General features: G+C 44.0%; 2 protein-coding genes across 7 annotated transcripts; one reads left to right on the forward strand and one right to left on the reverse strand.

The window, feature by feature from the left end:
* Positions 1-15,847: 15,847 nt before the first annotated feature.
* On the reverse strand, positions 15,848-33,130 carry LOC122941370 (oocyte zinc finger protein XlCOF7.1-like). 2 transcript variants are annotated; one of them, XM_044298575.1, is made up of 6 exons: positions 32,920-33,130; positions 31,347-31,482; positions 17,380-17,526; positions 17,180-17,303; positions 16,886-16,992; positions 15,848-16,807 (listed from the first exon to the last, which is right to left on the reverse strand). In XM_044298575.1, the coding sequence occupies exons 2-6, from the start codon at positions 31,422-31,424 to the stop codon at positions 15,974-15,976; spliced, it is 1,290 nt and encodes a 429-aa protein (XP_044154510.1). In that variant the 5' UTR covers positions 31,425-31,482; positions 32,920-33,130; the 3' UTR covers positions 15,848-15,973. The 2 variants fall into 2 exon arrangements, with proteins under 2 accessions (XP_044154510.1, XP_044154511.1); XM_044298576.1 differs by lacking the exon at positions 32,920-33,130 and having other exon boundaries at positions 17,380-17,468; positions 31,347-31,479.
* Positions 33,131-33,254: 124 nt separating this feature from the next.
* LOC122941371 (gastrula zinc finger protein XlCGF8.2DB-like) lies at positions 33,255-46,806 on the forward strand. 5 transcript variants are annotated; one of them, XM_044298577.1, is made up of 6 exons: positions 33,255-33,349; positions 35,824-35,954; positions 36,039-36,150; positions 36,809-36,864; positions 42,268-42,379; positions 45,421-46,806. In XM_044298577.1, the coding sequence occupies exons 3-6, from the start codon at positions 36,078-36,080 to the stop codon at positions 46,398-46,400; spliced, it is 1,221 nt and encodes a 406-aa protein (XP_044154512.1). In that variant the 5' UTR covers positions 33,255-33,349; positions 35,824-35,954; positions 36,039-36,077; the 3' UTR covers positions 46,401-46,806. The 5 variants fall into 5 exon arrangements, with proteins under 5 accessions (XP_044154512.1, XP_044154514.1, XP_044154513.1 ...); XM_044298579.1 differs by having other exon boundaries at positions 45,424-46,806; XM_044298578.1 differs by having other exon boundaries at positions 33,278-33,349; positions 35,821-35,954.
* The last annotated feature ends 25,283 nt before the right edge of the window (positions 46,807-72,089 follow it).

The following is a 72,089-nucleotide window of genomic DNA, read 5'->3' on the forward strand; positions in this document are numbered from 1 at the left end:
GAACGGCCTGGGTAAGTCGAAGCATTTTAAAGTTATGAGCACTTAAAGTGACACTGGTCAGGTTTGCAAAAATGGCCTGGTCCTGAAGGTGAAAATGAGCCTGGTCCTTAAGGGGTTAAGGACCAGTTCAGGTCTGAAGTCACTTTGTGAGGCTTATATAATAGAAACCACCCATAAATAACCCCATTCTAGAAACTTTACCCCTCACGGTATCCAAAACTGATTTTACGAACATTGTTAATCCTTTAGGTGTTCCACAAGAATTAATGGAAAATAGAGATCAAATTTTAAAATTTCACTTTTTGGGCAGATTTTCCATTTTAATAATTTTTTTCCAGTTACAAAGCAAGGGTTAATAACCAAACAAAACTCAATATTTATGGCCCTGATTCTGTAGTTTACAGAAATACCCCATATGTGGTCGTAAACTGCTGTACGGGCACACGGCAGGGCACAGAAGGAAAGGAATTCCATATGGTTTTTGGAAGGCAGATTTTGCTGGACTGTTTTTTTGACACCATGTCCCATTTGAAGCCCCCCTGGAGTAGAAACTTCAAAAAAGTGACCCTATTTTAGAAACTACACCCCTCAAGGTATTCATCAAAACTGATTTTACAAACTTTGTTAATCCTTTAGGTGTTCCACAAGAATTAATGGAAAATAGAGATAACATTTCAAAATTTCACTTTTTTGGCAGATTTTCCATTTTAATAATTTTTTTCCAGTTACAAAGCAAGGGTTAACAGCCAAGAAAACTCAATATTTATGGCTCTGATTCTGTAGTTTACAGAAATACCCCATATGTGGTTGTAAACTACTGTATGGGCAGATTTTTGAAACAAAAAAATATAAAAATCATGTTTTAGTGTCTCCATATTCTAAGAGCCATAGTTTTTATTAGATTATCTTAGGTAGGGTCTCATTTTTTGCGCGATGAGATGACGGTTTGATTGGCACTATTTTGGGGTGCATATGACTTTTTTTTTTTACTTCAAATTGTTTTTTATTGTTTCATAACAATATGAAAAATACACTGAAAGTCAGTAAAAGATTTGCAGTGACAAGATCTTGTACATATCAGCATAGGCAAAAAACATCCAATACAATAGGAATACATATATGGAATGTGTCATTCTATCGCTTTATCAGGTAAGAACACAACATAACCTGAGGAAAAAACATACCCCGTCAAAGGGAAGGTAGGGGGGGGGGGGGGGGTTTGGTAACTGGGGGGGGGGGAGGCAGAGGGAAAAAGGGTATAGGAAAAATTAGTCTTGGTTACACAGTCACTTTATCCTCAAAGACTATTACCAGCAGACAACGCCATATTCTCTCTAGGTAGGGGGGGGGGGTTCTATCTTAGTCATCAAACCCTCTAAACCTTTTCCACGGATTCCATATTTCCGAGAACTTATGAGGTGTTCTAGCATCCCAATGGGCTAATTGTTCCAATCTATAAATTTGGTCACATTTCAAGTACCAGTGTTGTAATGGTGGGGGTTCAGGTTTCCTCCAATACACCGCCACAAGAATACGAGCGGCAGCCAATAGTGTTTTGCATAAGATGTGGGTCACTTTAGATTTTGTACCCGTCATTTCCCCCATTAAACTAAAAAGACATAGTTTGGGTGACGCCCTAACTGCTACTCTGCTTATTTTGGATAAAATTTTACAGACCTCTTGCCAATAAATTTGTATTTTAGAGCACGACCACCAGATATGACTCTGTGAGCCTATAGCGAGGTCACATCTCCAACAAATAGGGCTAACTTCAGAGAACATAGTATGTAAACGTTTTGGAGTATAATACCAATGTGTAAGAACCTTGTAGCTATTCTCTTGAAGTTTCACACATCTAGAAACTTTTCCTGAGGCTGATAATACCTTTGGCAATTCCCATTTATCAAACTTTATACCTAATTCCTCCTCCCATTTATCTATGAAACTACATCTATTTATAGTAGTGAAGGAATTAATTAATGCATATAACTGGGAAATCTTCTTTTTAGGTTCCAGCCTTTGCAATACCATTTTTTCAAATTTTGTGTGTTCAGTGCCCCAAATAGAAGCTCTAGTTAGTCTTTTTAAGACCTGATAACAGTGCGCTACTTGGAATATAGAACAGTTTTTCATGGCAGGGTGTGACTTCAATTCTGACATTGATGGTAAGTCAGCATCTGGACACAGTGACATTATCGGTGTCTCATTCTTTTTATCCTCTTCCTTCACCGTATTCCAAAAACATAAACTGGACTGACACATAACATCCCTAACTTGCATCAATAAAGCATAATTAGGCATCATTTTCTGTAGCATATTCGTATTACACCACCTCGTTATTGTGTGCTTTGTCATTGAGCTATGTGTTTTCAATAATTTATTGACCTTCTTCAAATCCAGAAACAGTAAGGACCGTAACGGGAGGTTCGACATCGCCTCTTCTACCCTAATGTCCAATCGACCTGGAGTAGGCCGAAAGCCAATCCAGGTTTCTAGTACACAGAATGGCTTTATAATAAGTATGAACATCCGGTACTCCCATACCTCCACTCGTGGGATGCCTTATTACATATGCCGAGGGCATTCTCGCTTTCTTTCCTCCCCATAAAAACTTAATGAAAATCTTCTGGACTTTTTTAAAGAAAATTAAAGGGATAGGGATTGGTAGAGCTTGCAAGTAATATAGCACTTTCGGAAGGAGTATTGATTTTATCAGGGATTTGCGGCCAAACCAAGAGACAAAAGGGATATCCCAGCTGCTAATTAATTCATCTAGTTGTTTAGGGATAGGTAGAAAGTTTTCACTGTACAGTCTATCAAACTCAGGGGTAAGTTCTATTCCTAAAAAAGTTATCGCCTTCGTCGTCCATTGGAAGGACGTGGTGGGTTGCAGAATAGCCTGTTCGCTCATTGGCAAGGATACGTTCAGAACTGTTGATTTTGAAAAATTAACAGAAAAGTTTGAAACTTCATGAAATCTATCTAAGACAGACATAATCACTTGGAACGCTTTTTTTGGGTTTGTGACTATAAGTAGGACGTCATCCGCGAATGCAGCGGTTGAATGAATTGTCTTCCCTACGGACATCCCATGTATCTCTGTGTTTTGTCTGAAAGCTTGTAGCAAGGTTTCTATTGTCAGTATGAACAATAGAGGGGACAAAGGGCAACCCTGCCGGGTACCATTTGTTATTTCGAAGGCAGGAGAGAGAGTGCCGTTCACCAGGACCTTTGCTGTTGGATTTCTATACATTGCCATAACACCATCAATAAATGATTGAGGGATACCAAATTTGGCCAGAGTCATAGACATAAATTGCCAATCCACTCTGTCGAATGCCTTTTCGGCATCCATACTCAGCAACACCAGAGGAGAAAAGGTACTTTTTGCTAATTGCATAAGGTGTATCACTCTAATAATGTTGTTTTTACCTTCCCTGCCCGGCACAAAACCCACTTGTTCAGGGGAAATTAACTCTGGCAAGAATTTTTTTAGCCTATTTGCTAACATTTTCGCGTAGAGCTTGAGGTCATTGTTCAATAGTGATATAGGCCTGTAATTTCCGCACAATGAGTGGTCTTTTTTCGGTTTGGGGATAATGGAAATTTGTGCTTGCAGCATGTCTCTGTTGAAGGCAACACCCTCTCTCGCCTCATTACACGCTTTCAGAAAAAAGGGAAGTAAAATTTCCTTAAAAGCAGAATAATAAGAGATCGGAAAACCGTCTGGTCCCGGACTTTTATGTAAAGGGGAATCTTTTAGTGCCTTCTGTAGTTCAGTTAATGTGAAGGGGGTGCTTTAAAAATAAGTGCTTGCTCATTACTCAAGACCGGTAAGTCAAGTTCATCTAACCACCTTTTAGTTGCTGTTTTAAATAGGTCCTCTGTATTAGGGGATACCGTGCCTCTGAGATTGTACAACTGGCTATAAAAATCACAAAATTGTTGAGCAATAAGGTTAGTTTTGCGTACTACATTGGAATTAGGTGTCCGAATATTAGATATATATGAGGATAATTTTCTTTTCTTAATTTGGGACAAGAGCACTTTGGTAGCTTTATTTCCGTGGGCATAAAACTTATATTTAGTGGAAAGAAAAAGCTTCGCCTTATTGGCGTTTAGCAGGTTTTTCATTTCAGAGCGTAATTATCTAATTTTTCAAGTACACTATCTTGTTGAGTTTGTCTATGCTGTTTTTCTAGACCATCAATCTTCATAGTTAGTTCTTCAATTCTCTTTTGTTTTTGCTTTTTTGTGAAAGCGCCTAGGGCGATCAAATGACCTCTCATAACTGGCTTATGAGCTTCCCATAAAGTCATAGACGATAAATCATCCATGTAATTTAACTGGAAATACTCCCGCAAATTCTGAGATAGCCTCGGAATGTTGGATCTACTTAATAACGTTTCATTGAGCCGCCATCTGAATTCTGACCTCGGCACATTAGGTATCACTAATGACAGGAACACTAGGGCATGATCGGATAAAAGGATCGAGCCAATATTTGAGGCAATACAGAATTGGAGAAAATTTACTTTAATAAATATATAATCTAGTCTCTGATAACTTTTATGGGATGTTGAGTAAAAGGAGTAGTCCTTGTCTTGGATGCAAACTTCTCCATATATCTACATAACCATACTTTGCCAATGCAGTGTTAATTTTTTGAAGGGCGGTTCCTTTAATAAAAATATACCTTCCTTCTGTATCTATCAGCGAGGAAGTGTGTACAAACGGTGTATTTTTATGAAATGCAATGCTCACTCCTTTTGTTGCAGCACTTGGCGAAGTGCTGTGGAACCACTGGTTATACAGCATATGCGATAGTCTAGGTACGTGATTTGCTCGAAAATGTGTTTCCTGCAAGCATGCGACTTGCACTCTGCTTTTATGTAAAAAGTGGCATATTTGACTCCGTTTTTGAGGAGCATTAAGGCCCTTCACATTGTACGAGCAGATACGTAAACTAGCCATAATTAAAGTGCATAATTAAAGTGCATAAGGCTATATACCCTTAGTACCATCATGCATTTCAAGACATATATATTAGAAGTGGAGGGAGGATGGGAAGACAAGGAAAGAGGGGGAGGGGAGAGGTAACAATTGATCCATTTCAATGGATCTAAATAAATGAGCACATCATGTATGTAAAACATTTGTAACATACTTGATAACCAACAATAAGAGTAATCAACTCTTTAACTCTTTAACCCGGGGAGAGGAGCTACTCTAGGGAGCCGGGTATCCTCCCGAGCCAGCTAGTATGGGATAACCTAAAATGAGAATAGGGTTTACAAAAGGTAATATCACGTAATATCCACCAGATGTCACCATACTACCAGGGAAGGGCACTGCAAGTGAAAAAATTGCAAAGTTATAAGACTGAACCCTTCCTGACATATTTGGATGATAACGTATGAAAACTATCACTGCTAACCTATAGGAAAAGACGGACATATATAAAATAACTCGATAGTCCATCGATTATAAGACCTGACACCATATACTCGACCCTTCTTGCCATCTTCAGTGGTCAGGGACACCAGCCGCAGTAAATTCAGGCCTGGACATAGTAGTATTCTGATGCCTTTTATTCTTATATCTCCTAGGAGAGGTTGTTTGCCACGATTCAAATGATGGTATAGACGGTAAAGATGCGATATTCTGGGCCGCGCACCAATCTGGAATGTCCAACTTAGGAGTGCCAATAACTTCACAGACCCTAGGTATATCCGCATGCGATCTGATCACTTGCTTTCTATTGGGTGTGTTTATTAGAAGCCCAAAAGGATGCAGCCACCTGTAAGATATCTTCTTCTGGTTTAGGATCTCCAGGAGAGGTTTTAGCTGCCTCCGCTTACCAAGGGTCATTGGAGATAGGTCTTGGAACAGAGCCACTGATGATCCTTCAATCTCTGCTGACCGATTCTCTCTTGCCGCTATCATAAGCTGTTCTTTAATACGGAAATTTGCAAGGCGACATATAACATCCCTTGGGGGGTCTTGCGGTTTTGGCAGCGGCCTGAGCGCTCTATGTACTCTGTCCATCTCGAAGCTTTCAGATGGTAGATCCGGGAGAAGGCACATGAAAAAACGCTGCACCTCTGTCTCCAGCGATTCGGCGGTAATGGATTCTAGGATCCCTTTCATTCGGATATTATTCCGCCTCGCTCTATTGTCCTGGTCTTCCACCAGTGAATAAAGGTAATTAACATGAGCTTGAGTGTTGTCTAGATTACCTGCAACTCTGCCATGAAAGTCCAGTGAGGCCTGCTGCGAGGTTTCCAGATCGTCCATCCGGACGTTTAATTGGTGCATGTCTCTTTTAATATCCGCTAGGTCGCTGCGTATCGGCTCCAGCGCTTCCGTCAGCAATGATTTCATAAAGCTTCTGGATATGGGTAAGTCCGCTTGTGGAGCACAATCTTCTCTCACTGTCGTCTTCAGCCTCTGATTCCCCATCTGTTCCCGCCGGGACAGAAGCTTGTCTAGCGGCGGCCATCTTAGATTCGTAACGGACCCCGGATTTCTTTATAAATTTATCCAAATCCCCTTGGTTTAGGGTTTGTTTCGACTTCCCTGGGGTCTCCTTGGGCTTGTCTCTCACGGTTTTCCCCATTTTTGATCAAAATAGACGCTGTTTATGGCTCGGATGAACCCGGATTGCAGCAGAGCACACTAAGACGCTTGCATCCGGCTCTGCTGCTAGGCTCCACCCCCGGGTGCATATGACTTTTTGATTGCATGCTATTACAAATTTTGTGATGTAAGGTGACAAAAAATAGCTTTTTTTTACATTTTTTTATTTTTTTTATTGTGTTCACCTTAAAGGGGTTATCCGAGTTATTTTTTTGTTCTTTCTATGTTCCTAACTAATCAAATGTAACAGCTTTCCAATTCACTCACTTTATCTGCAGTGGCTGGTTTCTCAGATTTCACTGAGGGTCACATGACCTGTAATGTCAGCTTCTCTCCCTGCTCTGATAAAGGTCGTTTACAAGCGAGACGTCACTGTGCTGGCCACTCCCCCCCCCCCCCCCCCCCCTTCACTGCCATCTACTCTCTGCTAGGATTCTTCACCCCCTTCAGCTGCACAGGTCTGCAGGCAGTGAGGAGACAATGCTGGGCACTGGAGTTGACATACTAGAGAGAGCATTGCACAAGAAGGTAGGGGAAGATCCTGTGTGTATTAGCAGTGTCATTATTCAGGTGGGACATGTAGTTCTACACTTAAGTTGCTGTTGATTCTCCCAGCACTCAGGGCAGCTCTTGTATCCACTCCCTTAGCAGTGTCATTATACAGATGGGACTTGTAGTCCTACACATACAACATGCTGCAGAGTCTCCCAGCAGGCAGAAATGCCACTCAGGGCAGCTCTTGTATTCACTCCCTTAGCAGTGTCATTATACAGGTGGGACATATAGTTCTACACTTACAACATGTTGCAAAGTCTCCCAGCAGGCAGAAATGCCACTCAGGGCAGCTCTTGTATTCACTCCCTTAGCAGTGCAGGGGCAGGGGCAGAGATTGTTTTTATTGCATGTAAACAAAGGGCCAGAAAAGAACCAGGAAAATGAGGAAATATATATATATATATATTTTTTTTGCATAAAACTTGCTTAGCTTAGTTATATATCAGATTTTCAGTGCTATATTATTTTTTTTCATAATTCGGACAACCCCTTTAAGGGGTTAGGCCATGTGATTTTTTTTATAGAGCAGGTTATTACGGAAACAGCGATACCTAATATGTATACTTTTTTATTTACTTTATGTAAGTTTTACACAATAACAGCTTTTTTTTTTTTTTTATGATGTTTTAGTGTCTCCATATTCTGAGCCATATTTATTAAAAAATGTTGGCGATTGTCTTAGGTAGAGGCTCATTTTTTGCGGGATGAGGTGACGGTTAGATTAGTACTATTTTGGTGGACATATGCCTTTTTGATCGCTTGATGTTGTACTTTTATTGATGGAAGGTGACAAAAAAATCGTTTATTTAGCACAGTTTTTATTTTTTACGGTGTTAATCTGAGGGGTTAGGTCATGTGATATGTTTATAGAGCCGGTCGATGCGGACGCGGCGATACAAAAATTACATGTTTTTTTTTTTACTTGAAACTTTTAATTTTTGGGGGGAAAAACTTTATTTTTTGTCCCACTTTGGGACTTCAACTTTTGGGGGTCTGATCCCCTTTACATTGCATTCCAATACATCTGTATTGGAATGCATTGGCTGCATGATTAATACAGTGTGTACTACTTATACAGCTTCCTGCCTGTGAGATCCAGGGGGCTGGATCTCACAGGCTCTTCACCGGAAGGCATCGCGCTGCCTTCCCTGCCTTCCTATGGCACAGATCCCCGCCGGAACGACCTGTAAACGCAGCAAACCGCAAGTCTGAATTCACAGGAATTCCCCCCCACCCCGGACCTTGTCCCAGGGTGCCTACTGATTGATTTCAGCAGGCACCCAGTTCTGATCACCGCCCGCCACGCGGCAGTGATCGGAACTACACATGACGTACCAGTACCTCATGTGTCCTTCAGTACCAGGACATCATGACTTAACGGTATGTCATATGTCCCCAACAGGTTAAATATTTTTTTCCCCTACATTAAGAATTTTTTAGGAGATTGTGCAACGCTAGTGAAGACCTATCCTTAGGATCATGAAGCTACAGGGAAATTTCCTGGAGGGACGATGCCCAGAGGGTCACCAGCCAGGTACATAAAGATGTGATGCTCTCATCATTAATTAAGAAGGAGGCATCAGGCACTTATGAATCTGGCAGCGGCCACAGATGCCATTATGAATTCAACTGTATTGCCATCCTCAGTACGATTATAGTTTCATACTGTGGTGCCGACTGCAGTATTTTGTGCTGCACTGTGGGATTGCTGGCCCCACCTAATTCTGTTACCCCAACTTCTTACAATTTGGACCTGCCTACAACATGGGGCCACTTCTAGGCTTTTTTCCACTTTAAGTTCCCAGTCCGCCCCTGCTTAGGACAGCAAAAAAAGGACATGCTGCCATGTGCGAAGACACAAACACTGGAAACATGAATAAATGTAAATTGCATTACTGCTATACTTACTATTTGAAAAGTAGAAGCTCTTTGCATAAATTTCTGATCAGAACTGTGTCGGGAACAACTACCAGTGACAAGGTTGCTACCTATGATCCTGTCTGTTGCAAGCCAACTTATTACTGGGAGATGGGCCTGACACAATTTTGATAAAAAAAAAAAAGTGTGCAAAGAGTTGTGATGCCATTTGCATTTATCCAAGTTTCTAGTGTTTGCGTGTGTTTTCCTCAGGATAGGTCATCAATACAGGTCCTTCTAAAAAAATTAGCATATTGTGATAAAGTTCATTATTTTCTGTAATGTACTGATAAACATTAGACTTTAATATATTTTAGATTCATTACACACCAACTGAAGCAGTTCAAGCCTTTTATTGTTTTAATATTGATGATTTTAGCATACAGCTCATGAAAACAATCCACTAATTAACTGTAAACACCTGCAAAAGATTCCTGAGGCTTTTAAAAACTCCCAGCCTGGTTCATTACTCAAAACCGCAATCATGGGTAAGACTGCCGACCTGACTGCTGTCCAGAAGGCCATCATTGACACCCTCAAGCAAGAGGGTAAGACACAGAAAGAAATTTCTGAACGAATAGGCTGTTCCCAGAGTGCTGTATCAAGGCACCTCAGTGGGAAGTCTGTGGGAAGGAAAAAGTGTGGCAGAAAACGATGCACAACGAGAAGAGGTGACCGGACCCTGAGGAAGATTGTGGAGAAGGACCGATTCCAGACATTGGGGGACCTGCGGAAGCAGTGGACTGAGTCTGGAGTAGAAACATCCAGTTGCCACCGTGTACAGGCGTGTGCAGGAAATGGGCTACAGGTGCCGCATTCCCCAGGTCAAGGCACTTTTGAACCAGAAACAGCGGCAGAAGCGCCTGACCTGGGCTACAGAGAAGCAGCACTGGACTGTTGCTCAGTGGTCCAAAGTACTTTTTTCGGATGAAAGCAAATTTTGCATGTCATTCGGAAATCAAGGTGCCAGAGTCTGGAGGAAGACTGGGGAAAGGGAAATGCCAAAATGCCTGAAGTCCAGTGTCAAGTACCCACAGTCAGTGATGGTCTGGGGTGCCATGTCAGCTGCTGGTGTTGGTCCACTGTGTTTTATCAAGGGCAGGGTCAATGCAGCTAGCTATCAGGAGATTTTGGGGCACTTCATGCTTCCATCTGCTGAAAAGCTTTATGGAGATGAAGATTTCATTTTTCAGCACGACCTGGCACCTGATCCCAGTGCCAAAACCACTGGTAAATGGTTTACTGACCACGGTATTACTGTGCTCAATTGGCCTGCCAACTCTCCTGACCTGAACCCCATAGAGAATCTGTGGGCTATTGGGAAGAGAAAGTTGAGAGACGCAAGACCCAACACTCTGGATGAGCTTAAGGTCGCTATCGAAGCATCCTGGGCCTCCATAACACCTCAGCAGTGCCACAGGCTGATTGCCTCCATGCCACGCCGCATTGAAGCAGTCATTTCTGCAAAAGGATTCCCGACCAAGTATTGAGTGCATAACTGAACATAATTATTTGAAGGTTGACTTTTTTTGTATTAAAAACACTTTCCTTTTATTGGTCGGATGAAATATGCTAATTTTTTTAGATAGGAAATTTGGGTTTTCATGAGCTGTATGCCAAAATCATCAATATTAAAACAATAAAAGGCTTGCACTACTTCAGTTGGTGTGTAATGAATCTAAAATATATGAAAGTCTAATGTTTATCAGTAGATTACAGAAAATAATGAACTTAATCACAATATGCTAATTTTTTTAGAAGGACCTGTATACTAGCACTGCACAACCCCTTTAATGGGGAACGTTTTTCCCTTTCTATTTTTAAACTTATTACCTATTTTTTAGTCCCACTAGGTAATTAAACTTGTGATACACTGAACACTCAAATAATACACTGCAATACTTTAGTAATGCAGTGTGATATATCTGTCATTTTTACACTGGGCAGCCTACAAGATCATGCTTCTGACTTCTGTAGGTGGCAAACCAGATGGGCATTGTCAGGGCTCAGGCTGCCATAACAACTCTTCAGCACCCAGAGTTTTGGGTAAGAGGTGAGTGGGGGGCAAAGGCGGTGTCAGTCACTCAGTCAGACTCCTTTGATAATAATTAAAAGTGTTCAATGGCCAGGATCTAAGATCTCCAATCCCAGTCAATGCAGCAGGACCCCTGCTCAGTCACAGCCAGGCTCACATGATCAGAATGACATACATATGCAGAATTCCATTGCACGTATGACAGATGACATATTTGTCATATTGCTATGAGGTTAATATTATTAGTAGGGATGAGCAAATTGACTTCGGATGAAACATCCAAAGTCGATTCGCATAATACTTTGTTTGGAAGTTGGAACCAAACCCAAGTTCGGGAAATATTTTTTTTACAGTAGAAATTAATTTATGAAGTTATTATGTACACAGTCATAGAATGAAGGCTGTCAGTCACGGATAGGACCACCTCCCTGACTTCAAAGCCCAGAAGGAGCAGGAATATAAATGAATGAAATAATAAATAAAGAAAAAGTAAAAAAAAAAAAAGAAATATTTACTGAATTTATAAAAAAAAAATCATCAAATACAACTTTGAAGATTTTTTTATTCAAAGAATAACTATACGTGGATCACTGAATAGTGATATGGGAAGAAATGATTAGAAATGAAGTACTGAATGGTATACTTGTCTAGAGTATTAATTATTACATTAATATAGGTTGCAGATTAACAACATCTCATTATCAAGTGTGCTTTTTCTTCAACATCTGTTTATACTTACGATTTATACCACTAGTTTCCCACTGTGGGGACAAACAAGTTACCATTTTTGCCAAGGATTAAAATGGTTATCAGGGTTCAGGGCTGAACCCAGATATAAGCTCCCCTTGTATGAGTGGAGCATCAGAGCATTTCCTTGCTCTGAAGCTTCCCTTGCTCTGCATTGTGCAGGGCAAGGTCTGTTTGTTGTGAGCTGGTGACGTACTGGGCTTCACATCGGTATGCTAGGCGGAGACTTCAGCCTAGCAGGGAGCCCGGTGATGTCACCGGCACAAATGGGCGGTGTATAGTGCTGTTCTGGGCAGTTTAGAGGTGGGTATCATTAGTACCTGCCTCTAAAACCACCCAGAACAGCGCTATACAGCAATTACCGTTTGTAATGGATGGTGAAAATGTTAAAATGGCCTTCTCCACATGCTCTGCAACTTGAGCAAACAAATCAAAGGACAACTAAAAGGATGGGACATGGCAAACAAGAAAGGCATCCGTCTGTCTAGAAATTAGTCAGTGGATTGAAAATCTTCAAAAATCAGTGTAAAATATAAAATACATCTGCATCTGACCAAGTTCAAGGTAAAGCATATACCCAAACCATCTACAGTTGCAAGAAAAAGTATGTGAACCCTTTGGAATTATATGGATTTCTGCAAATTGGTCATAAAATGTGATCTGATCTTCATCTAAGTCACAATAAGAGACAATCACAGTCTGCTTAAACTAATAACACACAAAGAATTACATGTTACCATGTTTTTAATGAACACACCATGTAAACATTCACAGTGCAGGTGGAAAAAGTATGTGAACCCTTGGATTTAATAACTGGTTGAACCTCCTTTGGCAGCAATAACTACAACCAAACGTTTCCTGTAGTTGCAGATCAGACCTGCACAACGGTCAGGAGAAATTCTTGACCATTCCTCTTTACAGAACGGTTTCAGTTCAGCAATATTCTTGGGATGTCTGGTGTGAATCGCTTTCTTGAGGTCATGTCACAGCATCTCAATCGGGGTGAGGTCAGGACTGACTGGGCCACTCCAGAAGGCGCATTTTCTTCTGTTTAAGCCATTCTGTTGTTGATTTACTTCTATGCTTTGGGTCATTGTCCTGTTGCAACACCCATCTTCTGTTGAGCTTCAGCTGGTGGACAGATGGCCTTAAAGGGATTCTGTCACCTCCCCTAACCCAAAATCGCATTTTAAAGCAGTCATGCAGCACAGCTTACCTTGAATAGGCTGTGCTCTTCTATCTTGTAATCCGTCCAGTAGTTTATGTAAAAAACGACTTTTATGGTTATGCAAATTAGCCCTGAAGGTGCCCAGAGGGGCGTTTTGTTCCCCTTAGTGAGCCCAGTAACGCCCCTCGTACAGTGCCCAGCCCGCCTTCCTTGCGACTGTCTAACCGCCCCCAGCCTCCCACAGCCTTTCATCCCTCTCCTCCCCCTCCCTCACGGCCGAACGAACTCTCGCACAGGTGCAGTACCCACTGAGGGCAGCGCCAGTGCGATCTGCAGGAGACTGAGGGCAGGAGCTTCATCCTAGTCACTGGGCATGCGCCGAGCCCAGTGACGTCCGATGTTTGCTCTTCCCTCAGTCAGCACTGCGCCTGTGCGAGAGTTCGTTCGGCCGTGGGGGGGGGGGGAGAGGGATGAAAGGCTGTGGGAGGCTGGGGGCGGTTAGACAGTCGCAAGGAAGGCGGGCTGGGCTCCTGCAAAATGTCTTGATAAACTTGGGAATTCATTTTTCCTTCGATGATAGCAATCCGTCCAGGCCCTGACGCAGCAAAGCAGCCTCAAACCATGATGCCCCCATCACCATACTTCACAGTTGGGATGAGGTTTTGATGTTGGTGTGCTGTGCCTCTTTTTCTTCACACATAGTGTTGTGTGTTTCTTCCAAACTCAACTTTCGTTTCATCTGTCCACCAAATATTTTGCCAGTACTGCTGTGGAACATCCAGGTGCTCTTGTGCAAACTGTAAACGTGCAGTAATGTTTTTTTTGGACAGCAGTGGCTTCCTCTCTGGTATCCTCCCATGAAATCCATTCTTGTATCGTAGATTCGCTAACAGGGATGTTAGCATATGCCAGAGACTTTTATAAGTCTTCAGCTGACGCTCTAGGATTTTTCTTCACCTCATTGAGCAGTCTGCGCTGTGCTCTTGCAGTCATCTTCACAGGACGGCCACTCCTAGGGAGAGTAGCAGCAGGGCCGGTGCAAGGATTTTTGCCAACACAAGCAAAGCTAAATTTTGGCGCCCCCCCCATGGCACATCATCGACCCCCCCCAGCCCGGACGACCCTGGCCACATCCATGATCACATCATTACCCCCCCCCCCCCCCCTCCCGCCCGGACGGCCCTGGCCCCATCCATGATCACATAATTACCCCCTATTGTGTCACATTTCTCCTCCCCCCATGGCACATCATTCCCCCCCCCCCCCCGCCCGGACGGCCCTGGCCCCATCCATGATCACATCATTCCCCCCTATTGTGTCACCTTTTGCCCCCCCCCCCCATGGCACATCATTCCCCCCCGCCGGCCCCCGCCGATCCTTCCTGGCGGCCTGGCCCCATTCCCATGTCACATACAGTGACATACTCAGAGTACAGACATTTACATTGTCCCCCCTCCCTCCATCATGTCACGGTCACACAAACTAGAGAGAGAGCAGAGGCGCTCAGGCTTAGCACGGCATCAGTGATGTGTTTGTTTAAAAAAAGCAATTAAAAAGCAATTACAAAACAACAATTATTAATATTGGGGGGGGGGGGGGAGACACCCCCCCAATATTAATGATTGTTGTTTTGTAATAGCTTTTTTTTAACAAACACATCATTGATGCCGTGCTAAGCCTGAGCGCCTCTGCTCTCTCTCTAGTTTGTGTGACCGTGACATGATGGAGGGAGGGGGGCCATGCTTTGCACACATGGGCGCTCATCTCATCATTTTTAATTCATTTTAAATCAAATTATCATATTAATTATTATAAAATACCATTCAAAATTCAATTCGGACTTAACCTAACAAGTCCTGACCTGTCTGTCCTGACCACGTCTGCTGCTGCTGGCTGCCAGTGTGCGTCTGACTCTGATCTGAATCATCTGATCTAATCTTGCTGACGGCTGCCTGTGTCTGTCTGACTCAGACACAATCAGTCAGCTCGGGTCTCGCCTATTGTACCTGCGCTACCCGCCGCCGCGGCGCCGCTCACTCACCAGTCAGGCCCCCGTGGCAGGCAGCCTGAGCCTATGTTAAAGTGTTGTGTAATGTTGCCGTGACTACGAGCGCCGCGGCCGCCAGCCGGCACACGCAGGCTGGGGGCAGGGCAGGTGGACGGACGGCGGCGGCGCTGCGGCACAAGTAAGTGCTAAAAAAAAAAAAAAAAGGCATTCATTCTTCCGCCCTGCACAGGGCGCGCCCTAAGGCAGCCGCTTGGTCTGCCTTATGGTAGCGCCGGCCCTGAGTAGCAGCAGTGCTGAACTTTCTCTATTTATAGACAATTTGTCTTACCGTGGACTGATGAACAGCAAGGCTTTTGGAGATACTTTTATAACCCTTTCCAGCTTTATGCAAGTCAACAATTCTTAATCGTAGGTCTTCTGAGAGCTCTTTTGTGCGAGGCATTATTCACATCAGGAAATGCTTCTTGTAAAAAGCAAACCCAGAACTTCTGTGTGTTTTTTATAAGGCAGGGCAGCTGTAACCAACACCTCCAATCTCATCTCATTGATTGGACTCCAGTTGGCTGACACCTCACTCCAATTAGCTCTTGGAGATGTCATTAGTCTAGGGGTTCACATACTTTTTCCACCTGCACTGTGAATGTTTACATGGTGTGTTCGATAAAAACATGGTAACATTTAATTCTTTGTGTGTTATTAGTTTAAGCAGACTGTGATTGCCTATTGTTGTGACTTAGATGAAGATCAGATCACATTTTATGACCAATTTGTGCAGAAATCCATAAAATTCCAAAGGGTTCACATACTTTTTCTTGCAACTGGATATTCCCCAAAAAGAGATGCAGTCATCAACATTTTGTATATTGCAGTAATGGAATAACTTGACTATGACACCTCAATAAATTCATGGAAATTGCTTCTGTAGGTGAATTTTTTGGTGTATGGCAAGATTTGCTCTTTGTGCAAACTGTCTCCCACATTCTGCACAGAAAAATGGCTTTTCTCCGGTGTGAACTCTTCTATGTCTATTAAGATCTGACTTGTGAGTGAAGCATTTTCTGCACTCAATACAATGGTGAGGCTTGACTCCTGTGTGGATTCTTTGGTGGTCAATGAGGTAGGATTTATAAGCAAAACATTTCCCACAATCAGCACATGAAAATGGCTTCTCCCCCGTGTGAACTCTACGGTGATTGATGAGAATGGATTTATGAGCAAAACACTTGCCACAGTCAAAACATGGAAAAGGTCTTTCTCCCGTGTGGATTCTCTTGTGATAAATAAGAGCGGACTTCTGGGTAAAACATTTCCCACACTCAGTACATAAAAATGGCCTCTCACCCGTGTGTACTCTAGAATGCCTGATAAGGTCAGCATTCTGACTGAATGTTTTGCAGCATTCAGTGCACTGGAAGGTTTTATAATTTCTTCTAACTGCACTGGATTTAAGAATGTCTGTCGTATTTGAACATTCCTCAGAATTAGAAGAGACTGACGGCAGATCTTGTTGCTTTAGATGAGTGATGGGACATTCTAGTGAATCTGCTACATTGTTCTCTTCTATTTTACAGTATTGAGGTAAATCAAGACATGTGTCCCATGTACCAATGCTGCTGTAGTGGCCATCCTTATTGATGTAAGTAGGAGTCGCTTCCTCCTTACAGAGGTGATCACTGATGATATATGTCTCCTCTTCTCGTTTTCTTACCTCAGCTTTAATATTAATCAAACCTTCATCCTGGGTAAACAGAAAAATAATGATGTCATGTATTAAAATGCAACAGAATCAGTGTATAACTTTGCAATATGTGGAAACCTCTGTTCCTTGATGTTCCTGTGGGACATTGCGAATATCCTCTGGGCAGTCTTGGTAACATTGAGTACTGAGACATCTCTCTGCTGGAGTGGTTTCATTAGCTTCATCTGAAATATACCAAAAGTGACTCAATACATTGCTTTATACAGTAGGTGATGGTGTAATCAGGTTGTGTAACTCTCAGGACAAGACGCACATGACCACCCATAATTTTGCAGTAAAACTGTGCGTCAAATGGTCATCAAGGGTGGGTGTCCAGCCCTAAAAATATAATCAATGAAAGTTTATTCTCACCTGGTAATGTGAAGGGCTGGGTATCTTCCAACATGATGTCCTTGTAAAGATCCTTGTGCTCTTCTAAATATTCCCACTCCTCCATGGAGAGATAGACAGCAACATCCTGATATCTTATAGGAACCTGAGACATACAATGTTACAGTCACATATTAGACACATCCCTTGGTGTTACTGTATAAAGTATCATCCACACTCACCTCTCCTGTCAGCAGCTCAATGATTTTCCTGGTGAGCTCTAATATCTTCTGCTCATTGTCAATGATGGGGCTCTGCATTCCACTCCATCCTTGCAAGACAGATGGAGTTTTCAGATCACTAGATATCTTCTTTACTTCTGTGTAATGCTGGGTGTTAAGACATAATTAAATTTATAACATAAAAATTATTTAAAAGGGTTGTCCTATGTCCCATGTTTAATGGTTTGTAAAGGTAACCTACAGGAACTTTATACTGTACACAACTTTCAAAACGTTGCCGATAGCCCAATTTCACCTGGGATCACATGATCAGAGTTTCTCCTGATAGAGCCAAGCCAACTCCATCATACACATCACTAACACACAAGGAAAGGATGAAACTCCTAGCCACCTTAGGCCGCTTGCACACAAATGAGTTCCAGGTATTGGACTCGCAGCGTGTTTCAGCGAGAGCATCCGTCCTGACCTCCCAGCACTGACAGATCCGCATTATATTGATTTATGATGCTATGTAACCCTTAGAGGTCTGGAATTTATTGCTGTCAGTGTTATCCAATACATTCCAGACGTCTAAGGGTTACATAGCATCATACATCAATATAATGCTATGCGACCCCGTCAGTGCTAGGAGGTCAGAATGGGTGCTCTCAAGCTGAAATGTCAGATGGATTAAAGAGGCTAATAAAAGAAAGGCCATAATGGAAACTTTGAGACTTCACCAGCCCCTGGTGTGATGCTTGTAGGAGACACATTTAACATCGGATCAGACCCAGCTACTTAAACCTCTTCCAGAGGCCATGAGCATTATAAATGTTTTTTGGGAAGTTAACTGGCTTGACTATAAATTGGACGAAGTCGGTACTGATGCCGCTCTCTAATAATGGGGGAACCTTTCCAGCGCATGCAGCAGATTTACAAATAGTTACCTCCTTTAAGTACCTAGGCATCCAAATTTCAAACAATGTGCAGGAGCATGAGAAACTTAACTTTACATAGGTTTAGACAAAAAGTCCAGGCTTGGAACCGCTTGCCCCTTACTATGATTGGGCTCAAAATGATTTTCATGCCCCAACTTCTATATATGCTTCATAATGCCCCAACTTGGATTCCCCTCCGCTTTTTCTATATCGTGAATGCGATATTCAATTTGGAAAAAGGGAATACCGCATATAAAGCTAGCTACTTTGTGTAGACCTAAAACTCAAGGAGGATTGAATGTCCCAGACCCATGGATTTATTATCTGGCGGCCCAGCTGCAGCATATCAGGGGCTGGAGAGTGGATGATGGCCTCCATACAGCAGGTAGGATTGTAAAATACTTGATTAACGATAAAAACCTGTTGTCAGCCATAGAGGACAGTACATTCCTTGAAATAGGGAAGCATGTCGGCTTACTCAGCACTATACACAGAGTGTGGTGGAAGGCTTAAACGGTTGTAGGGCTCATTGGGTATAGCCAATTCACTCCCATTTGGCCCAACCATTTGTATAAAGAATTGAATAAAATAGAAAATGCCCGGGTGTGGGAACGATTTGGGCTTAATCGTATACATCAACTTTTCGAGAATGGTTCCCTTAAAGAGTTTGCACAGCTACAAAATGAATATTCTCTGCCCAAAAATCTGTTCTATCTTTATTTGCAGCTCCGACACGCAATACAGACACAGGAGCAGCATGAAAAGATAGCATTGGCCCATAAGCAATCAATTCTGGATCTTACTAGCTCACAAGGGAGTACCAGTGGAGTTATCTCTCTACATTATAAGGTTTTGCTAGAAATGCAACAAAAAAAATACCCTTTAACGCTATATGATAATTGGAAGGAGGATATTCCTGAACTGACCGTAGAACAATGGGAAGTGGTACTGGAGGAGTTTACGGCAATGGCTGTCTTCTTGTCCATCCAGGTTCTGTGCGAGCAGACTGCTCCTATCTCCCCACTTAACCATCGTAGGGAGCCCAGGGTTTTTGTTAGCCCAGGCTGGAGGACACTAGTACACCTACCTTCAAGGTCTACCGTGGGCTGAGCAGTGCAGGGAAAGAGGTCAGGGATAAGCTAGGAGGTGACCCTTCCCCTGTCTCTTGTAAAGAGCCTGGTTGGTGTGTGGTCTTTTATACTGGGTGTACGTCCGCCGTGACAATAGAACTCCGGTTTTATTGAAAAAAATTGGATATAGGGAAGACGATAATTGCCCAAGATGTGGAACACCTAACGCTGACTTAATCCACCTTATTTGGAACTGTCCTAGACTTAGACACTACTGGAATGAGACTGTTGACCCTAATGTGGCAGGTATTTGATATACAAATGGATCAGTCAGCAATTCTCTGTGTGTTAGGGCATGTTAAAACGCTGCAACTGTGTAATGACCGGTGTCACGCACAGGGAGGAAAACAGGGAAAGCCCTGCCTAAGGGAGAGGGAAAGGTGGTGACCCCTAACTCACCTTGCAGCTGGCACCTGACTGCCCTGACGTCCCTAGACGGGTTCCTCACCCGTGCGGCGATCACGTGCCTAAACCCTGGCTTTCCCTGAAATGAGCCCTAGATAGTGAACGGGCCGGTGGGATCGCTAGTCCTCACCACTGCACTAAGAGGGAAACACCAGGGAGAGGACAGACAAACACAGACAAACACAAACACCCAGGTGGACGACAACAACTGTCCACAAAGGTCCAACAGGGATCCGGAGGGTAGCGTTCTGAATCAACAGTCAGAGAACGCAGCAACACAGCTCCAGTGGGTCAGGATAGATGTCCAGGCAGGAAGCTCTATCTCTGGCAACCAGAGAAGTGTGAGAGAGGAATATAAGGAGGTTTGGGAGTGCTGGACAAGGAACAGCTGAGGAGAAGGAGCTACGGATCCCTGAGTGAGCCAAAAGGGTTTGCAAAGCAAACCCAGAAAGCTACCATAAGGAAAACAGCCCTATCTTAAATAGAGCGTGCAGCCAACCGCTGCGACTTCCTGACCCCGGGTATAACGGAGTCAGGCGTGGTTCTCGATACCCTCGTGACAGTACCCCCCTCTCTACGAGGGGCCTCCGGACACTCAGGACCAGGTCTCTCAGGATGAGAGGCATGAAAAACCCGAACTAACCTGTCGGCGTTTACCTCAGACGCAGGAACCCACATTCTTTCCTCGGGACCGTAACCTCTCCAATGCACCAGATATTGAAGAGAGCGGCGGACCCGACGAGAATTAACAATTTTGGATATCTGAAATTCTAGATTACCATCCACGACAACAGGAGGGGGTGGCAGCGGTGATGGTTCTAGAGGTGGAACATATTTTTTGAGTAACGACTTATGAAAAACATTATGAATTTTAAAAGTCTGAGGTAACTCCAGGCGAAAAGCCACGGGGTTGATGATGGCTACAATTTTGTAAGGGCCAATAAACCTAGGACCCAGTTTCCAAGAGGGAACCTTCAATTTAATATTCCTAGTAGACAACCACACATAGTCATTCACTCCTAGGTCCGGACCTGGCGACCGTCTCTTATCAGCCATGCATTTGTATTTACCTCCCATATTTTTCAAGTTAGCTTGCACCTTCTGCCATACCGATGAAAGAGATGACGAAAAACGTTCCTCTTCGGGAACCCCAGAAGACCCCCCCCTCTTTGAAAGTACAGAATTGGGGATGAAAACCATATGCACCAAGAAATGGTGACTTGCAAGTGGATTCCTGACGACGATTATTTATGGCAAACTCAGCTAACGGTAAATATGATGACCACAACTCTTGGTTTTCAGACACAAAACATCTTAGATATGTCTCAAGGTTTTGGTTGGTTCGCTCAGTCTGTCCATTCGACTGAGGATGGAAAGCTGAGGAAAAGGACAAGTGTACCCCCAAACGGGAACAAAAAGCTTTCCAAAATTTAGAAATAAACTGGGTACCCCGATCCGAAACAACATCGGAGGGGACCCCGTGAAGCTTCACGATTTCACTGACGAATACCAGAGCAAGAGTCTTAGCATTAGGTAGTGCGGGTAACGCAATGAAGTGTACCATTTTGCTAAACCTGTCCACTACTACCAAAATCACTGTTTTACCCGCAGACAAAGGTAAGTCAGTGATAAAATCCATTGACAGATGTGTCCACGGTCTATTGGGAATGACGAGTGGTAATAGAGACCCTGCAGGACGTGTATGTGAAACTTTTGCGCGCGCACAGGTAGAACAAGAAGACACAAAATCCAATACATCCTGACGCAACCTTGGCCACCAAAAACGACGAGACAATAGCTCCAAGGTTGCTTTACTACCCGGGTGCCCAGCAAGTGCCGAATTATGATGTTCCTTTAATAATTCGAAACGTAGGTTCAACGGTACAAACAATTTCTCTGAGGGGCAAGAGACCGGGGCGTCCCCCTGGGCCTCTAACACCTTCCCCTCCAAAACAGAGTGTACCGCAGAGACAACCACTCCTCTTTGTAGAATGGGCACCGGATCACTCACATTACCCCCTCCAGGGAAACAACGAGATAGTGCATCAGCCTTGGTGTTCTTTGCCCCAGGACGATAGGTAATAACAAAGTTAAACCTGGTAAAAAATAGCGACCACCTAGCCTGTCTAGGGGTGAGACGCTTAGCTGATTCGAGGTACAGGAGATTTTTGTGGTCCGTAATCACAGTGATGGGGTGGACTGCCCCCTCTAAGAAGTGGCGCCACTCCTCAAACGCAAGTTTAATAGCTAATAGTTCCCTATTGCCAATATCGTAGTTCTTTTCTGCTGCAGATAGTTTTTTCGAAAAGAAAGCACAGGGACGCCATTTGCCAGGAGACGGACCCTGAGACAGCACCGGCCCCACTCCCACCTCTGACGCATCGACTTCAACAATAAAAGGCTGAGAGACATCAGGTTGGACTAGTACAGGTGCTGAGGTAAACCTCTCTTTTAGAGAGAAAAAAGCAACTTTAGCGGCGTCAGACCATTTAGAAAAATCAGTCCCCTTCCTAGTCATGTCAGTAAGCGGTTTTACAATAAGTGAATAATTTTTAATGAATTTCCTATAGAAATTCGCGAAGCCCAAGAACCGTTGTAGTGCTTTGAGGTTCTCAGGAAGATCCCAATCTAAAATTGCCTGGACCTTCCTAGGATCCATACGGAAACCTGAAGCAGATAAAAAATAACCCAGGAATTGTATTTCCTGAACGGCGAAGACACATTTTTCAATCTTAGCATATAATTCATTCGTCCGTAGGACCTGCAGTACTTGTCTGACATGCTTCTCATGTGTTCTCAGATCAGACGAATAAATTAAAATATCATCTAGGTATATTACCACAAACCTGCCGATTAGATGACTAAAAATGTCATTAACGAAATGTTGAAAGACGGCAGGAGCATTGGTCAGACCGAAAGGCATAACTAGATTTTCATAATGCCCCTCAGGGGTGTTAAACGCTGTCTTCCACTCATCCCCCTCCTTAATACGAATCAGATTGTAGGCCCCCCTAAGATCAAGTTTGGAGAACCACCTAGCACCCGCAATCTGATTAAACAGGTCAGGAATGAGAGGAAGAGGGTATGGGTCTCGGATGGTTATCCGATTTAATTCGCGAAAATCTAAGCAAGGACGCAGGCCCCCATCTTTCTTTTTAACGAAGAAAAACCCTGCAGCCACGGGTGAAGAAGAGGGCTTGATGTGTCCCTTAGCCAAGCTCTCGGAGATATAATCTTTCATGGCTTGTCTCTCTGGACCCGAAAGATTATATAACCTGGTCTTGGGTAATTTTGCGCCGGGAATAAGGTTAACCGGGCAATCATAAGGACGATGAGGTGGTAACTTCTGACAACCCTTTTCAGAAAAAACATCCTCAAAATCCGAAATAAATGTAGGTAGGGTAGTTATGGAGGCAACTAAGCAATTGCTATTTAAGCAATTTTCTCTGCACTGCTCACTCCACTCCAATATCTCCCTGGCCTGCCAATCCACTACTGGATTGTGCGCTACCAACCAGGGAAGACCCAGCACCACCGGAGTGGGAAGCCCCTCCAGAACATAACCTGAAAGCATCTCGTTATGGTGGTCCCCTACCCGAAGGTGTATATTATGAACAATGTGGGTGAGGTTTCTCTGAGACAGGGGAGCAGAATCAATAGCGAATATGGGAATGGGTCTCTGTAACGTACAGAGAGACAAACCCAAAGTGCGGGCAAAATGGGCATCTATCAAATTTACCCCTGCTCCACTGTCTAAAAAGAAAGAAATAGTCTCCGTCTTATCACCAAAAACAATAACCGCTGGCAACACAAATTGCGATGTACGTATGGAGGAGACGTATACCCCCCGGCTGACATCCTCCACACAGCCTGGGGTTAGTAGTTTTTCCGACGGTCTTTTGTTTCTGAGGAAAGAAGGACAGACATTAATGAAATGACCCCTCTCCCCACAAAAAAAACAAACCCCACGCCTACGGCGAGCCTCAGGAGGGCGGACCTGACGAGTAGTTCCTCCTAGCTGCATAGGCTCGTCTAAGTCCGTACAGACTAACTGCTGCTTGAGAGGAGTTACCAATTTCTCCGGTTCTTTCAACCTGTCTCTAAGGCGTCTCTCTATACGGATAGAAAGGGACATAACCGCATCAAGGGAAAAGGGGGTCTCATATAATGCAAGCGCATCCTTAACCCTTTCGGATAACCCAGAGCAGAACTGACTCCTGAGAGCCGGGTCGTTCCATTGGGTATCCGTAGCCCACCTACGGAATTCAGAGCAATACTCCTCTACCGGCCGTTCTCCTTGTAAGAGTCTCCGTAATCTTGATTCAGCCAGTGCTACTCGGTCAGGGTCGTCATATATGAGACCCAAGGCCCCGAAAAACTCATCCACTGACCGAAGAGCCTGGGAATCAGTAGGTAAAGAGAACGCCCAGGACTGCGGGTCCCCCTGCAGCAGGGAAATAACAACCCCCACCCGCTGATCTTCATTACCAGAGGAGTGAGGGCGCAGTTTAAAATATAACTTACAGGCCTCACGGAATGCCAAAAACTTGTCCCTTCCCCCAGAAAATCTGTCAGGGAGAGGGACCTTGGGTTCCGCAACAACCTGGTTATCAGTAGCAACCGCTGGGCTTGCGGTCAGTTGTAATTGCTGCTGTTGCTGGAGGACCGACGCCTTCAATCCTACCACCTCCAAAGACAGGCCATGAAATTGTTTGGACAGAGCAGCAATTTGATCCATACTGGATTCTAAGTAGGTAAAAAAAAATATATATATAAATATATATATATATTTTTTTTTACCTACACAAAATAAGGGCCAGAGATAATGTAATGACCGGTGTCACGCACAGGGAGGAAAACAGGGAAAGCCCTGCCTAAGGGAGAGGGAAAGGTGGTGACCCCTAACTCACCTTGCGGCTGGCACCTGACTGCCCTGACGTCCCTAGACGGGTTCCTCACCTGTGCGGCGATCACGTGCCTAAACCCTGGCTTTCCCTGAAATGAGCCCTAGATAGTGAACGGGCCGGTGGGATCGCTAGTCCTCACCACTGCACTAAGAGGGAAACACCAGGGAGAGGACAGACAAACACAAACACCCAGGTGGACGACAACAACTGTCCACAAAGGTCCAACAGGGATCCGGAGGGTAGCGTTCTGAATCAACAGTCAGAGAACGCAGCAACACAGCTCCAGTGGGTCAGGATAGATGTCCAGGCAGGAAGCTCTATCTCTGGCAACCAGAGAAGTGTGAGAGAGGAATATAAGGAGGTTTGGGAGTGCTGGACAAGGAACAGCTGAGGAGAAGGAGCTACGGATCCCTGAGTGAGCCAAAAGGGTTTGCAAAGCAAACCCAGAAAGCTACCTATAAGGAAAACAGCCCTATCTTAAATAGAGCGTGCAGCCAACCGCTGCGACTTCCTGACCCCGGGTATAACGGAGTCAGGCGTGGTTCTCGATACCCTCGTGACAAACTGTCTCCGGAAAATAGATTAGCCTCAATACACATATTATATCAAGCAAGGAAACTAATCCCTTATCGTTGGACCAATCATCATCCTCCAAAAGTTACGGAATTGGTGGAAAAGATTCATATCTTGATTCGAATGGAAAGTTATGTTTACTAGAAAAGAAACAGATATATAGTCCGTGGTTTCAGCGTTATAACATTGCTCTATAGGTGGGCCAGGATAACTATAATTGCGCTATAGGTGTCACGGATGATATTGCAGATAGCTGGAAGTTATGGATAAACATCTGACTAGCTTGATCCCAAACTAAGGAGCATAAAGATGACCCCTGTAAAACCCTAAGAGCTCTTCCTGACTGCTATGCACATACAAGGGTCTCAGAGGTAGACAATTGCATGCCCTCGTACCTAGACTGTGTGACACCTAAAAACCCTATAATAGTGAGGGGACATGACCACCGGCTCCCTGCACTTAATGCGGAGGGAGTCAGGGTCACCTAGAATCAAGCCAGCAAAGAAACACAATACAAGAAAGGACTTATCTGAACAAGCAGTAACCGAAGTCTCCAGCAGTGATCACTTCAATCCAGGAAGTAGTATAAATCGCAAAGTGAGGCAGTATGGGAGGGAATATATAGGGAGGCAATTAGTGTGAATAGGTGACAGCTGCTGGGAGAAGGAAAGGCGATGACAAAGTGAAACCAAAACAAAAAACATTATGCAAGAGGTACAGAAGAACATCTGCCAGACCTTCTCAGAGAGCTGGTGGTGACAGTACCCCTCCCTCTGAGAGTGGACTCTGGACACCCTCCCAATGAACGAGGTACTGGAGAAAACCGTGGATAATGTGAGAATCTACAATCCTAGAGACCTGAAATTCAAGATTACCGTCAACAACAATCAGAGGAGGAGGCAAAGAGGAGGGTACAGTGGGTTGGACATAAGATTTTAATAGGGACCTGTGAAAAACATTATGGATCTTCCAAGTCTGAGGAAGATCAATACGGAAGGCAACGGGATTGATGACGGACAAGATCTTGTAAGGCCCAATAAACTTAGGACCCAACTTCCAGGAGGGAACCTTCAGTTTGATATTCTTTGTAGACAACCACACCAGATCACCCACATTGAGGTCCGGACCAGGCAAACGTCTCTTATCCGCCACATGCTTATATCTCTCACTCATCCTCTTCAGATTACCCTGAATCTTTTGCCAAATAAATGACAAAAACGAGGAAAATCTCTCCTCATCAGGTAAACCAGAAAACTCATCTCCAGAGAATGTCCCAAACTGCGGATGAAACCCATATGCACCAAAAAATGGTGACTTATCAGAGGACTCCTGGCGACGGTTATTTAAAGCAAACTCAGCAAGGGACAAAAAAGAACACCAATCCTCCTGATTCTCTGCCACAAAACAGAGCAGATATGTCTTCAGATTCTGATTGATGCGTTCGGTCTGACCATTCGACTGCGGGTGAAAAGCAGAAGAGAATGACAACCGAACCCCCAAGCGAGAACAGAAGGCCTTCCAGAATCTGGAAACAAATTGCGTGCCCCTATCAGAAACGATGTCTGAAGGAATGCCATGCAATTTGACAATGTGATCAACAAATGCTTGCGCCAGTGTCTTAGCATTGGGTAACCCAGGAAAGGGAATGAAATGTGCCATTTTGCTAAAACGGTCCACTACCACCAGAATCACAGTCTTCCCCGAGGAACGAGGCAGGTCCGTAATGAAGTCCATGGACAGATGCGTCCAAGGACGGGAAGGAATGGGTAACAGGAGGAGAGAACCCCGTTTGCCGTGAATGAGGGACCTTGGCACGAGCGCAGGTTTCGCAGGCTGCCACAAAACCCTCAACCGTCTTACGAAGAGCCGGCCACAAGAATCTCCGAGCAATGAGATCCACTGTGGCTCTACTCCCCGGTTGCCCAGCAAGGACAGTATCGTGGTGCTCCTTAAAAACCTTGTGTCGTACAGCGAGAGGCACAAACAACCTCCCAGGAGGACAAAGATCAGGAACCTCTGTCTGGGCTGCCTGAACCTCTGCCTCCAAATCAGGATAAAGAGCAGAGATGACCACCTCTTCAGCCAAAATGGGACCCGGGTCTTCAAAGTTCTCCCCTCCCGGAAAACAACGTGACAGGGCATCAGCCTTCACATTTTTAACCCTAGGGCGGAACGTGACAACAAAATTAAACCTAGAAAAGAATAAAGACCATCTGGCCTGTCTCGGGTTCAGACGCTTGGCTGAGTCCAAGTAGGCCAGATTCTTATGGTCTGTAAACATGGTAATAGGGTGTCTGGCTCCCTCTAGCCAATTGCGCCATTCCTCAAAAGCTAATTTGATGGCCAACAACTCCCTATCTCCCACATTGTAATTTCTCTCTGCGGAGGACAGTTTCCTTGAGAAAAAGGCACATGGTCGCCATTTGGCAGGAGAGGGACCCTGAGATAAGACCGCACCCACACCCACCTCAGAGGCGTCCACCTCAACAATAAAATGTAGAGAGACATCAGGTTGTAACAAAATGGGAGAGAAAGCAAAACTCTCTTTGATACTAGAAAAGGCCTTAAGCGCATCTACCGACCAGGCGGAAAAATCTACCCCCTTTTTAGTCATATCAGTGAGTTGCTTAACAACAGAGGAATAATTCAAAATTAACTTTCTGCAATAATTGGCAAAACCCCAAAACCGCATCAGTGCCTTCTGATTCTCAGGAAGCTCCCAATCAAGCACAGCGCGGACCTTCTCAGGGTCCATGCGAAAACCAGAAGTGGAGAGAAGAAAACCAAGAAATTGAATCTCCGGAACTGCAAACACACATTTTTCCAGTTTAGCATACAATTTATTCTCCCGCAGAATAAGCAAGACCTGACGTAGGTGGTCCCTATGAGTTTCTAAATCAGGAGAAAAAATGTAATCTAGATACACCAGTACAAGTTTCCCCATTAAATGAGAAAAAATGCTGTTCATAAAATGTTGGAAGACGGCCAGAGCATTCATCAAACCAAATGGCATAACCAAATTCTCAAAATGACCCTCAGGGGTACTGAAGGCCATCTTCCATTCGTCCCCTTCCCTGACCCTGACTAGATTGTATGCCCCTCTTAAATCCAACTTAGAAAAAACTTTAGCCCCAACAATCTGGTTAAACAGGTCCGGGATCAGAGGAAGCGGATATGGGTCACGAATCGTGATACGGTTTAGCTCCCTGAAATCCAGACAAGGTCTTAAAGAACCATCTTTTTTCTTAACAAAAAAAAAAAACAGCGGCAACAGGTGACTTCGAGGGTCAGATGTGTCCCTTTCTCAGGCTCTCAGAGATATAAGTACGCATAGCGACTCTTTCAGGTTGGGAGAGATTGTATAAACAAGATTTTGGCAGCTTGGCGCCTGGGATGAGATTAATAGGGCAATCGTACTCCCGGTGAGGGGGCAACTCCTGGACACCACTCTCGGAAAACACATCCGAAATTTAGAGAGAAAAGATGGCACAGTCTTGGTAGAAACCTCTGAAAGAGACGCCGTGAGGCAATTCTCTCTGCAAAACTCACTCCAACCATTTATTTGCCTTGCTTGCCAATCAATGGTGGGGTTATGTTTAGTGACCCAGGGTAGCCCCAACACTAGAGGAGTAGGTAATCCGCTTAAGACGAAACATGACACATCCTCAACATGAGCGTCACCCACAGTCAAATGGATATTGTGAACTATGCCATTTAACTATTTTTGAAAAAGTGGAGCGGAATCGATAGCAAAAACAGGTATATCCTTTTCCAAAGTGCATACCTGGAAACCATGTGTTATAGCAAATTGATTATCAATGAGATTGACAGCTGCTCCACTATCTACAAAAATCTCACAAACAATGTTCTTGCTGTCTAGCACCACCCTGGCAGGTAGGACAAAACTGGAACTACAAGCAAACGGCAAACCTTAAATTTCCGCATCAACCTTGCCAATAGTAGCAAATGGAAAGTTTTTAGAGGGTTTTTTCTTTTTGTTTCTTTATTACCCCCAGAAAACTCCCTGAATCTCCTAGAGGGGCAAACATTAGCGAAATGATTTATTCCCCCACAAAAGAAACAAACCCTCCTCTGAGAGCTGAATCCTCTACTATCAGAGGCAAGCAAACCCAGCTGCATAACCTCCTGCTCAGAGGGGATTGAGAGAGATTGAGACCCCTGCGCACTGAATGAGACTGCTCCACTGTCCTTGGACTGAATATGACATGAAGGAGTGGTCTCTCCTCTTTCTCTAAGACGCCTGTCAATACTGACAGCTAGACACATGGCAGAGTCCAACGAGGCAGGTCTCTCATGAAAAGCAAATGCATCTTTCAATCCCTCCGAAAGACCATGGCAAAATTGACTTCCGAGTGCAGCATCGTTCCAACCAGTATCAGCTGCCCATCTCTGAAATTCAGAACAATATATCTCTGCGGACCGTTTACCCTGGCATAAAAGATGCAGTTTAGATTCAGCCAGAGCAATACGATCCGGGTCATCATATATCTGCCCCAGGGCTACAAAAAATGCATCCACCAATCGGAGAGGCCGTGCCCCCACCGGCAGCGAAAAGGCCCAAGACTGAGCGTTATCCCTGAGCAGCGAGATGATGATCCCCACCCGCTGCTCCTCATCACCAGAGGAAAGGGGAAGTAGGCAAAAATTGAGTTTGCAAGCCTCTCTAAAGCAAACAAAATTCTCACTACCCCCGGAGAACGTATCCGGAAGCGAGATCTTAGGCTCTGAACAAACTCCATGAACGCAAGCAGAACCGGTCACCTGAAACTGAGACACAGTTTTACGGAGATCTGCTACCTCCAGTGAAAGACCCTGCATGCAGTCAATCAAGGCTGAAACCGGATCCATGCTTAAGACGGTAATGGCGGTTTATAATGTCACAGATGATATTGCAGATAGCTGGAGGTTATGGATAAACATCCGACTGGCTTGATCCCAAATTAAGGAGCATAAAAGGGACCCCTGTAAAACCCTACGAGCTCTCCCTGACTGCTATGCACATACAAGAATCTCAGAGGTAGACAATTGCATGCCCTCGTACCTAGACTGTGTGACACCTGAAAAGCCTATAATAGTGAGGGGACACGACCACCGGCTCCCTGCACTTAATACGGAGGGAGTCAGGGTCACCTAGAATCAAGCCAGCAAAGAAACACAATACAAGAAAGGACTTATCTGAAAAAGCAGTAACCGAAGTCTCCAGCAGTGATCACTTCAATCCAGGTAGTAGTATAAACCGCAAAGTGGGGCAGCATGGGAGGGAATATAAAGGGAGGCAATTAGGACATGACAAAGTGAAACCAAAACAAAGAACATCATGCAAGAGGTACAGAAGAACGTCTGCCAGACCTTCTCAGAGAGCTGGCGGTGACAATAGGTGGCCGGGAGAAATATGGAATACTCCGGGTGTAATAGCTCTCTCATGCCAGAACTGATGTATAACACTATGTAAGGGAGTGAATGAGTGAAGGTGTTGAATGTGTACAGGTTCTGAGAAGACAAATGCTACACACAAAGAAGTGCCACGCTGTGACCAAAAATATTTTACACCATTTAGCATCCCTGGACTTTAAGGTTGATTTGGTTCATGACCTTTGACATGGACTTTTGTTGTGCTGCAGATTTGGGAGGGGAGTTGGTACCATTTGTATCTGTTTTTTTTTTTTTTTTTTTACATGCCATTAATAAAAATGATCTGATTTAGACAGAATGGGTGCTCCCGCTGACACAATGCCTGGAACTCGCTTGTGTGAAAGGGGCCTTACACAGTGTTGGAATGTGTCAGCTTCTGGGATCACGGGTGAAGCGCTGGAAATTAGAGCAGCAAAGTCTTGAGAATTTAGAGTATATTTTTACAGTTTCTTTATATTACTTATTTTCAAACCACTAAACATGTTTTATAGCACTGGACAATCCCGTTAAATTAACACCAGAAATCTCACTCATCTGGTCCTATTTTAATAATAAACAGTAATGATGAAGTGATGAAGATAGGAAATGTTTAAATCTCTCACCTCTCCAGTCAGTAGATAGATGATCTCCAGGGTGATGTTTAATATCTTCTTAGTCACGTCCCATCCGTCTTTCTCCATTATAACTATGCAGGGGTTGTTTTTGGCAGTAAGAACGGAATGAAGGGTGATGTGACCTCTGCACGCAACAATATACATATGAACAACCTTAATATTGTGTTGATCTATATAAACTAACAATTGCAATGTCTATTTTTTATGTAAATATAGCTGCCTTGGGGAGAAGCCAATCCGTAAAAAAAGAGGCCTTTCGCATGCAAAGCATGGAGCTAGGATCATCGGCCCACTCCTGAAATAATGAAATAAAAAAACTCTTAAAGGGCACCTGTCAGAAGGATCAACTGTTAAACCAGGCATATTGTCTTGAACGGTTGATCCTGCTGATTAAAATACTGCCTGCCTTGTGAAAAATCGGCAAAAAAAGAGAAAAAAACTTTGGCAAAATGTATAAAGACCTGCACGCTCTACACCAGTCTTCATGTCCCCTGCACTGCCGGAGGCAAAGCACCTAAATTATGACAAGGCATATCCTCTGGCGTGAATAAAGATAAATTTGTCGGGTCGGCTAGCCACATCCCCTTCCCATGTCCCTTTAGGATCAAAACTGATCTATGCAACAATTTTTCTTTAACAATTGCAGTCAAAAAGGTCGAGCCTGCAACTTTTAGTGCAGGGGTGATGATAAATCCCTCCCTTTATTCTTTATGAAAATGAGGGCTGGAGTGAGCTTAGCCCCTCTGTGCACCTCAGCTCCGCAGTGCTAGCCATACGTCCCTCTATACACTGAAGTCAATGAAGCTTTGGGAATGCCACAAAGGATTTCCACAAGACAAGTATCAGTTTAATCAACAGGATCAAACCTCCCAGGTAGTATGTTTGGTTTAATAGGGTTGATCCTGCTGATGAACACTCTTTAAATAGACAGGTAAATGCAAAAATACAAGGGGGGGGGGGGGCGGGGGTTACCAATGGAGACAGAAACTATGCCTACAACCAGGTATCAAGCATTGTCTGAAACCCTCAGTAGACGAATGAGTGGTCTTATAGCGCTACTGTATGGATACTTCTGTGACTGCGGCGAATGCATGGCACCACCACCACTCAGTCTGAGGACTGCCACCTGGCTATTCTTACTGAAGTTAGGTCTATTCTGTGCAGCACCTTGTGTCTGGGCAATGTCATCAGGTCCATTCTTTGGCACGGCTACTATGCGGCTCTGCCCTTGAGCACTGGTGCCGCCTCTACTGGGTGGGTGCTGTCAGTTGGTCTACTTGTATAGGCACTACCAGTTAGTCTAGTGTGTAGCCTCTGGTATCTGACTGAGCAATGAAGCTGAGTCTGCTGTGTAGATACTGGACTGAGGTGGCTATCACAGCTGGATCTATGGTGTTGGCACAGGCAGTCCATTTTGTTGGTCAGCACTGGTTACTTGCATACCTCTGTAATGTGATCTCTCACTGTGTGTCCCAGTAACAGGTCATAACAATAACCTCCAATAAAATATACAAAATGCTGATAATTTATAGCAAATAATATTACTAGAAGAGGTTATTACTTCAGTCAGGGGATTCCCGGTCCAGTAACACACAGTCTGTCAGTAAGAAGAAAGAAGCAATGACTGCTGGAATTTGTAGTCATCTAGAGGTCTTCGGGGATTCTGGGACTTGTAGTGCTGGAGAGTCTGGAGCACACTTCTCCGCTCTGTACTCTGAGAGTTACAGGAACACAGAAACATGGCCGCCACTGTACTGTACTGACGTCTAAAACCCGATACCGCTCTTCCCTCCCTAGTGTCCGCTCACTGTCAGGATGATCCCGCCCATTCTTTTTCTGGAGTTCCTGCTCACAAGCGTTGGCCAATCACCACGGGGGGCGTGGTCGTTCCTTTACTAACAATGACCCCGGCTGCACCAGTCGCTTCCGGGAACTTTAGAGAAGGAGCTTTGAGTTCCGGTTGCTTGGGGGACAGGGAGAGAGTGTTGTAGGTGAGGACTTCTATCTTCCCTCATTCATATGACTGATTTGTTAATAAGTGAGGATTTGGAGCATAGCTGTAGTTCACTTCCTTTCACCCAGCTCCCACTAGGTATTGCCCTGCAGTTTTCTGTAACTCTCCCACTTACTCCTGACCACTGATAAGCCCCCTTCTTTATGTTCCCCCCTACCTTCATGAGCTTACTCCTGTTCCTCTTCCAGGCAGACTCCACTGATCTGTGCTTTCTTTGTAGTGCTCCTTTCCTATAATCAAACCACATAACCTGCTCTTCACCTTCTTGACCCTCTTGTCACAGCTGGTTAACTAACTTCCATTAGCACATCTATCTGGCCCCACTTCATAGTATCCCATTGACCTACCAGTGTAACCACTCATCCTGTCATCATCTCTGCCTTCCCCTTATGTCAGCTGCCCCTTTTTGTTTCACCAGCAACCTCCTCTTAAAGGGAACCTGTCACCGGGATTTTGGGTACAGAGCTGAGGACATCCACAATACCCAGTCCCCATAGCTCTGTGTGCTTTTATTGTGTCAAAAAAACGATTTGATACATAGGCAAATTAACATAAAAGAGTCATATCTTACTTGTGTGACCAGAGAAGAGTCATATTTTCAAGCTCTGCCTCATCTCAGGTTAATTTGTATATGTATCAAATCGTTTTTTATACACAATAAAAGCACAAAGAGCTATGGGGACTGGATATTGCGGATGTGCTAGCGGCCATCTAGCAACCCATGTTCTCAGCTCTATACCCAAAATCCAGGTGACAGGTTCCCTTTAAAGACCTGTCAGCATGATCAACCCTATTAATCCAGATTTAATGCCTGGTATGGTTGATCACGCTGATTAAAACCTTTCTTTTGTGTGTATGCTGCAGAGAATTATGAGTTTTTATTGACCTGCAAATTAGCAAGTTGGAGCACCAGGGGGCCAGACTGAATCCTTGCAGTACTGCTTTTGTAACACCCTAGTGCTCTGCACACTCCCCTCCCCTTGATTGACAGGGCTAGACATTAGTATGCTGAGGGCAGAGCTCTGTCCTAGCATGTATATATCATATACACTATTGATAGCTTTACCATGTTGATAATAGAGATTTTCTATACTTGGAAAGATAATACATATTACTTGTTCATTCACAGTCACATTATATGATTATAAAGACACCAGTAATATGTATTAGCTTTGTAAGTATAGAAAATCACTCTTCTCAGTATGATAAGGCTATAGTCTGGAGGTAAGTGGTCAGCCTTGCATGTTCGAATTTTAGACTATATTGTGAACAGAGATTTTCTAAGCTTAGAAAGCTAACACATATTGCTGGTTTATTCATAGGCACAATATATGATTATAAATACACCAGTAATTTGTATTAGCTTTCTAAACAAAGAAAACCTCTATTCTCAAAATAAGACTTTTTTATGGGTTAAAAAAAGGGAGTAAAAATTATAACGGAAGAAAAAAATCTAGAATTCTTTCCTCAGGTTCGAACCTGGTACATTTACATGCAAGGCTGACCACTTACCTTTAGGCTACAACATTCTCATATTGAGAAGAGTGGTTGTATATACTTAGAAAGCTAATACATGTTATTGGTATCTTTGTAATCATATATTGTGCCTGTGAATAAACCAGTAATCTGTATTAGCTTTCTAAGTATAGAAAACCTCTATTCTTAACATGGTAAGGCTGTAATTAGTAGTGTATATGACAGGTAAATGCTAGGACACAGCTCTTATTGCACCCACTACCTGTGTCGTCACCATAGATCCAGCTGTGATATTCACATCAGTCCAGCAGCAGTGCCAACACAATAGATACACTGACAGTATCCAAACAGCAGACCCAGCTTTATTGCTCAGTCAGATAACAGAGGCTACACAATAGACAGCTGCTAGTGCCCACACAGTCATTGCCATGGCAGAGGCCACACACTAGACTAACTGGTAGTGCCCACACAGTTTACCAGAGCCCAGCTTCATTGCTCCGTCAGATACCAGAGGCTACAAAGTAGACTAACTGGTAGTGCCCATACAAGTAGACCAACCGACAACACCCACCCAGTAGAGCCGGCATCAGTGCTCAAGGGCAGAGCCGCATAGTAGCCGTGGCAAAGAATCAGTATACTGATGTCTAGCTCTGTTAATCACAGTATGCAGAGCACAGTGGTGTTAAAAAAGCAGTGCTCAGAGGATTCGGCCTTCCCTGTGGTGTTCCAATGTGCTTATTTGCATATGAATACAATTGCAGATAACTCTGCATCTGTTTAACATACAGACTATAAAAGATATTGTTTTAATCAGCATGATCAACCCTACCAGGCAGTATGCCTAGGTTAATAGGGTTGATAATGCTGACAGAGGCTCAATAAAGTTCTTGTTTTCCATTTAAGAAGTATATGATTTTCCTGATTGTGAGATGGCTATTATTATACACAAGTCTTGCTGCATTTGACTCCTAGCAGTCTCCTCAATTTATAAGGAAGATTTAGCAGGACCCAAAGCTGCTTCACCTTACTCACTGACAATTGAGCTACACAATGAGCAGAAGAGCCTTCATCTCACCAGTAAGATCATTGAGCTGCTGACTGGAGAGGTGAGCGCTGCCGGGAATACTGGGAGATTATACAGTAATACCAGGGAGGTGTCAGGTTTGTGACTGTATCATTGTGTGTGTCAGGTTCTTATAAGGAGTCAGGATGTCGCTGTCTATCTCTCCATGGAGGAGTGGGAATATGTAGAAGGACTCAAGAAGATCATGATGGCAAAACACCCGCCTTGGACACCATCAGGTAAGGGGAAGACTTTTGTTGTAAGGCCTCATGCACAGAACTTTATCCGTTTTGTGGTCCACAAATTGTGGAGCCTCAAAACACAGATCCCAGCCATGTGCATGCTGACAATTGTTATTTTTTTACTCAAGAATAGGACACGTTCTATCTTTTTTGCAGGGCTACAGATCCAGACATCACACAGAGTGCTGTCTGCATCTTTTGCAGTCCTGTTGAAATGAATGGGTCCGCATCCGATCTGCAGAAAATGTGGATTGGATGCAGAACGAACATTCGGTCATGTGCATGAGGCCTAAAGGAGAACAGTTTTTTTTGAGGGTCACCTGGATATAGCAATCACCTGATGATCACATATAGACAGCGGGGCATACTTACTAATACTGACTGTCTAATAAGACCGTATAAACTTAGTCTTAAACTGTACCACACTTATCACAGTGGTGATGTAAAATGATAATCCTGGTGCATTGTTAGACTGTCACCGCCTATTAGTTGGCTTAGTGTAGTCCAAATTTTTGTCACATTTTTTATCACTTGATGGTGCATTTTTAAGCCACGCCCTTTCATACAAAGCCACTCCCCTTTGCACAATTGATAACTGAGGTGTACAGCAGTGTAAATCTGCCCTACTGTATTCAGTGTTTGTCTCCTCCTATAGATGGATCCTGTGACAGGAATACACCGGAGAGAAGTTCCAGTCCTGAGGATTATAAGGTAGAAAATGCAAGATGTGACTGACTGAATGATTGCATTTGCTGGTCATTGCCTTAATTGCCCCATTTAGCTTCATAAAAGGAAGCTGCGGTCCAGAGGAATACACTGAATTGTTGTCACTCAATACTGAAAAATCGGAGTAAGCAGCACTGCATACCCCACATTAGGGAAAAGTCCAATTCATCTGCTACCAGCGATAATGGATCCAGACTTGGTGCTCGCAGCTCGAGATCCAGGCTAATGTTCCCTTGGAATAACAATACTTGGAAAAATCTGCAGCACTCCTCCGTTTTGATAGAAAATTCCAGTGAGTTTATTTAATAAAGCAGCATACAATTGCAACGTTTCGACTATAATAAGTCTTTATCAGGCTTGTATGCTGCTTTATTAAATAAAGTCACTGGAAATTCTATAAAAACGGAGGAGTGCTGCGGATTTTTCCCAAGCATTGTCACTCCATACTGACCATCAGTATCGATGCAAAAAGTCACAGTGGCCTAGGCCAAAGTCATAACCAAGAGCGAGAGCTCCCTCCCACAATTAAGCATTAAAGGGGTTTCTCTGGGATTCAACAATATATAACCTATGCCTAGGACAGGTCTCCAATACCGCACCCCCACTGATCAGGGAGTAACTCTGGAGCCAGTACTACACAGCTCCACCTATTGTGTAGTGGACAAAGCTGGTCATGCCATGCTGCTCCCTGTCACGTCACCAGCTCCACACCAGGGGCCAGCAAAAACTAGCAGAAGAACCCTGTCTTGTTAAGGCCTCTTTCACACTACAGTATGTTGAATTCAGTGTTTTGCGTTCCGTTTTTCACGGATCCGTTGTTCCGTTTTTTGCTTCCGTTGTGGTTCCGTTTCCGTTCCGTTGTTCCGTTCCGTTTTTCCGTATGGCATATACAGTATACAGTAATTACATAGAAAAAATTGGGCTGGGCATAACATTTTCAATTGATGGTTCCGCAAAAAACGGAACGGATACGGAAGACATACGGATGCATTTCCGTATGTGTTCCGTTTTTTTTGCGGACCCATTGACTTGAATGGAGCCACGGACTGTGATTTGCGGCCAAATATAGGACATGTTCTATCTTTTCAACGGAACGGAAATACGGAAACGGAATGCATACGGAACACATTCCGTTTTTTTGCGGAACCATTGAAATGAATGGTTCCGTATACGGACCGTATACGGAACGCAAAAAACGGACCGCAAAACGGACAAAAAAAACAGTAGTGTGAAAGAGGCCTAACAGTGATTTCCACAATAACCCACCCCCACAGAGCTCCGTTCTCTTAAAATGTGACCTCTACAGCACCCGCCCCTTAACACTGACCTCCATAGCGGACGGTCCCCTTAACGTTCCCTGCCCCTTTAGCAGTGACCTCCAGAACGGCTGCTCCTTTATTAGTGACCTCCACAGTACTCCGTCTCCTTAACAGTGATTTCCACAACATGTCGTCCCCTTAACAGTGGCCTCTACAGCTCCTTAACACTGACCTCCATAGTGGACCATCCCCTTAACGGTGACCTCCACAGCAGCCTGCCCCTAGGGTGGCCAAAAGGTCCGGTTTTAGGCCGGACAGTCCGACTTTCAGACTCCCTGACCTCTGTCCGGCGCAGTGCCGGGACGGTCACGGGGATGTGCTCTTGAACACCTTCACTCTCACGCTGGGTTCAGACCTGAGCGTTCGCGATGGAGCGCTCTGTATGCGCGATTGTACGGGCGTTTGCAATCGCGCATACAGAGACAAGCGAATACCCATTGTCGCTCGTTCCCGCTGAAGTCTATGTACGGGAACGCTCGACAAGACGCCCCAAAGAAGCTCATGTACTTCTTGGGGCGTCGGGCGTTTTACAGCGCGATCGTACACGCTGTAAAACGCTCAGGTGAGAATCATTCCCATAGGGAATCATTGGTTCTTGCCTGTTGAGCGTTTTACAGCGCGTAGGAACGCACTGTAAAACGCTCAGGTGTGCACCCAGCCTCAAACAGCAGCACTGTGCTGCCTGAGCATGAGCTGCAGGGAGAAAAATCACTCTCCCTCCCACCCCTGCAGCTGAGAGAAGTTGATTTTTACCTTCATTCTTTCGATCCCTGTCAGCTGCGGAGTGGGAGGTTGTGTGGCCTAACTAGGTTAGTGCGTGGCTTCGCAGGCCTGGGGGCAGGGTTTTTAAGTCCGTCTTTTGAGGGTGGCCTGAATGGCCACCCTACCTGCTCCTGAACTGTGACCTTCACAGCACTCCGCTCCCTTAACAGTGTCATCCACAGCGCCCTGCCCCTTTAAAGCTGACCCACAGCAGTGAAGAAAATTGGCTGGGTTGTTATGATAACCTGGTGTAAAACTGTGTGTATGTGGAGACTAAGAGCCTGCGAGCTTCTATTGGCTAATAAGGGTCATGTGACCAGGCTTCTTTTGGCTAATGCATTTTTTTGGGGTACGGTACGTCCTAGAGAGCTGAGAGAGACCCGGTCTAAAACTTTCCCGGACACCTGATGTACCTGTGTGCCAAATTTCGTGATTGTAAATGTGACGGTGCAGATTCCTTTAGCTGACATACATATATACACTCAGCTTTATATATTAGATGACTCTCATCATGCACACTTGCTCTGCGCAGTTTCACAACAGCAGGGGTGCTGGAGGTTACTGACCCTGCACTACACAATGAACTGAGTTGTGTAGTCCTGGCGCCTATTGCTGGTGCAGGAGCTACTCCTAAACAGCTAATTGGTGGGGGGTGCAGGTTGTAGGACCAACAAAGATCTGATATTGATGACTTATCCTAGGTATAGGTCATCGATTATTAAATACTGGAGAACCCCTTTAAAGTGTAGACTCCATAATGTTCATTTACTATATATATACAGGTCCTTCTAAGAAAATTAGCATATTGTGATAAAGTTCATTATTTTCTGTAATGTACTGATAAACATTAGACTTTCATATATTTTAGATTCATTACACACCAACTGAAGTAGTTCAAGCCTTTTATTGTTTTAATATTGATGATTTTTGCATACAGCTCATGAAAACACCAAATTCCTATTATTATTCCTATGTATTCCGACCAATAAAAGAAAAGTGTTTTTAATACAAAAAAAGTCAACCTTCAAATAATTATGTTCAGTTATGCACTCAATACTTGGTCGGGAATCCTTTTGCAGAAATTACTGCTTCAATGCGGCGTGGCATGGAGGCAATCAGCCTGTGGCACTGCTGAGGTGTTATGGAGGCCCAGGATGCTTCGATAGCGGCCTTAAGCTCATCCAGAGTGTTGGGTCTTGCGTCTCTCAACTTTCTCTTCCCAATATCCCACAGATTCTCTATGGGGTTCAGGTCAGGAGAGTTGGCAGGCCAATTGAGCACAGTAATACCATGGTCAGTAAACCATTTACCAGTGGTTTTGGCACTGTGAGCAGGTGCCAGGTCGTGCTGAAAAATGAAATCTTCATCTCCATAAAGCTTTTCAGCAGATAGAAGCATGAAGTGCTCCAAAATCTCCTGATAGCTAGCTGCATTGACCCTGCCCTTGATAAAAACACAGTGGACCAACACCAGCAGCTGTAATGGCACCCCAGACCATCAGTGACTGTGGGTACTTGACACTGGACTTCAGGCATTTTGGCATTTCCCTCTCCCCAGTCTTCCTCCAGACTCTGGCACCTTGATTTCCGAATGACATGCAAAATTTGCTTTCATCCGAAAAAAGTACTTTGGACCACTGAGCAACAGTCCAGTGCTGCTTCTCTGTAGCCCAGGTCAGGCGCTTCTGCCGCTGTTTCTGGTTCAAAAGTGGCTTGACCTGGGGAATGCGGCACCTGTAGCCCATTTCCTGCACACGCCTGTACACGGTGGCTCTGGATGTTTCTACTCCAGACTCAGTCCACTGCTTCCGCAGGTCCCCCAAGGTCTGGAATCGGTCCTTCTCCACAATCTTCCTCAGGGTCCGGTCACCTCTTCTCGTTGTGCAGCGTTTTCTGCCACACTTTTTCCTTCCCACAGACTTCCCACTGAGGTGCCTTGATACAGCACTCTGGGAACAGCCTATTCGTTCAGAAATTTCTTTCTGTGTCTTACCCTCTTGCTTGAGGGTGTCAATGATGGCCTTCTGGACAGCAGTCAGGTCGGCAGTCTTACCCATGATTGCGGTTTTGAGTAATGAACCAGGCTGGGAGTTTTTAAAAGCCTCAGGAATCTTTTGCAGGTGTTTAGAGTTAATTGATTCAGATGATTAGGTTAATAGCTCGTTTAGAGAACCTTTTCATGATATGCTAATTTTTTGAGATAGGAATTTGGGGTTTTCATGAGCTGTATGCCAAAATTATCAATATTAAAACAATAAAAGGCTTGAACTACTTCAGTTGGTGTGTAATGAATCTAAGATATATGAAAGTCTAATGTTTATCAGTACATTACAGAAAATAATGAACTTTATCACAATATGCAATTTTTTTTAGAAGGACCTGTATATTCTTTTTTTTTCTTATCTTTTTCAAGCAATGTCATCATGTAGACTCCATTCCACTAATAAAGAGGGGATAGTAGCATTAAAGTAACAGTGAACTTAATGGTGCCCTGTAATACTACCACCAGATTATAAGCTGTAAAAGTTCTCTGACAGCTATTCCACTGTTATCTTTGTTACGTACCCTGTTAGAGCATGTTATATAGTGGAGCACAGTGATGAGGACTACCACCCCTATTAGCTATAGATGCAGAGAATTAGCTGACTTGCATAGTATTTGCTGAGAAATGCGGAGTTGAGATCACATGGGTTGCTAGATGGCCGCTAGCACATCCGCATACCCAGTCCCCATAGCTCTGTGTGCTTTTATTGTGTAAAAAAACCTGATTTGATACATATGCAAATTAACCTGCGATGAGTCCTGTCGCTGACTCATCTCACATACAGGACTCGTCTCAGGTTAATTTGCATATGTATAAAAATCTTTTTTTTTTTTTTTTTTTTTTTTTTTCACAATAAAAGCACACAGAGCTATGGGGACTGGGTATTGCGGATGTGCTAGCGGCCATCTAGCAACCCATATCCTCAGCTCTGTACACAAAATCCCGGTGACATGTTCCCTTTAATGATCAGGCAAAGCACTCCAGAATTGCAGATGCCAATCATAGGGAGAACTGTGCAAGGTACAGTGTTAGCCGCGCAGTCTTCTCTATCCCCTTTATGAACTTCTCTCTACAATTAGTGCAGGGAGAAACTGGGACGCTAAACAATCAGGGTTCAGTCTCCTGTTACAGCGAGGACAACAATGGATCTCGAAGAGGTGAGTAACCACTGGGGGCCCCATGCGTGAACCATTATCTCCTCCCTGCCCTCCTCTGCAGGTTAAAAAACGCTAGGGATCCTTACATTAACATTTTCTCTTTTTAGAATGTAGGCCTGGTTATTGTTAAGATTGAAGAGACAGAGGAAGAAGAGGAGAAATATGACTCGGATGACCAGTTCTGTAAGGAAGAAGAGACAGCTATAGATATAAGTACATGTGAGTAATAACCCCTTGTTCAGGCTTCACCACAGTCCCTCATTCCGCATCTTCTTCTGTCAGTACTAGTTGAGGAGTAACCAGGGCCACTATCATCATTTAAAGGGGAAATCCCACCTATTCAGTGTGTAGTTTGGTAACCAGTGGTCCAAATGCAGCATTGGATACCTCTGATAGCAAGTGGCACCAAGTCATCTGGTGACATATATTGATACATTCTGCTCTAGAATGACAAAAGATGGCTTGCGAGCTGCTCGGAAAGTAGGCATGGTAGTTCTGAGAGGTTTAGGGCAAATACACACGACCATATCCATTTTTGCAGGACCCGCAAAACACAGATACAGGCCGTTTGCGGATTGGAACGTCCATGATGGAAGTTATTATTGTTGTCTGCAAATACGGACAAGAATAGGACATGTTCTATCTTTTTTTGGAGGGCCATGGAACGAAAGTGCTGTCAGCATCTATTGCTGCCCCATTGAAATGAATGGGTCCACATGTGATCCGCAACATTGCGGAACGAATGCGGACAGAAACATACGGTTGTATGAATGGGCTCTAAATTGAATGTTCTTGCTCAGTACCCTGCTCGCATGAATATCAAGAAAAGTTCTACATCTCTCCTTGTTAAAGGCAGTCCCGGAAAGTGTTGTAATAGTCAGAACATCAGAGGCAGATAAGCTCCTATATTTACCGTAAATTAACACCAAATATTGTTATGAATATCACAGGCACAATTTTGGCGGGTGGGGATTATGCACAGCGTGCCACCAACTACAATTAAAAAAATAAATTGCAAGAAAAATACCAATGCTGGTTAAAAATGTTTTAAGAAATGGTGCTATGAGACACCCGAGTCTTGGTTAAAAGGCCACTGGTCTATCTCATGCCTTAGTCTCAGCCTCTGTACCGCTTTATGTTTTCCACATTTATGCTTGTGTGCTTCAGATCGGGTCTCCCTCTGGTACTTAATAGCTAGAATGGTGTAATATATTGCATGTTTTTATTATGTGTTACTTCTATGGCTGTCTGTTTCTCCAAGGGCGAGGAAGAGGCCAACCCTGGAATGCATAATTGTTTTAATAAAAAATGGGTGGGTTTCCTGGATATACCTTTTTGAAGTCACTCCATGCATGCCCCTTCCTGTCCTGTTTTTTAACTTCCTCCTTGTTTGGACCTTTAGCACAGAAAAGTTGAACTTCAGCACAGCCTTGCTTAGGCTACTTTCACATTAGCGGTAGCAGGGTCCGGCAGGCTGTTCCGCTACCTGAACAGCCTCCTGGACCCTGCTAACGCTAATGTGCAAGTAGCCTTATCTTTTTCAGTCAGACCACTACTGCAACCAGAGAGAGCCCCCTTGTAGCGACTAGTCAGAGCGTCACACATTGCATTGATAAGAACAATGCTCTTCTATGGGCATCTTTATCTAGGCCTATCAAGAGAACAATAGAGCTGTTATACTGTCATCCAGTTCTGCACCTACTGTATATTAGAATTACTGTTCAGATAATAGCTTCCTCTCACAGCAGTGGTAAACTTAAATGGATTCGATAGATAGATAGATAGATAGATAGATAGACAGTATTTTCTATTTCATTTTCAATGGAATATTTGTGCCGAAATGGAAAAGAAAAACGCTCTGGTGAGCGTTGCAGCCTTTTCCTGGGCCATTAGTTTCACGTTCATCAGTTACATGGCCTATATGCAGCTCATGCTCATTCAGTTGAATAGACCTGGGCTGCTATACAGTGTACGGCACCAGGGGCAGACTGGCTTGTGCTCCTGTTGAGGCAGTATTTTAGGCTGCACTGTGGTATTTGGTTCTGCTGGGGTGGTATTTTTGTGCTACACTACAGTATTGCAGACCCTGTCTACTTCTGTTCTACTTGTGTTGCCCCATCTTCTGTCAATTTGGACCTGCCTACAACATGGGGACACTGTTTAGCTTTTTTCCAGAGCAACGTTAAGGTCCCAGTCTGCCCATATACAGCACTTTGCTTGGTATGCTGTGAGGACCCCCACCGATTTGTATATGTAATGACTTCCGGAAACCTCCTTTCATACATTTAGTGAAACTTTGTGCTGGCAGTGACCTATAAATATCCTTCTCCTCCCCTATTTTTGTTTAGTTTTTTTCTTTTTGTTCTGTGACAATATGCACCTGTTCATGGGCTTTATCTGGTATTGCCACTAATGTCAATTGAAATGAATAGGATTAAGGCTACTTTCACACTGGCGTTTTGGCTTTCCGTTTCTGAGATCCGTCATGGGCTCTCACAAGCGGTCCAAAACGGATCAGTTTTGCCCTAATGCAATCTGTATGGAAAAGGATCCGCTCAGGATGCATCAGTTTGCCTCCGGTCAGTCACCATTCCGCTCTAGAGGTGGACACCAAAACGCGGCCTGCAGCATTTTTCTGTCCGCCTGACGAAGCAGAGCCAAATGGATCCAACCTTGCACACAGTGTAAGTCAATAGGGACGGATCAATTTTCTCTGACACAATCTGGCACAATAGAAAACGGATCCGTCCCCCATTGACTTTCAGTGGTGTTCAAGACGGATCCGTCATGGCTATAGAAGACATAATACAACTGGATCTGTTCATGACGGATGCATGCGGTTGTATTATTGTAACGGAAGCGTTTTTGCAGATCCATGACGGATCCACAAAAAATGCTAGTGTGAAAGTAGCCTAAGCTGTAAAACCACACACAACCATATGTAATATAGCCTCAGTAAAAATTGTACTCCCAAACTTCACGTTCATCGGTCACATGGCCCCATTGAAGGGATATACCAAGCACAGCCGCTATACACTGTACGGTGCTGTGCTTGGTAAGTGAGCACCAGTGCCTTCTCAAACAGCTGATCAGCAGGGGTCCTGGGTGTCAGATCTCCTCCACCAATCAGATACTGATGACCTATCTGATTGGTGGAGGAGATCTCTGAATACCCCTTTAACATTTCATGTAGATTTCTGAAAGTGTAAGTATTGTGCTGCTAAATATTGACTTCTTGGATTTGACTGATTTTATTCCAGTAGATGGAGAAAATGCAGGAAATATTTCAGAAGGAAGCAACAATCTTCCTGAAGAATGTAAAATGGAAGATTATAACATTGTACAAGTCAGCCTAGGTGATGAACTAGTGGATCAGTCATCTGAACCATGTAGTAATGTGGATCCTTTTTCCAACAATTCAGACTTTGCTGAACAGGATGGCTCCTACCGAATTCGTAAAGTATTTCCCTGTCCTGAATGTGGTAAATGCTTTGCTCATAATTCAAATCTTATTACACATCAGAGAACTCACACTGGGGAGAAACCATTTCCATGTTCAGAGTGCGGTAAGTGTTTTAAACAGAAATCAGATCTTGTTCGCCACGAGAGAATTCACACTGGACAAAAACCCTTTCCTTGTTCTCATTGCGGCAAGTGTTTTACGCAGAAGTCAGACCTTATTAAACATGAGATAAATCACACGGGACAAAAGCCCTTTCCATGTTCTGAATGTGGGAAAAGTTTCACACGAAAATCTGTGCTTCTAAGACACCAGAGAATCCATACTGTGGAGACGCCATTTTTGTGTTCCGAATGTGGGAAGTATTTTGTACAGAAATCCGATCTGGTTTACCACTTGAGAATCCATATGGGCGAAAAGCCTTTTTCATGTACTGACTGTGGCAAAAGTTTCACTCAGAAGTCAGATCTTGTTATACATCAGAGAATTCACACAGGGGAAAAGCCGTTTTCGTGTTCTGACTGTGGGAAGTGTTTCACCCATAAGACCATGCTCATCAATCATCAGAAAATCCATACAGGTGAAAAACCTTTTCCATGCTCAGAGTGTGGGAAATGTTTTGTGCAAAAGGCAAATCTTGTTTATCATCAGAGGATCCACACAGGAGAGAAGCCATTTCCTTGTACCGAATGTGGCCGATGTTTTACACAGAAGTCGGATCTCGTTCGACATCAGAGAACTCACGGGGAACAGAAATCACTGACCCATTCTGATATATAAAAAAGTTATTGCACAAGCGATCCTTCCTCAAGTCTAAAGAGCAAGTGGAGGGCAGCATTGGGACTGGTTTATCTCGAGTCTCCCATATCTATTTAGAACTGTTCTGTATACTTCTTGTAGACATTGAGGAATGTTAATTACATTATTATCTGAATTTATCTGATATTGTAGTTTTGAAACTTGGAAAGTTGCATTGATGAGTGTCTCAAGCAACATGTCGTGCATGGCCACCCATGCAAGTTCCTCTGTCAGATGTCTACTGGACTGATTTATCTAGAAGAAATTGGAGGTCTGATGAATGAACAGCAATTTTCTAGCTAATATGAGAAGTATGATTAATTTGATTTGCACATGAAATATGTACGGTTTATCTTTTTTTATAATTAAAGGTAAATCAGATGAGCTGAATAAATGTCTCTGCTGTTTCATTCATTAATTTTTAATGCAGCTCGTCATGCCAAAAAGCTGCATTTACACAAGGGAATGTCCAGGCACTTATCAGGCATGTGCCAAATGCTCTTGACAATTGCCTGACAATGAGCAGAGGTGAGAGCAGCATTCACATGCAGCAATCTTCTCCTCTGTGTGAGGATCAGTGATTGCTACTGCGATCAGTCGGCCCCATACAGATTCATTGTATGCCAGCAGCACATCTGTTTCCACAGGGAGATCTGCTGCTGGCAAACAATGATTTTATGTGCTGCATCAAAGATGCTTTCAGTCAATGAACAAGTGGCACATCTACGGGGCCAGTTATCAAGAACATGCATTCATGACGGTTCGTTCCATTAATCTGCCAGTGTAATGTTTGGGGAAATACTGACATTTTGTAGTGCTTCTGATTGATTTTAATTATTGAGTGACAGCTGCAGTCCACAAAATTGCTTACAGCTCTCTGACTTTCTTTAGACTGCTGCTGTGGCTCGCTGTTCAAAATCAGTCAGTAGTAGTCCCTAGCCTGCATCGCCTCCTGGAAGGTTCTTACCTTACATGCTCTCTGCCATTCCTGGCATTGTCCCCTGTTCCTCTATCTTTCAGTCCCCAGGTTCTTTTCTGCCATCTGGTGCATGGGCATGGCCACGTGCTGCAGCCAATGACTAGCTTCAGCAGTGACCGCTTAAAGAGGTTCTCCAGAAATACAGATTTTTCCAGATGTACCTGTAGCCTGCCTCCGTAAACAGAAGAGTCATAGTTACCGCTCCAGCCCTCTGCGATGCTTTTGCTGTGTCCATGTTCTGGTCCCCTCTACCTGGGCATGGTCACATCGCGTCATAGGCTACAGTGAAACATGAACACAGCAGAGACATCACGGAGGACCGGAGTAGGTAAGTATGAATTTTTTTCTTTATGGAGGCAGTCTGCTGGCACTTGCTAGAGAATCGGTATTCCTGGAGAACCCCTTTAAGATAGTCTTTGGCTGCACACTTAGCCATGTCCCGGCCAGAAGACGATAAACTAGGGAGCGGAAGCTTGAGGAATAGAGAAAGTGTGCAGGACCATAGTGACAGAGAGCAGGTAAGCATGAATCGGTCAGGAGGGGATGCAGGCTAGCGACATTCTCTTAAGGCTGCTTTCACACATCCGTGTTTGATCAGTGATCATCATGAGTGATTTTGAGCCAAAACCAGGAATGGAACCTACACAGAGATAATGTATAATGGGAAAGATTTGTACCTGTACTGTCTTTTTAACCAACACTTAGTTTTGGCTCACAATCGCTGATGAGCAGTGTTTGAAAGCAGCCTAAGGCCTCTTTCACACGGGCGAGATTTCCGCACGGGTGCAATGCGTGAGGTGAACTCATTGCACCCGAACTGAATCTGGACCCATTCATTTCTATGGGGCTGTGCACATGAGCAGTGATTTTTACGCATCACTTGTGCGTTGCTTGAAAATTGCAACATGCTCTATTTTGTGCGTTTTTCACCCAACGCAGGAAGTGAATGGGGCTGCGTGAAACTCGCAAGCAAGTGCGGATGCGGTGCGATTTTTCACGCATGGTTGCTAGGTGACTATAGGGATGGGGACCCGATCATTATTATTTTCCCTTATAACATGGTTATAAGGGAAAATAATAGCATTCTTAATACAGAATGCTTCCTAAAATGTGGATTGAGGGATTAAAAATAAAATAAAAATTAACTTGCCTCCTCCTCTTGATCGCGTAGTTGCCGATCTCTTCTTACTTATTTAATCATGAGCTGCCGGCTAAAGGACCTGTGGTGACGTCACATCTCGTGGTCCAATCACACAGGTCCTGAAGAAAGAGCAGAGACCGGCAGCTATGGAGGAGGCGAGTTGATTTTTTTTTTTTTTTATTTTAACCCTTGATTGACCTTCTAAGCATTCTGTATTAAAGAATGCTATTTTCCCTTATAACCATGTTATAAGGGAAAATAATAAAATCTACACTACAATTAACCCAAACCCGAACTTCATTGAAGAAGTTCGGGCCTGGGTACCACATTCAGTTTTTTCTCACGCGCGTTGAAAACGCATTGCACTTGCACGGAAAAAATTGAACAATGCAATCGCAGTCAAAACTGAGTGAAATTGTGTGCTCACTCACCCGATTTCCCCGCCACGCACCTGCATCCTATCTGGCCCCAATCCGTAATGCCCATGTGAAATAGGCCTAACAGTTTATATTCCCAAAAAACTCCTTTAAATCTGCCCCTTTCTCAAAACGTTGCACTGAGAAACCAGCACTAAGGCAAATGTGTGCCGGCCTTGCCCGTGCTGTGGACCACAAATTGGGGTCTGCACAGATTCTGGGGCCGCTCTATGCAGATGCAAGACCCATTCACTTGAATTGGGTCCACACTCTGCATCCAATGGTCCCCACCGCAAAAAGGTAGTGCATGCACTTATGTTTTTTGCAGTGCGGAGGCACGGACAGAAAACCCATGGAAGGGGGGCGTGGCTTGACTGCTGGAGGAGATGGTCGCATGAGGAAGGAGCTCCTCCACAGCATAGCGCTAAAAGCGACATTTCAACGCTAATATTGCCTCAAAATGGACCATTTCTTTAATATTAAGAGGTCTAGGCACTCAAGAATGAAGGCATCGAAAAAATCCGATCGTTCGATTAGAAGAAGTAGATCTTTTTCGAGTCATGAACAGGATGACCGGGACGACGCTGGGACAGCGTCCGACGCCTCATCGGGCTCCAGCTATAGGAGAGCCCCAGCAACTGAAAAGAGATCGATTTACACGACACCGATCAGTTCTACTCGAAAGTCCGAACAGCTGCCTCCCTGTACCCCGCTTAAAAGGGGGAAATCGATCAAAGAATCAAGGGAAATATCGAGGGAGCCCCGCGGCACGGCTGTGACCGCACCTAAATTGAACAAAGGAAAAAGCATGGAAGACGCGACGGCTCAGGAGAAACAGAATTCCCATTCATCTGACTCGCTGGAACATAGCGACTGTGAACAGGGAGAGCGCGATCATACCACCATGGATTTAATCGAAATTCCACCGAAAGTTTCTCCACAGAGATCCGAGGACAAGTCACAGAAAGACAAAGACCAAGGCACAGTGAGTACCGATCGTACATCCGATCAAAACCCTGACGCTTTCGAAAATTTTCAAGCGGCTGATAAAGAATTGTCAGCGGTACTGCTTAAAGATATGCTCTTGGCACTAAAATCTTCCATTAATAACGATTTTAAATCTTCGATCGTACCGATCCAACAAGCTATCGAAGAAATTGGTGATAGAGTTTCTCATGTCGAGAATAAAATGAGGGAGTTCGCTGTCTCACAGAATGAAATAATCGATCGATATAATACAGTCGAGGATACGGTCGAATCTTTACAAGCTAAAGTTACAGATCTGGAGGACCGTAGCAGGAGAAACAACATCAAATTTAGAGGTGTCCCTGAATCGGTCTCCAACAAAGACCTGATCCCATATATCACAGATCTGATCAAAGTTTTGGTCCCAAATGCAAAGGAATTTGAACTCAGTATCGACAGGGCTCATAGACTGCCCAAACCATCATTTCTTCATAAAGATATACCGCGAGATGTACTGGCCAGATTTACGTTCTATCATGTCAAAGAACAAATGCTGAGAGAAATGCGGAAAAATCCTGAGCTTTCAGACCAATTTGCTGGTGTAAAACTTTTTACCGACTTATCTGCGGCCACTATTAGGGCCAGAAAAGACTTTTCAGCTATCACCAGAACCTTGTCTGCTAACGGCATAAACTATAGATGGGGGTTCCCAGTAAAAGTTCTTGTTTTTAAAGATGGCGAATTGCATGTTTTAAAATCTCCTGAAGCAGCTATAGCCACTTTAACAGAATGGAATCTAAAGATTGAGCAACCACCACGTTATCAAGATGGGAATTCCAGAAGGCCTCAGGAGAGACGACACCCTACTGAACAACAAGACCATAAAAGAAGGATGAGTCACCAGAGACAAAGGAAAGACGCCTGAGGCACCTACAAAGAGCTTTCCTTACTGTGGAGGATTACTCCTCATGTTTGCTGGACTTACCCGCCCCAGTACTTGTTGTAGATGAATCCGGTTCATCTACTTCTCTTTGCCCTGTTAATTCTAGGGCTATTTAATGCAACGTGTGCTTTATATGTTTCCGTTCTAACAATGTTTTGTTTGTATTTTGTTACCATTGCAGGGAATTGCGCTTACTATCTTAATGACGTTCATCTATACTGTCCTGGATCCTCACCCATACACATTGAAAGTGACCCACTATTGAATCTATCTGCTTGGTATGGTGACCTGGAGGTATGGAATAATTCAGCAATGTCTAATTACTATCCATGGCTGTTACCCTGACCTCGATTAATGTAAGGGGATTAAATTCACCTTTTAAGCGACGTCAGCTATGGAATGAGGCACTTGACAGAAGATGTGACATACTGTATGCCCAGGAAACTCATATTGCGGAAAAAAGCTCACCACAGTTACGGCATAAAAAATGTCCTAAAGTAATCTATACCACCTATAAAAAGAAAAAAAGGGGAGTTTTAATAGCTTTTAAGAACACTATTTCAGTTGACATCCAGGAACAATATTTAGACCCAGCAGGGAGATTCATAATACTAATAGCACAAATAGATGACAAATTGTATACCTTGGTGAACCTATATGCTCCAAATGTAGGGCAAGCCAAATTTTTTAGGAAATTAATGAAAAAGATTACCTCTATGAAGAAAGGGTCATTAATAATAGGAGGGGACTTTAATGCTGTCCCCAACTCTACATTAGTCTCCACCCATGGGAGCAGATACCGAGATTCGGCATTCCAGAAAATAATAGAGAATAATAATCTTTTTGACATATGGAGGTTACAGCACGCCTCAGAAAAAGATTATACCCACTTTTCCAACAAATGTACCTCATATTCCAGAATTGATTACTTTTTGATTGAACAACCTTTAATAGATTTAGTGTCCAAGACTGAGATTGGTAGTATTGTTTGGTCTGATCATGCCCCTGTTACATTGACTATTTCCAAAAATCAACGCCAAACTAATGACTACATATGGAGAGTCAATCAATCTATTTTAAAAAATGAAAATTCGGCCAGTAAAATAAAATCTGATCTAAAGGAATATTTTGAACTTAACGATACCCCTGATGTAGACCCCTTTACAATTTGGGCTGCACACAAAGCAAAAATTAGAGGCACCTTCATGTCCATTGGCTCATTTGTTAAGAAACAACGGGAAAAGGAGGTCAAAGCAGCTTTGAAACTCATCCAAGACCTAGAATCTAAAAAAAATAAACCCGTCATATAGCGTCACTGAAGAATTACAAAAAATTTGGTTTAAACTCTATAACCTACTATTATACAGATATGAGAAATCACTTAGGCAAACTAAACTCAATTTTTACTCACATGATAATAAAGCAGGCGCCCTCCTTGCAAGGCGCTTGAAGACTAAGATACAGAAAACTAAGATCCGCCATATATCACACCCAATCACCAACCAGCTCAAACTAGCCCCTAGGGATATAGCGAACGCTTTCAAACAATATTACGAACAATTATATAATTTAGCCTCCACATCACAACAATTAGTAACTGAAAGAAGCATTGAAGATTTTCTATACAAATTAAACATACCAAAAATAAGCCCTGAACAGCTTCAACGTTTAAACCTCCCAATCTCTTTGGTTGAGATCTCAAATGCGGTGAAAGCATCCCCCAACCAAAAATCCCCAGGTCCGGACGGATTCTCGGCAGAGTACTATAAGAAATTCATAGACGTATTATTACCCTACTTGCACAAAACGTATAACCTGGCATTTACCACTGGTACATTTCCTAAGGACATGCTGAGGGCCACAATAGTGACAATACCAAAACCAGGTAAAGATCCTTCAGATGTGAAAAATTATAGACCAATCTCTCTACTGAATGTCGACATCAAAATATATGCTAAAATACTAGCTGACCGTTTTCAATATATTCTCCCTGAACTAGTACACAAAGATCAGGTAGGATTTTTGAAACATAGACAGGGACCTGATGATACCAGGCGTATCATATCATTGGTTCAGTATTGCGAGAAATTTAATATTCCATCAATTTTTTTGACAATGGACGCGGAGAAGGCGTTTGACCGCATCAACTGGTCATACGCTTTCAAAGTGATGGAGAAGTTTGGTATTGCAGGACACATATATTCCGGGATAGGAGTACTCTACAGTAATCCTTCTGCTACTGTATATGTGAATAGCTCCCTGTCAGACTCATTTGACATCACTAATGGCACCAGGCAGGGTTGCCCTTTTTCACCCCCTACTGTTCATTCTCTCTATAGAGCCATTGGCTATGGCAATCGGACACCACCGGGACATTCATGGAATAAATCTAGGCAATGAGCAATACAAACTGGCATTGTTTGCTGATGACATTATATTGTCACTGACCGATCCCCAGACCTCCCTGAAAGCTTTCTTTGATGTTTCACGAACCTTTGGAAATATATCATACTACAAAATAAATCAGGACAAGTCACAGGCTTTACCAATCAATATTAGCATAACTCTCCTACAGAATCTTAAGCAAAAATACAAGCTTGACTGGCAACAGTCAGAGATAACTTACCTGGGCATATAGGTGTCACATCCCTCATCTAAATTATTTGAAAACAATTTTCCTAGACTGGTTACAGAGATGAATAGGGACATGGCTGAATACTCCAAAAACGCTAGATCTTGGCTAGGCAGGATAGCGGCCTACAAAATGCTGCTACTGCCGAAGCTACTCTACCTCTTCAGGTCACTTCCAATCGAAATACCTCATTCTTTCTTTATATCTCTGAATGTTAAACTTAGACTGTTTGTATGGAATTATAAGAAGCCCAGAGTGGCGTTTAAAACCATAATTAGGCATCAGAAAAAAGGTGGGTTGGGAGTCCCGCTTATTCAATTTTATTACTTCTCAACTGTACTAGACCAGCTCTCTCACTGGTGGTTGGACAACCCAGACAAGCTATGGGTCAAAATAGAAAAAAATATCTGTGGTCTATATACATTGAGGACCAGACTACTAGCTCCACTACTAGGCCTCCGGAAGGAATTCATTAGATTAAGAAAGGGCAAATTGTTTCTTCCGCTGTCTGATTTCAATCTAGAGGCCTTACAAGATCGGGTAGATCTTATCCCAATCCAGGAAAGGAAGTTGGCAGGTATTTCTTCCCTTCAAGATTTCTATGCTAATGGTGTCTTCACATCTTTTTCATACCTCAAAGCTCGATTCAATCTCGGAAGAGATGATTTTTATAGGTATTTAAACGTTAGAGAGTTTGTTAACAAGCATTGCATTGCAGACAGGAAGATATCATCTCATATGACCCTACTCTCGGCGCTGTTTAAAAAGAAAAAAGGTATCTCAGTATTTTACACTCAATTGACGAACTCACTTAACACATCGACTAACACACACATAGACAAATGGCAACAGGATCTACAAATCACGATAGAATTATCTGAATGGAACAACTCATTTTCCAATATACACAAATTCTTCCACAGCACTAATCATAAAGAAGTCCTATACAAAACTTACTTAAGATGGTACCATACACCGAGTAAATTGCATTTAATATTTCCGGATACGTCAGACAGGTGTTGGAGACACTGTGGGGCCAAAGGTACGCTCATTCACATACTATGGGAATGTACCTCTATACAACCTCTTTGGAAAGCAGCGGAAATCGTTTTGTACTCCATCCTAGATATACGTCTCACACCACAACTTGCTTTATTGCTACTAGGACTGGATGACCTTCCAGATGAGTTCAAATCAATTGTAGCACACTGAGTTATGGCCACGAAATTAGTAGTGACAAGGCATTGGAAATCGAAGGATACTCTGCATACTCCCAGGTGTGGCATGCGGTGAATACTACCTGTTCATTCGAACAGATGGTAGCGAGGATCCAGGACAGATCTGCAACATTCCACTATAGATGGGACAGATGGTTAAATAGTAAATACTATCTTTCTCAGTTATAAGAGTTACCCCTGCATAGTTTTTTTTGTTTTGTTAAATATGTTAATTGTTTGTTTTGGTTTTCATGATCCTAAGCTTTACTTGGACTAAATGGGAGGTATGATTATAGTTAATTGTTATGTTTCTTTGCGCTATATCTCACAATAAGAGTAATGTTAGTGTTTACCTACAATATTTCTATCTTGTAACATTGTGATATTTTTTGATATTTGCATTTTCATACTCTCTAATCGACTTGGAAAACCGTTTTTGTTATATTTGTTTGTTTATAAAAAACCTTTAATAAAAGAATTTTACAAGAAAACCCAGGGAAGCACTCCGTAGTGCTTCTGTGCCTCTGTTCCACTCTGCACCTTCTGTGATGCGGTGCACAATCAGCCGGTGCCTGTATATTGCAGAGCTGCTGTTTGCAATACGGGCACTGGACAACAACAGTTGTGTGCTTGAGCCCTAATTGAGCAGCCGCAAACAAATACAGTTGAATGGGTCCGTTATCTGTTACAACAATTATGTTCTATTCGTTACTTACAGTTACTCATGTAGCAATGTTGCGTGCTAATTCATTCACTGCATTTGCCTTTACTTCTGATCACATACAGTCAGGTACATAAATATTAGGACATCGACACAATTCTAACATTTTTGGCTCTATACACCACCACAATGGATTTGAAATGAAACAAACAAGATGTGCTTTAACTGCAGACTGTCAGCTTTAATTTGAGGGTATTTATATCCAAATCAGGTGAACGATGTAGGAATTACAACAGTTTGCATACGTGCCTCCCACTTGTTAAGGATCCAAAAGTAATGGTATAATTGGCTTCTCAGCTGTTCCATTGCCAGGTGTGTGTTATTCCCTCATCATCCCAATTACAATGAGCAGATAAAAGGTCCAGAGTTCATTTCAAGTGTGCTATTTGCATTTGGACTCTGTTGCTGTCAACTCTCAAGATGAGATCCAAAGAGCTGTCACTATCAGTGAAGCAAGCCATCATTAGGCTGAAAAAAAAAACCCAAAAAAAAAACCGAACCCATCAGAGAGATAGCAAAACCATTAGGCGTGGCGAAAACAACTTAAAAAGAAGGAACGCACCGGTGAGCTCAGCGACACCGGAAGACCACGGAAAAGAACTGTGGTGGGTGACCGAAGAATTCTTTCCCTGGTGAAGAAAACACCCTTCACAACAGTTGGCCAGATCAAGAACACTCCAGGAGGTAGTTGTATGTGTGTCAAAGTCAACAATCAAGAGAAGACTACACCAGAGTGAATACAGAGGGTTCACCACAAGATGTAAACCATTGGAGAGCCTCAAAAACAGGAAGGCCCGATTAGAGTTTGCCAAATGACATCTAAAAAGGCCTTCACAGTTCTGGAACAACATCCTATGGACAGATGAGACCAAGATCAACTTGTACCAGAGTGATGGGAAGAGAAGAGTATGGAGAAGGAAAGGAACTGCTTATGATCCTAAGCATACCACCTCATCAGTGAAGCACGGTGGTGGTAGTGTCATGGCGTGGGCATGTATGGCTGCCAATTGAACAGGTTCTCTTGTATTTATTGATGATGTGACTGCTGACAAAAGCAACAGGATGAATTCTGAAGTTTCGGGCAATATTATCTGCTCATATTCAGCCAAATGCTTCAGAACTCATTGGACGGCGCTTCACCGTGCAGATGGACAATGACCCAAAGCATACTGCAAAAGCAACCAAAGAGTTTTTTAAGGGAAAGAAGTGGAATGTTATGCAATGGCCAAGTCAATCACCTGACCTGAATCCGATTGAGCATGCATTTCACTTGCTGAAGACAAAACTGAAGGGAAAATGCCCCAAGAAGAAGGAACTGATGACCGTTGCAGTAGAGGCCTGGCAGAGCATCACCAGGGATGAAACCCAGCGTCTGGTGATGTCTATGCGTTCCAGACTTCAGGCTGTAATTGACTGCAAAGGATTTGCAACCAAGTATTAAAAAGTTCGTTTGATTTATGATTATTATTCAGTCCCATTACTTTTGGATCCTTAACAAGTGGGAGGCACATATGCAAACTGTTGTAATTCCTACACCGTTCACCTGAATTGGATGTAAATACCCTCAAATTAAATTAAATTCTTTCTGGGCAATGTAGACCCAATAAACACAGGACTTCCGTGATTTATGTTCTATTCTGAATAAAATATTAGAAGTTGGCACCTCCACATCATTGCATTCAGTTTTTATTCACGATTTGTATAGTGTCCCAACTTTTTTGGAATCCGGTTTGGAATAAAAGAACAAAGGTACCATTAAATTAATGTTTATTTGTGCTACAGCATTATATAAGTAGCTCAGAAGGTGAAATTTCTGATAGACTCTCTTTAAAGAGCAGAACAATGGAATGTAATAACGATCTTGTTAAGCCAGCCTAAGAGTAAAACATTTTTAAGCGGGTGTAAGAATAGTGCTGTGTGCTCTGTACATCTCTTGCCTTCTCTCAGTGCATAGTGAGTGTGCCGTCCATGCATATGACCACATATTGTCCTAAAATTAAGAGATACATGTAGGGAGTGTTTGTGAGTATATACACTCACCTAAAGAATTATTAGGAACACCTGTTCTATTTCTCATTAATGCGATTATCTAGTCAACCAATCACATGGCAGTTGCTTCAATGCATGTAGGGTTGTGGACCTGGTCAAGACAATCTCCTGAACTCCAAACTGAATGTCAGAATGGGAAAGAAAGGTGGGATACAACAGCAGAAGACCCCATTGGGTACCACTCATCTCTACTACAAATAGGAAAAAGAGGCTACAATTTGCACAAGCTCACCAAAATTGGACTGTTGAAGACTGGAAAAATGTTGCCTGGTCTGATGAGTCTCGATTTCTGTTGAGACAGTCAAATGGTAGAGTCCGAATGTGGCGTAAACAGAATGAGAACATGTATCCATCATGCCTTGTTACCACTGTGCAGGCTGGTGGTGGTGGTGCAATGGTGTGGGGGATGTTTTCTGGGCACACTTTAGGCCCCTTAGTGCCAATTGGCCATCGTTTAAATGCCACGGGCTACCTGAGCATTGTTTCTGACCATGTCCATCCCTTCATGACCACCATGTACCCATCCTCTGGTGGCTACTTCCAGCAGAATAATGCATCATGTCACAAAGCTCGAATGATTTCAAATTGGTTTCTTGAACATGACATGAGTGTAACGCACCTAGTTGATCAGTTAGGATCTCAACTGCGGAAGCAATGGACATCCACTATTATCCCACCACCCTTGTGTTTGGCTGTGGGATTCGCGGTTACTCAGTATGTACCCCAGGCATCACTCTCAGTCTTAGGCGGAGAGTTTGGGGTAACAAAATCATTTACCGCTATCCATCCAATTAGTTTTACTGATGGCAAGGAGGGACTCCCAGAATTACAGGAGTCACAAGTTAGTATAAGCTAGTGCAGAGTTTAGAGTTAGCATCTAGTATGCAATAGCTTCAGAGTTAGTATATGGCATGTCCTCAGTTTAGCATATAGTATGCCATAGGTTCAAGGTTAGTATATAGCATGTCCTCAGTTTAGTATATAGTATGCCATAGGTTCAGAGTTAGTATAGCATGTCCACAGTTTGGTATATACTATGCAGTAGGTTCAGGGTTAGTATAGCATGTCCTCATTTTAGTATATAGTATGCCATAGGTTCAGAGTTAGTATAGCATGTCCACAGTTTGGTATATACTATGCAGTAGGTTCAGGGTTAGTATAGCATGTCCACAGTTTAGTATATACTATGCAGTAGGTTCAGAGTTAGTATAGCATGTCCACAGTTTGGTATATACTATGCAGTAGGTTCAGGGTTAGTATAGCATGTCCACAGTTTAGTATATAGTATGCCATAGGTTCAGAGTTAGTATAGCATGTCCACAGTTTGGTATATACTATGCAGTAGGTTCAGGGTTAGTATAGCATGTCCACAGTTTAGTATATACTTGTCAAGGAACCATGAACCAGACGTACAACAAGAGATGAGTGGAAATAAGAAGGCTTTATTGAAAATAAAGCTGTAAGGCAAAAGTCCAAACGGATGGCTAAACCGAAGCAGGGTCTTGCGAAACCAGGGATCAGGAACCAGAAGGGTGGTCAGACGAAGCCAGGATCAGGAATCAGCAGGGTAGTCAGACGAAGCCAGGATCAGGAATCAGCAGGGTAGTCAGACGAAGCCAGGATCAGGAACCAGAAGCAGCAGCAGTCTTAGAAGCATGTGAGCACAGGAGGACCAAGCAAGGAACTGAAGCCACAGACCTCCTATATATATGAGCTAGGCATCCAGCTCCTCCCAGTGGGAAGGAGGAGCCGCAGGGTGGGAGGCTACAAGAAACCCAGAAACCAAGATAGCCGCCAGCACATGTCAAACGAAGGAGAACAGCAAGGAGGTAAGACCATGACAATACTATGCAGTAGGTTCAGAGTTAGTATAGCATGTCCACAGTTTGGTATACACTATGCAGTAGGTTCAGGGTTAGTATAGCATGTCCACAGTTTAGTATATACTATGCAGTAGGTTCAGAGTTAGTACAGCATGTCCACAGTTTAGTATATACTATGCAGTAGGTTCAGAGTTGAATTGGGAGTATCGCCTCACACCAGCAGGAACCACCGCACTCTGAGTTCCAGGACATTAATCAGAGCAGGTAACAGGCATATACTTGCGGTTAGTTGGTCCTGGCTAGAAGCCAGTGGCAAGAAGGTAGACAGTCCTTCACGATGTTGTTAGGCATCCAGGTTTGGATATGTGGACAGAGTCCTCAGATGCAATGGAGCTAGCAGGGTGCGCACTCCATTAGTGGAACACCCTGCTTAGCACCTGTCTACTATTTAAGGGCCGGGCGGTAGGTGGGCAGAGTCACAGAAGGCCCGGCGGCCACTGCGTTCCACGCTGGAGCGCAAGCCAGCGTAACAACACAGGCGGTCGCTGCGTTCCACGCTGGAACGCAAGCCAGCGTATCATCGCAGACGGCCGGTGCGTTCCACGCTGGAGCGCAAGCCAGCGTATCGTCACAGGGAGCTGCTGCGGTCCAGGCTGTATTGTTACAATGAGTTCACTGTACTAAAATGGCCCCCACAGTCACCAGATCTCAACCCAATAGAGCATCTTTGGGATGTGGTGGAACGGGAGCTTCGTGCCCTGGATGTTCATCTCTCAAATCTCCATCAATTGCAAGATGCTATCCTATCAATATGGGCCAACATTTCTAAAGAATGCTATCAGCACCTTGTTGAATCAATGCCACATAGAATTAAGGCAGTTCTGAAGGCAAAGGGAGGTCCAACACCGTATTAGTATGGTGTTCCTAATAATTTTATATATATGTATAAGTCATTATATATATAGTTGCAAGAAAAAGTATGTGAACCCTTTGGAATGATATGGATTTCTGCACAAATTGGTCATAAAATGTGATCTGATCTTTATCTAAGTCACAACAATACACAATCACAGTCTGCTTAAACTAATAACGCACAAAGAATTAAATGTTACCATGTTTGTTTGTTTTTTACTCGTTTTATTGAAGTTTAACACATAAGGCATGTTACATCAGGATAAATCAGGGATACATCCCACACAGGGGATAGATTGAAACATAATACAGCTCAGAAAAAGAACACGCGACTGGTCTAAAAGACATGTAGTCCCGAACAGTAACAGGAATCGGTAGAGTTAATGAAGCATTATTCCAGAACTCAAAGTCCACTCATTATCCCACATCAGCCACAGAGAACATACATGCATTGTGTAATGTCAAAGGAGATGCGCACCACTCACCCCACACCTTTTGGAACTTTTGCGGACATTTTCTATGAATAAATACAATTTTTCCATACTAACCGTGTAGTTGAACAATGATTTCCATTGACCTATCGTGGGTGCCCTTTCTGCCATCTATCTCAGAGCGATGGCTTTTCTGGCAAGGAATAAAGTTTCACCCAAGAAAACCCTGTGATGGTGCCCCCAAATTTCCTCTAGTATTCCAAGAACACAGCTGTCACAGCCAGACATCTGAGAAGCTCTGACAGACGTTCTTCAGAACCTCCTGCTTAAGGTTCTTTTGTTTTGCTTTTGTTTTGTTTTGTCATCTCGTTTCCTTCTCTCAGCTGTCATCTAGTTGCACTGATTGCATCCCTTTAAATCCCCTCCCATACTGCATCACTTTGCGGTTTATACAACTTCCTGGAGTGTGTACATGCTGGATGCTACAACTTATGCTTCTACAGATAAGTCAGTTCATTTATTTGTGTTTTCCTGTTTGCTTGATCTTAGGTGACCCTGACTCCCTCCATATTAGGTGTAGGGAGCCGGTGGTCGTCTCCCCTCACTATTATAGGGTGTTCAGGTGTCATACAGTCGAGGCTTGAGGGCATGCAATTTTCTATCATAGAGATCTTTGCATGGGCTGAGAAGACAGGGAGAGTTTCAGGGCCTAAATAGGGGTCACCCTTTTGTTCCTTAGTTTCGGATCAAGCCAGTCGGATCCTTATTTGTAACTTCTTGTTTTCTGTTACACCATCCGTGACAACAGCTTTTAGGGCATAACGGCACTTCAATTGGAACCATAGTCGACAGCACCTCAATTACCGCTTTCCAGAAGCTTTTTTTATATACAGGTCCTTCTCAAAAAAATTGCATATTGTGATAAAGTTCATTCTTTTCTGTAATGTACTGATAAACATTAGACTTTCATATATTTTAGATTCATTACACACAACTGAAGTAGTTCAAGCCTTTTATTGTTTTAATATTGATGATTTTGGCATACAGCTCATGAAAACCCCAAATTCCTATCCTAAAAAATTTGCATATCATGAAAAGGTTCTCTAAACGAGCTATTAACCTAATCATCTGAATCAACTAATTAACTCTAAACACCTGCAAAAGATTCCTGAGGCTTTTAAAAACTCCCAGCCTGGTTCATTACTCAAAACCGCAATCATGGGTAAGACTGCCGACCTGACTGCTGTTCAGAAGGCCATCATTGACACCCTCAAGCAAGAGGGTAAGACACAGAAAGAAATTTCTGAACGAATAGGCTGTTCCCAGAGTGCTGTATCAAGGCACCTCAGTGGGAAGTGGGAAGGAAAAAGTGTGGCAGAAAACGCTGCACAACGAGAAGAGGTGACCGGACCCTGAGGAAGATTGTGGAGAAGGACCGATTCCAGACCTTGGGGGACCTGCGGAAGCAGTGGACTGAGTCTGGAGTAGAAACATCCAGAGCCCCCGTGTACAGGCGTGTGCACATAATAGGCTACAGGTGCCGCATTCCCCAGGTCAAGCCACTTTTGAACCAGAAACAGCGGCAGAAGCGCCTGACCTGGGCTACAGAGAAGCAGCACTGGACTGTTGCTCAGTGGTCCAAAGTACTTTTTTCGGATGAAAGCAAATTTTGCATGTCATTCGGAAACCAAGGTGCCAGAGTCTGGAGGAAGACTGGGGAGAGGGAAATGCCAAAATGCCTGAAGTCCAGTGTCAAGTACCCACAGTCAGTGATGGTCTGGGGTGCCATGTCAGCTGCTGGTGTTGGTCCACTGTGTTTTATCAAGGGCAGGGTCAATGCAGCTAGCTATCAAGAGATTTTGGAGCACTTCATGCTTCCATCTGCTGAAAAGCTTTATGGAGATGAAGATTTCATTTTTCAGCACGACCTGGCACCTGCTCACAGTGCCAAAACCACTGGTAAATGGTTTACTGACCATGGTATTACTGTGCTCAATTGGCCTGCCAACTCTCCTGACCTGAACCCCATAGAGAATCTGTGGGATATTGGGAAGAGAAAGTTGAGAGACGCAAGACCCAACACTCTGGATGAGCTTAAGGCCGCTATCGAAGCATCCTGGGCCTCCATAACGCCTCAGCAGTGCCACAGGCTGATTGCCTCCATGCCACGCTGCATTGAAGCAGTCATTTCTGCAAAAGGATTCCCGACCACATATTGAGTGCATAACTGAACATAATTATTTGAAGGTTGACTTTTTTTGTATTGAAAACACTTTTCTTTTATTGGTCGGATGAAATATGCAATTTTTTTTAGATAGGAATTTGGGGTTTTCATGAGCTGTATGCCAAAATCATCAATATTAAAACAATAAAAGGCTTGAACTACTTCAGTTGTGTGTAATGAATCTAAAATATATGAAAGTCTAATGTTTATCAGTACATTACAGAAAATAATGAACTTTATCACAATATGCACATTGTTTTAGAAGGACCTGTATGTGCAGTCCCACATGAGGTGCCAGAAATCAGCACCATCCTGGAGACATCTATGGCATCTATTGTGTGATATTCTGCCCATTTTGTGTAGTCTGGTTGGTGTGAGATAACTTCTGTGCAAGATAAACAGCTGAATCAGACGGTTGTTAATTGATGGAGAAACCCTTGTTGGAGCCATTAGGGCTTCATTCCAATCATCAGCCGTTAGTGAAGGTATTGAGTTCTTCCACTTCCCCTCAACAGCAAGAGGATTCATCAGCATTCGGCTATTGAGCAGATGTGTATAAGGCCTCATGCACACGACAGTTTTTTTTCACGGTCCGCAAAAACGGGGTCCGTGGGTCCGTGATCCGTGACCGTTTTTTCGTCCGTGGGTCTTCCTTGATTTTTGGAGGATCCACGGACATGAAAAAAAAAGTCGTTTTGGTGTCCGCCTGGCCGTGCGGAGCCAAACGTATCCGTCCTGAATTACAATGCAAGTCAATGGGGACGGATCCGTTTGATGTTGACACAATATGGTGCCATTTCAAACGGATCCGTCCCCATTGACTTTCAATGTAAAGTCTGGAGTTCTTTTATACCATCGGATTGGAGTTTTCTCCAATCCGATGGTATATTTTAACTTGAAGCGTCCCCATCACCATGGGAACGCCTCTATGTTAGAATATACTGTCGGATATGAGCTACTTCGTGAACCTCAGATCCGACAGTATATTCTAACACAGAGGCGTTCCCATGGTGATGGGGACGCTTCAGGTTAGAATACACTACAAACTTTGTACAAGACTGCCCCCTGCTGCCTGGCAGCACCCGATCTCTTACTGGGGGATATGATGCGGCACCTAAAGGGGTTAATTGTACTATCATATTCCCCTGTAAGAGATCAGGGCTGCCAGGCAGCAGGGGGCAGCCCCCCCCCCCTCCCCAGTTTGAATATCGTTGGTGGCACAGTGTGCCCCCACCATCGCCCCCCCCCTCCCTCCCTCTATTGTATTAAATCGTTGGTGGCACAGTGTGCCAACCACCATCGGCCCCCCTCCCTCCCTCTATTGTATTAAATCGTTGGTGGCACAGTGTGCCAACCACCATCGGCCCCCCTCCCTCCCTCTATTGTATTAAATCGTTGGTGGCACAGTGTGCCAACCACCATCGGCCCCCCCTCCCTCCCTCTATTGTATTAAATCGTTGGTGGCACAGTGTGCCAACCACCATCGGCCCCCCTCCCTCCCTCTATTGTATTAAATCATTGGTGGCACAGTGTGCCAACCACCATCGCCCCCCCCCCCCCTCCCTCTATAGCAGTAACATTGGTGGCAGTGTGCGGTCTCAACAGTAGAAGATTCATACTTACCTGCTTGCTGCTGCGATGTCTGTGTCCGGCCGGGAGCTCCTCCTACTGGTAAGTGAAAGGTCTGTGCGGCGCATTGCTAAAGAACTGTCACTTACCAGTAGGAGGAGCTCCCGGCCATTCACAGACATCGCAGCAGCAAGCAGGTAAGTATGAATCTTCTACTGTTGAGACCGCACACTGCCACCAATGTTACTGCTATAGAGGGAGGGGGGGGGCGATGGTGGTTGGCACACTGTGCCACCAACGATTTAATACAATAGAGGGAGGGAGGGGGGGCCGATGGTGGTTGGCACACTGTGCCACCAACGATTTAATACAATAGAGGGAGGGAGGGGGGGGCGATGGTGGGGGCACACTGTGCCACCAACGATATTCAAACTGGGGAGGGGGGGGGTCTGCCCCCTGCTGCCTGGCAGCCCTGATCTCTTACAGGGGAATATGATAGTACAATTAACCCCTTTAGGTGCCAGCACCTGAAGGGGTTAATTGTGCTATCATATCCCCCTGTAAGAGATCGGGTGCTGCCAGGCAGCAGGGGGCAGTCTTGTACAAAGTTTGCAGTGTATTCTAACTAGAAGCGTCCCCATCACCATGGGAACGCTTCTGTGTTAGAATATACTGTCGGAAATGAGTTTTCACGAAGTGAAAACTTAGATCAGAAAAAGCTTTTATGCAGACGGATCTTCGGATCCGTCTGTATGAAAGCAACCTACGGCCACGGATCACGGACACGGATGCCAATCTTGTGTGCATCCGTGTTCTTTCACGGACCCATTGACTTGAATGGGTCCGTGAACCGTTGTCCGTCAAAAAAATAGGACAGGTCATATTTTTTTGACGGACAGGATACACGGATCACGGCCTCGGCTGCAAAACGGTGCATTTTCCGATTTTTCCACGGACCCATTGAAAGTCAATGGGTCCGCGAAAAAAAACGGAAAACGGCACAACGGCCACGGATGCACACAACGGTCGTGTGCATGAGGCCTAAAGCACAGAAATAATACCTCTGGGTCCCTGTGATCTGAGAACCCCTATCAAAGGGTATTTTGAGATTTTCCGCTCACTTGCCCCAAATTGAGCTGTTAACACGTGCTTCAGTTGCAGATACCTAAAGAAAAGGCTTTGCGGCAATTGACATTTCTCCTGTATTTGTAAAAAGGAGCATGGATTGCAATCAACATATAGGTCTCTCAAGGTGAGGACTCCATGGGCCCTCCACAAATTCATCCCCTCCAAATCTTTCAGATGGGGAAACATGGGATTGTCCCATACCGGTATATCATCCGGGAAATCCTTAAACGACTGCATTTTGGCAGCACTCCACACCTGATGGGCCAGTCTGTGTATGGGGAGCAAGCGCATGGGGACGAAACGTGGTCCCTCCAGTACTGGCCACAGGGAGGTCATGCTTAAATAGTCCCTGAGGTAGTACTCTGCATTTGGCAATTCTGATGTCGGGGTCCAGGGCATTAAGAATTTCAACTGCCCAGCTAAATAGTATAGGAAGAAATCAGGCAGGGCAGCCCCACCCTCTAGCTTGGATCTCTGAAGGACATTAAGGGATAGTTTCCAGTCTAGCTTCCCCCCAGATAAAAGTGGCCACCATTGAGTAAATGCGACCAAAGAAGCCCTGCGATACCAGTGTGCATGCATGCTCTAGGAGATAAAGCCCTTTGGGTAAAAGGATAATCTTAACCAAATTTAATCTCCCCATAATTGATAACGGGAGGGTCCTCCATATTTTGAATTTTTAAGTGAACAGGGGTTCCAGGGGTGCTATATTTAATGAGTACGCCAATTGGGGGTCCCTGGTAATCACAATTCCCACGTACTTGAAGTGGTCTACAACCGGCAAATTACAGTACTGTGAGGGCCACGCATGCGCCCATAGGGGTGCTGATTTCGTCCAGTTTATGTGAAAACCTGAGTATACCCCAAACCTTTCTATTATATCAGTTGCTCTAGGGAGCGTAGTCTCAGGTTCATCCATAAAGAGAAGGAGATCATCCGCATATAGCCTGACTTTATCTGACCTGTCCCCCATGCTCACCCCTGTAAAGATCTGATCCTGTCTGACTCTTAGGGCAAGATGTTCAATCGCTATGGCGAACAAAAGCTGCGACAGGGGACACCCTTGCCTAGTGCCTCTATGAAGTTTGAAGGACTCGGAGAGCGATCCGTTCACCAGTAGGTTAGCTTTGGGAAGTTGGTATAAAATCTCCACCCATTTCATAAACTTAGGGCCAAATCCAAAACTCCTTAACACTTCTATCAAGTACACCCATTCCACTGAGTCAAAGGCTTTGGCTGTGTCCAGCAAGGCCAAGGCCCATTGTTTGTTACCTGCCACACCTATCTGCGCTATGACTTGTGCCCTTCTGATGTTATCAGATGTCGACCTGCCCGGTATAAATTCAGATTGATCCTTGTGCACTATAGTGGTAATTACCTTGTTTAACCTAGTAGCCAGTAGTCTAGTGAGTATTTTATAATCTAGGTTCAGGAGCGATATCGGTCTGTAAGATCCACACTCCAAAGGGTCTTTGTCTGTTTTCAGGATCACCACTATAGTAGCATCATACATGGATTCTGGCAGCCTATTCCTTTGTTGAGCAGCCAGGTATAGCTTAAGAAGTTCTGTCCCCAGTACCTCAACATATTTAGCATACACTTTCAACCGGGATCCCGTCGGGGCCTGGCGCCTTGCCCGTTGGCAGCTCCGCTATTGCCATCTGGATTTCCTCTAGTGAAATATCAGCCTCTAGTAGGTTCCTGTTCTCGTCACTGAGCTGGGGATGTGCTACCTGCTCTAAATAAAGCCTCAACTCTTGGGTTGTGTAGTGAGCCACAGATCTGTAAAGGTCTTGATAAAACCTTTGGAAGCTTCCCAATATGTCTCCCACTGATTCTACCACCTCACCTTCAGAATTCTTTATTCTAATGACCGGAGGGGATATATTGTTACTACGCACAATGTGAGCAAGTAATTTGCCTGCCTGATTTCCTGTTTCAAAGGATTGCTGCTTCAAAAATAATAATTTGCGCTCGCTCTTTTCCCTTAGGTGCATCATATAAAGCCTTCCCTTAAGCATCCAATCCTGCCTATTCGCTTCAATGGGATCAGACCTAAAATTGTTCTCCGCTTCCTTGCAATTAGCATGTAATTCCAATTCTTTGCGGGATGAATCTCTTTTTACATAGGATATGGATGATTTAAGACATCCCCTCAAGTAGGCCTTTAATGTCTCCCAGAGTAGCAAATCGTCTGTCATCTCATCCTGCACTTCCAGAAACATCTGAAGCTTATCAGGTATTCTATTATTCATGGACATAGGAGATAACCAGAATGCATGAATACGCATTTTAGTACTCTGTTTGATACCATCACAAAGCCTAAGCTGGGCGACCACCGGTGCATGGTCCGAGGGCCCTTGTGATCCATATCCAATATCTTTGAGATCTGTGTATACTGCAGCACTGCCAAGGATATAATCTATTCTGGACAGTGCGCCCCTGGCTGGAGTGAAGCAGGAGTACTCCCTCTGAAGTGGATGTCGATGTCTTCACATATCAAGCTATCCAAGGTCTGTCGCCATTCTGGATAAATTTGTGGCACGCTGAGTGGGCTCACCCTCTCTCACCTCTGAGTGAAATCTATCCATATCTTCATGCATCACTAAGTTAAAATCCCCCATGCACAGGAGTTAGCATTGGGATACTGCGCAGCAAAGCTCATCACCACCTGAAATATGTGGCGAGGGGGGGGGGGGGATTATATATATTAACTACAACATATGGAGCACAATTCATGAATGCGTACACCACAATATACTGCCCCTCAGGATCTACCACCGATTGTTGGACTTCCCATCCCATCCCATCTTGTGGACAAGTAAAGCTACCCCTCTGGAATGTGTAGATCCGAACGCATTTATAGACCATTGAACCCATGGTTTCTTAAGTCTATTCCCTGTCTCTGGAGTCAGGTGAGTCTCCTACAATCCCAAGATGTGGGGGCCATATTGCTGGAGATGAGAGAATACAGCAATTCTTTTTCTAGGACTGCCCAATCCCCTCACATTCCAAGATACAACATTTAAGTCTGTCATCTTTGTCTTAGCAGCCTAATCTCCTGACAAGTCCACCCTCCATCCCTGGGAGAACCAGGGACCATTGCCTCAGACCTTCTCTTGCATGCCCTCTGCGCCACAGTATTGTACTTAGCGTACCATGCCTTTAACAGTATAAACATTACATAACTTAACAGTAGAGTAACAAATGGTTGATTAAACCTGTAAATGATGGCATTTCTGCCATCCAGTGATATGGCTGAGTTACCGGAGACCTGCATAGTGCAATATGGTGTTAAACCTATGCAGGTATCTGCTCAACCCCGTAACAATGGGATAATACTGGATAAAACTTTTGCATGTAACAATGATGGAGAGAAGAAGAAGAGTAAAGGATGGGGAGAAGGGATAAATCAATGGGGGATAGTAGACAAGGGGAGAAAGGGGGCAATGGTGTCTCCACCAGCTCCACACCATGAATACTGCAGACTCAATCACATCTCCAGCATAAAATGAAGGAATTTCTCCCTAGTCCTGAACCATGATGTTAAAGTCAGCGGAACACATATATCAGATGTGCATAGCATTGCAAACAAGATACTTGCGGCATTTGTGGTGATAAAGTATCAGCGGGGGCCTGGGCGACTTGGCCTCTTGGTAATCCATTCTTCCGCTTCCTTAGGATCCAAAAAGAAGACCGTCTTCTCTCCATCTATCACCCAAAGATGTGCCGGATAAGCTATAGAGTATTGTAGATTTAAGTCACGAAGCCGCCGCTTTACAGAGATGAATGTGGCTCTTTTCTTTTCTAGCCCCGCTGAGAAATCAGGAAACAGCAATATATTTGCATTCCATGTTCAATGTCGCTCTTGTTCCTTGCTTGGCTCAGGATAAGGTCTCTGTCTTTCCAATTAAGCATTCGCGCCAGTAGAGGCCTTGGGGGAGCTCCTGGGGGGGGGGGGGCCTGGTGGGAACCCGGTGCGCTCTTTCAACTGTGTAGGCGCCAGAAAATGGCGCTTCAGGAAATTGTGCCTTGAACCAAAGTTCCAAGAAAGTAGCCGGATCAGAGCCCTCCGCTCTCTCAGGTAGCCCCAGGATCCTGACGTTGGTGCGTCTGGCTCTATTCTCGAGGTCATCACATTTTTGCTGCCATAGGCTCACAGACCTCTCAACATCTTGCACTCTGTTAGCAAGAGGCCTAGTGAGGTCTACTAGCGCTGAGACCCTGTCCTATGTATGGCGCACACTCTCCCTGAGCTGTTGCACGCTGTCAGCAGCCCAAAATCCACCTTCACTTCTTCTATTTTGCAGGTAAGTGATGTCTGGCAGGAGGAGATTGCTGTTAGCAGCTGCTGAGAAACAGTTTTTAGGGTCACCTCTGGCTCCCCTGAACCTTCCGCCTCTGTCTGCTGCGCAGTTTGACCTTGCGTCACCGCCGCTCGCGATGAAGCAGGGGCGGCGGCGCCATTTTGGGCCTCTTGCCTCACATATTCTTTAAGCTTTTCAGCCGCTGACTGCGCCTTTCTGGGGCCCATTGTCGTCCTCCCAGATCTCCTCTTCCTCCTCTGCACCTGCCACTCGTTGTTCTGCTCGGCCAGTATGTCAGGATGATGCAGGATTCAGAACGAGGTACGGAGCAGACTTCAAGTGCGTGCGCTCATGTCGGCAGTTAGCCACAAAAATGTTACCATGTTTTTATTGAACACACCATCTAAACATTCACAGTGCAGGTGGAAAAAGTATGTGAACCCCTCCAAGAGTTAATTGGAGTGAGGTGTCAGCCAACTGGAGTCCAATCAATGAGATGAGATTGGAGGTGTTGGTTACAGCTGCCCTTCCCTATAAAAAGAATTGTTGACTTGCATAAAGCTGGAAAGGGTTATAAAAGTATCTCCAAAAGCTTTGCTGTTCATCAGTCCATGGTAAGACAAATTGTCTATAAATGAAGAAAGTTCAGCACTGCTGCTACTCTCCCTAGGAGTGGCCGTCCTGTAAAGATGACTGCAAGAGCACAGCGCAGACTGCTCAATGAGGTGAAGAAGAATCCTAGTGTCAGTTAAGGACTTACAAAAGACTCAGGTATATGCTAACATCGTAAAACCCTAAACAAGAATGGATTTCATGGGAGGATACCACAGAGGAAGCCACTGCTGTCCAAAAAAAAACATTGCTGCACGTTTACATTTTGCACAAGAGCACCTGGATGTTCCACAGCAGTACTGGCAAAATATTCTGTGCACAGATGAAACCAAAGTTGAGTTGTTTGGAAGAAACACACAACACTATTGTGTGGAGAAAAAGAGGCACAGCACACCAACATCAAAACCTCATCCCAACAGTGAAGTATGGTGGTGGGGGCATCATGGTTTGGGGCTGCTTTTCTGCGTCAAGGCCTGGACGGATTGCTATCATCGAAGGAAAGATGAATTCCCAAGTTCATCAAGACATTTTGCAGGAGAACTTAAGGCCATCTGTCCACCAGCTGAAGCTCAACAGAAGATGGGTGTTGCAACAGGACAACGGCCCAAAGCATAGAAGTAAATCAACAACAGATTAAACAGAAGAAAATACGCCTTCTGGAGTGGCCTAGTCAGAGTCCTGACCTTAACCTGATTGAGATGCTGTGGCATGACCTCAAGAAAGCGATTCACATCAGACATCCCAAGAATATTGCTGAGACTGAAACAGTTCTGTAAAGAGGAATGGTCAAGATTTACTCCTGAACGTTGTGCATGTCTGATCTGCAACTACAGGAAATGTTTGGTTGAAGTTATTGCTGCCAAAAGAGGTTCAACCAGTTATTAAATCCAAGGGTTCACATACTTTTTCCACCTGCACTGTGAGTGTTCAATAAAAACATGGTAACATTAAATTATTTGTGTGTTATTAGTTTAGGCAGACTGTGATTGTCTATTGTTGTGACTTAGATAAAGATCAGATCACATTTTATGACCAATTTGTGCAGAAATCCATATCATTCCAAAGGGTTCACATACTTTTTCTTGCAACAGTATAGACATAGAGAAGACCTCCTGCACTCCCAGAGGGGTTGATAAATCCTGTGCACAGGGCATAGAGGGCACATAGTAAGGGGAGGGGGGGGGGGACCTACATGGTAGGAGGTGAAGTCTCAGGAAAAGGGGCATGTTTAAACCCGAAAAAAATAGGCGCCACACTTTTACTTCTCCTACAAACCAAATTGTTAACATAGGCAAGTATACCAATATACGGTGCACACCGCACTGAAAATTCCTCCTGGTTTACTCCAAATCAGTATATTAGTCTTACTAAATGTCCTCCAATATGTGGTAGGGGGCCAGAATGAATGGACTGCCCCATACTCCAGGGACCCTTAATCTGGCCCTAGCTCTAATCCTAAATACAGATGGGAGACATGTCCAGAAGGTCAACCATCACTGCAGCAGTCCAGTAGTGCTTTTAAGAGTGGCCATAAGGAAACCTATCCTCGTTAAAAAAAAAAAAAACACACACATGAAAGCCCGCCTTAGGTAAAGGACTCT

The sequence above is a fragment of the Bufo gargarizans genome, chromosome 6 (assembly GCF_014858855.1).
Source record: "Bufo gargarizans isolate SCDJY-AF-19 chromosome 6, ASM1485885v1, whole genome shotgun sequence".
Taxonomy (NCBI): domain Eukaryota; kingdom Metazoa; phylum Chordata; class Amphibia; order Anura; family Bufonidae; genus Bufo; species Bufo gargarizans.

Coding starts and splice junctions, on each gene's coding strand:
- LOC122941370 (XM_044298575.1), bottom strand. CDS start 31,424: ATGGAGAAAGACGGATGGGACGTGACTAAGAAGATATTAAACATCACC. Junction 17,304..17,379: donor TTGAGCTGCTGACAGGAGAG/GTGAGTGTGGAT, acceptor TGTATGTCTCAG/GTTCCTATAAGATATCAGGA. Junction 16,993..17,179: donor CCAGCCCTTCACATTACCAG/GTGAGAATAAAC, acceptor GGTATATTTCAG/ATGAAGCTAATGAAACCACT.
- LOC122941371 (XM_044298577.1), top strand. CDS start 36,078: ATGGAGGAGTGGGAATATGTAGAAGGACTCAAGAAGATCATGATGGCA. Junction 36,151..36,808: donor CCCGCCTTGGACACCATCAG/GTAAGGGGAAGA, acceptor CTCCTCCTATAG/ATGGATCCTGTGACAGGAAT. Junction 36,865..42,267: donor CCAGTCCTGAGGATTATAAG/GTAGAAAATGCA, acceptor TTCTCTTTTTAG/AATGTAGGCCTGGTTATTGT.